The sequence below is a fragment of the Triticum aestivum genome, chromosome 1D (assembly GCF_018294505.1).
Source record: "Triticum aestivum cultivar Chinese Spring chromosome 1D, IWGSC CS RefSeq v2.1, whole genome shotgun sequence".
Taxonomy (NCBI): Eukaryota; Viridiplantae; Streptophyta; class Magnoliopsida; order Poales; family Poaceae; genus Triticum; species Triticum aestivum.
Genome location: NC_057796.1, coordinates 286,241,985 through 286,314,073, shown reverse-complemented (window position 1 = coordinate 286,314,073; position 72,089 = coordinate 286,241,985). Strand labels below are relative to the sequence as shown.

Sequence of the window (72,089 nt, the reverse complement as noted above, 5' to 3'; positions counted from 1 at the left end):
TAAGGTCTTTGAAGTCGACACACAGGCGCCAGGATTTATCCTTCTTTGGTACCATGACCAGGTTTGCTAGCCAATCCGGATGCTTGATCACTCTGATAAACCCGGCTTCGAGTAACTTGGCTAGTTCCTCCCCCATAGCCTGTCGTTTGGGTTCGGAAAATCGCCGGAGTGTTTGCTTGACCGGCTTGTATCCCTTCAGTATATTGAGACTATGTTCGGCCAGCGCACGTGGGATTCCTGGCGTATCTGAGGGGTGCCAGGCGAAGATGTCCCAGTTCTCGCGCAGGAACGCGCGTAATGCAGCGTCGACCGTTGGGTCCAGCTGTGCCCCAATGGAGGCTGTTTTCTTGGGATCCGTCGGGTGAACTTGAAATTTGACTATTTCGTCAGCTGGCTTGAAAGAGGTGGATTTGGGCCTTTTATCAAGAATTATGTCGTCCCTATCCACTGTGGAGCGTGGAGCGGTGAGTTCTTCAGCCGCTAGGGCTTTGGACAGTGCCTCAAGGGCCAGGGACGCGGTTTTATTTTCAGCGCAGAGTGCTATGTCTGGATCACTGGAGATAGTGATAACACCATTGGGCCCAGGCATTTTGAGCTTCATGTACCCGTAATGGGGCATAGCTTGAAAGCGTGTGAATGCATCTCGCCCTAACAGGGCACGATATCCGTTGTTGAAAGGAGCCACCTAGAAGATTATCTCCTCGGACCTATAGTTTTCTGGTGTGCCGAAAACCACATCCAATTTAATTTTCCCTGAGCATCTTGCTTCCCTGCTAGGGATGATTCCCCTGAAGGATGTATTGCTCTGCTCAATGCGACTCCTGTCCATTTGCATTTTGTTGAGCATGTCCTCATAGATGAGGTTCAGTCCGCTGCCATCGTCCATTAGCACTTTAGTGAGCCGAAAGTCGTCCACGATTGGGTTTAGGACCAGAGCGGCTGGTGCCCAGACTGAGCGGGATCTTGGTTCGTCATCAGCGTTGAAAGTAATAGCCGTGTCGTTCCAAGGGTTTATTGCTGCTACTTGGCAGACTTCGGTGAGGTCGCGAAGCGCCCGTTTGCGCCGGTTATTCGACGAGAAAGTCTCGAAGAAAGTGAGTACTTCGGGATCGTCATCCTTTGAATAGTACTTTTCTAGGGTAGTGTTGGTTAGGATACCCTCGCCGCTCTTGGCCACTTGCCGGAGTATCCAACATGCCCGTAGGCTGTGCGTTGGTTCGGTATTCGGCGTCGTGTGTATTTTACATGGCCCATCGAGCCATTCCTCATAGACAGTTCTGTGTCCCGTAAAGGGCTTGATCTTCTTGTTTGCAGGGTGACGATCAGGTGACCCGCGAGGGGGCGTCCTCTTCGCACATCCGGGAGATGGCTTAAAGGCCTGCGGTTCCCAGCGAGATGTTTGAGTTTTCCAGACGCTTTCCATTGCACAGTACTTCTGTACTATGTGTGCCAGGTCTGCAAAGTGCAGTACACGACGGCGGTTGAGGGCGTTAAGGATTCCCTCATCCGAACAGTTGTTGCAAAATACTGAAATTGCGTCATCGTGGTAGCAGTCTTTTATCTTGTTTTTAACAAGGAGGAATTTGGCCCAAAAGTGATGGACTGACTCTTGAGGCCGCTGCCTCACATACATTAGGTCACATGTGTCTGGAGGGCCAGAATTGCTTGGCGAATATTGCTTGTGGTGGGTGGGTGGGCTTAAATTCGCGCCCTGACCCCCTGTGGAATCCGGAGTTTGAAGAGTTTCCGGGGTTACCGGTCCGGGCTTTACGTCCAATTTTGTGTTCGGAGGATAAAGAGTGTCATCCCGAAGATGGGTATCCGACTCTATAGACTCGGAAATCCAAACGTAATTTGTCCTCAACGTAGGAGGAGAGTCTTTGTCGGCCTTTTCCTCCACAACCGCTACCTGATGGGTGATCGGTGGAGATTTGATTTCTCTCTGATCGGGTTTAAGCCCAATCCGATCATAGTTAGTTGCGACTCCCAAGGCGGCGATGTGATCCAGTAGCTCGTTCAAGGATTCTACGTATGTCGGATCCATCTTGTCGGAGTATTAAGGGCCGATGCGGAGACGATTTTTGGCGGCTTGGGGGCCACCTTCGGCTTAACAACCAAACGGGCGCCCATAGTGAAGCTGCCAAGCCGGAGGGTTTGCCCTGAGTCTAGGGCTCCTCCAGAAGTGATGTTGTCGTTGATGACAAGGTGAGCCATCAATCCTTCTATCGACGACACGAAGGAACTCTCAATGAAAGCACCAATGTCGGTGTCAAGACCGGCAGATCTCGGGTAGGGGGTCCCGAACTGTGCGTCTAAGGATCAAAGGTAACAGGAGGCAGGGGACATAATGTTTACCCAGGTTCGGGCCCTCTTGATGGAGGTAATACCCTACTTCCTGCTTGATTGAGTTTGATGAGTATAGGGGTTACAAGAGTTGATCTACCTCGAGATCGTAATGGCTAAACCCTAGATGTCTAGCATGTATGATTATGATTGCCTCTACGGACTAAACCCTCCGGTTTATATAGACACTGGAGGGGGCAAGGGTTGTACAGAGTCGGTTTATAGAGAAAGGAATCTTCATATCCGCAGGCCAAGCTTGCCTTCCACACTAAGGAGAGTCCCATCCGGACACGGGGGGGGGGGGGGGGCGCCTTCAATCTATGGCCCATGAGTCCGGCCCATGTCATAGCCCGGACGCCCGAGGACCCCTTAATCCAGGACTCCCTCAGCCGGCTCGAGCAGAGGAGGCAAGCGTTTCACCATTTTGGAGAAGCTTGTCACCTCCCGCACTGCGAGCGACTCGACCGCCGCATTTCCATATCCATCACTAGTCATCATGGTAGTATGTCGTGTTGCCAGGATCCTTGCCACGGATGTTGGTAAAACCTTGATGAATATGGAAATGCTCAAGTTCTTGAGAGCACACTCAGTCATTACGTTATACTTTGGTATCAACTGAAATGTGCCTTCCATTTGCCGAGTTGTTCTATAACCATAGTTTCCTTTCCAAATTGAGTATGCCATTCTTTCCAATTCCTTCAAACGATCGTTTGCGAATTGCCTTAGGCTGGTATAGAGAGTTTCAATGATCTTTGTATCAAAAGTAATTCTTTTTGCCACTTAAGGGAATAATTCTACGAGTCACCTTTCCTAAGGTGCCCCGTTACGGAGTCATGGCAATCAATATCCTCGCTACATTGAAACCATGCACCATCCTATTCTAGCGTGGAATTGTTGCCTACCAAATTGAACTTTCGCCATCTGTTTCTTCCATCCCTCTCGATGTGTGTTTTGTGTCTCAGTTCGAGATGTTACTACATCTCATTCCGTGAGTTGATCATGATTTGCTTGATCTTCGTGAAGATCGAATCCTGTAGAGCTTCCCTCTTTTTCCCTTGTCCTGTTGGGTGAAGATCTCGAAAGCAAAGATGTCAAGATCAATATGATGCAATGAATCAACATCTTCCAGAAGAGCAATTGGATCGAGAGATGGTGTTAGCTTGTGTCCCCTCTGTCTTCTTACCTCACCTCTTGAATCTCGGGACGAGATTCTTGTTTAGTGGGGGTGAGTTGTCACATCCCTAGTTCTGGTAATGCCTAGTGCTAGCATCTGGTGTTGCATCATGTTTACTTTTCACAGAAAGTTGAAATGGGGATGACAGAACCCCTAGCACCCCCCTGGAACCAACTAGGGTTTACTAAAATTATTTTCAATGAACCTGAAATGCCCTTCTAGAATGTCCATCATCTTTGCCTTGGTCTTAAACCTCGGACAAAAATGGTGCACATATTTCTAGGACATCATAGGGTCGCTAAATTAAATCATACTCTATTTGCATTTGGGCATTTACATGCTATAAAATGTTTTAAATGTCCAAATAATCCTAAATTAAATGTTCCAGGTTGGTTATATGCTAAACAGTGGGCATGAGCAGTTTGGTGATTTTTGGAAATGCCTAAGTATTTTTAGAAAAGCCACAAAGTTGCAGAAAAATAGAAAACAGGAAATAAAAGAGAGAAAGAGACTTACCTGGCTTACCTGGACGGCCCAGTAGGCAGCCCACCTGGCCGGCCCAGCCCAGCGCCGCTGCCAGTCATCTCCCACCTCTTGCCAGTAGGACGAGAGGCGTGTGGCCGCCGTACGCGCCCACGCGCCCCGGCCACCTCCTGCTTCTGCCGACGCCCTGGACGGCTCCAGACGACGCCACGCGCCCTCCTGACCTCTCTCTCTCTCACGCCCGCAGCTCCTCCCCTCCTCTGGCTCCCTCCCCCTCTCTTCCCGAGCGCACCAGAGGGCGCCGCCATGCTCTGCCGCGGCCACCGGCCACCCCACGCCTCGCCGACGCACCCAGAAGCTCAGCCACTTCCTCCTCGACCGCCTCACCGAGCCACGCCCCGCCGGAGGCCCCCGAACGTCTTCACCGAGCTCGTCTTCGACCTCCTGACGACGAGATCGCCTCCGCCGCCCCGCTCGCTTCTGACCTCCCCCGAGCCCGCTGAGCAGCTTGTCGCACCCACCGTGATCCCCTGCTCCTGCTCCCCCTCTCCGTTTTTTCCCTCATGCGTCGTAGCCGTCGCCTCGCCAGCAACCGAACGCGCCGCCGCCCGCGCTCGTCTCCGGTGATGCTCCGGTGACCATTTGGTCCCGGGCATGCGCCCATCGAACTCACCGCACCACGTAGATGCTAAACACACATCGCCATGGCTACCGCAACCGCGTCCCTGCTCGCGCCCGAACTCCGGCGGCCGCAACCGAGCTCGCCGTCGTCGACTCCGGCCACCCCAGGCCCAGCCACAGCCACCAACGGACACGCCGTTGCGCCAGCTACCCGTAGAGCCCAACGGCGCCTCGAACGGTGCCTTGTAGGTGAAATCCGAGGTGCCCCGCCGCGTCTGGCCTCGCCGGCGTCGAGTCGCCGGCGGGTTTGACTCATTTGACCGGGGATTGACCACTGGTTTGACCCCCTGAGCCTATGACGTGTGGGCCCAAGCCCCTGACTAGTAGTGCTAGATTAATTAGAGCTAACTAATTCAGTTAACTAAATAAGCCACCGACATATGGGCCCAGTCCCTAACTAACTCAGGTTAGTAGTTAACTTAGCACTAATTAACTCTGTTAGTTAGTTGTTACACAGACGTGTGGACCCTACACGTCAGGTTTGACCCGGACCAGCCCCTCTTGACCTGCTGACATCACAGTGATGCAATGCTGACGCAGTAAAGCATTTTTCTGGATTTAAGTTTATCCAGGAAATTCCAGAAAATAGTGCTAACTTCTAAAAATCATAGAAAATAATCTATAACTCAGATTGAAAAGATTTATATATGAAAAATGATCAGGAAAATCCAATCTATCCATCTGTACCATTTTCATGCATGTTAGAACAACTTATAGCTACTGTTTAGGACAAATCATGTAAATGGCATTTGAATTTCCACATATGGAGTTTGAATTTGAATCTTGGATTCAAACCAACCTCATTTAACCTGTTGCTAGTTGCATTAGCTCAAATCATAGCATATTGACATGTCATGATCATGCATCATATTGTGCATTGCATTGATTGTGTTCTTCCTTGTTTGCCGGTGTTTGTCCCCTCTCGATAGACGTGGTTTCGACGATGAGATCGATGACACTGATGAAAAACTATTCTATCTTCAGAAGTGCCAGGCAAGCAAAACCCCCTTGTTCATTCCGATACAATCCCACTCTCTTGCTCCTGCTCTCTTTTACTGCATTAGGACAACAATGATTCAACTGTTACATGCTGCGGTAGTTGAACCCCTTTCCTCTGCATGACCTGTCATTGCCACAGTAAATAGATGAAACCCACTAGCATGAGTAGGAGTTGTTTGAGCCCTGATGTGCCTACTCATTCATGCTTGTTGTCATGCCTGCTACTGCTTAGAGTTGAGTCAGGTCTGATTCATCGGGGATGAATTGGAGGTGTGTGAACATGTCCTACTGTGTGTGAGCTAAGTGTGTGAACACGATTTTGTGAAGGTAGCGGTGAGAGGCCATGTAGGAGTACATGGTGGGTTGTCTCACTGAAACCGTCCTCAGGAACTGAGTTCTGTGTTTGTGATCCATGAAACAGCTACTACCACACGTTGGGCCCTGAAATATGACCCCGCTCGACTTATTAACCGCCCTTGTCCTCTGTCCAGGAGTTGCAATTAGTTTCTGGTGTTTGTAGGATATGTGTTGGAGGTCGTGTGTAGCGCTGACCCTAGGGGTGGGCTATGATGCGGTAGATACACCGTGGCCCGGTGTACCGGGCGCCCGTTTGGTGTCTCGGGAACCCTGCACACATCGTTTGGGGCTGTGAGCGAAACCCCGGCCGGATCTCCTCGCGGATGGAACCCGAATAGGTGATAAACCTGGACTAGAGACTTGTGTGGTCAGTTAGGTCGTGGTCTACACCCATGTCGGCTTTCGCTTGAAGTCTGCCGAGCACATGTTGTGTGCAGACGCTAAGTGGTGGAAACATGTGTGAAGAAGTACACCCCTGCAGGGTTATAAATGATCTATTCGAATAGCCGTGTCCACGGTAAAGGACTTCTGGGTTGCCTATAACCGTTCATAGATAACTTGAAGTGGATACTCTAAAACTCGCAAGATAAGCGTGAGTGCTATGGATGGCCTTCTCGTAGGGAGATGGGAGCGGATCCATAGTGGTGTATTGATATGGTGAATATGTGGACTCGTGTGCGCCACCTCAAAAGAGTTACCAGCATTCGTAGTTCAAGATAGCCACTGAGTCAAAGCTGGCTTGCTGCAGTTAAACTCCACCACCCCCTTTTGATACTGATGCATATGTAGATAGTTCTGATGTAAGTCTTGCTGGGTACATTTGTACTCATGTTTGCTTATTTTATGTTTTGCAGAGAGACTTCAGTCTCACTAGTAGTTCCGCGTGGACTTCGACGTTTAGCTTGTTACCTCAGCTACGATCTTGTACCCTTGGGAGGGTCTTGTAGATAGTCAGGCTTCTCAGCCTTTTTCATTTGTAGTTGTCTGTACTCAGACATGATTATGCTTCCGCTCGATGCTTGTATGCTCTGTATGTTGGGTCATGAGACCATGATTGTAATACTTGGCTCCTCGGAGCCTAATGAATAAATACCTGAGTCGTAGAGTTATGTTGTGATACCATGTTGTATTTACACATCTCGAGCATATTGTGTGTATGATTGAAATGCTTGGTATGTGTGGGATCCGACAACCTAGTTGTTTATCCTTGGTAGCCTCTCTTATGGGGAAATGTAGTCTTGTGCTTCCATGAGCCATAGTAGTCCGCTACAGCCCGGTTCACCGGAGTCCTGCTAGCCCAGCACTACTGCTCCGGAACACTTGACTGGCCGGCATGTGATTCACTTCGTTCCGGTGTCTGTCCCTTCGGGGAAATGTCACGCGGTGACATCCGGAGTCCTGCCTAGCCTGCTACAGCCCGGTTCACCAGAGTCCTGTTAGCCTAGTGCTACAGCCCAGATTCGCACGCTGCTGACCGACATGCTCGATGTTGATTCATGTATGCCTGTCCCCGTAAGTTAGTGCCACTTTGGGTTCACGACTAGTCATGTCGGCCCGGGTTCTCTGTCATATGGATGCTAGCGACACTATCATATACATGAGCCAAAAGGCGCAAACGGTCCCGGGCCATGGTAAGGCGACACCCGTGGGAATACCGTGCGTGAGGCCGCAAAGTGATATGAGGTGTTACCGGCTAGATCGATGTGACTAGGAATCGGGGTCCTGACACCACCAACCCAAGGAGACCGGGCCCCTGCCATGACACTCTCTCCGCACCACGCGCCTCTGTTACCTACCCCACTCAATGCATGTGGCATACTTGGCAAAAGATAAGGACGTGGTGGGAAGAGTGAATTGGCAGTTACTCCCCCGTGCATTAAAGTCATTCACAGGCCATTACAGAGATGGCCCCACTACAATTGGCGTTACACGACGCACGGGAAAGCAGGAAACTGATTCAAGCTCAGATTAATGAAGAAGCAAATAAGATCTCAAAGGACAAGCTACCACTACCCTCTCGCCTGTGTACTGGACATGGCCTACCCCGACGACGCCCGGAGCACGTTCAGGCCAGGCCCGGGGTCTCCTGTCGGTGCAACAAACCGTAGGTGTGTTGCCCAGACTATACACAGGCTTAAGAGCAAGGTTTCAACTTCCAAGACCAGACCAAGCAGAAGAGATCAGCTCTTTGAGAAATCAAGGGGCGGATCAAGAAGACCAAGACCAAGCTGGAGGAGCAAGATACCACTAAGGAAAAACCTCCCTTGCCCGGCAGGCGAGCCTGGCAAGGACGAGGTTGCCCCGAAGACAAGTCTCAAGACTGTCCCGGCAGGCCTGCTGGGCATGATGAGGGTGGTCTACCCCGCCAAGGCTCCACCGCTCCACTTCGAAGCAACGCAAGTCATTGATCAGTGCGGTGTCGAGCCCCCAAGTGACTAAGTGGCTGTTATTTGGCACGTGCTGGCCACTTCCGAAGAAAATCACCTCCAAATGACACCCGTCCAGAGACGTGTCTTGCAGGCAGGCGAGAAGGTAGTCGAACGGCCCGGCAAGGCTTGTCAGGCTGCGCTACGATGTGACACTAAGCAGCACATTTAATGCGCTTGTCCTGTCTGCAGAGTTAGGTATTATAGCACTGTTTGCTATCTAATCAGTACCAATGACTGATTTGCCATTGTGGTGACCCCTTGATCTATAAAAGGAGGGTTGTGGCAACCTTAGAAAGGATTCGAACCCTTGTACACTCATATGCGCATAGTTGCTCCCGCCCCGAGGTAACCTTGTCGGGCTAGAGCGCTGCGTCTCCACTACGGTCCTCTCATCAATCCACCAAAGCAGGAGTAGGGTTTTACGCCTCGCGGTGGCCCAAACCTGGGTAAAACTTCCTGCGTGATTGTTGCGCTGCTGCTCTGCACCCTCCGCTCTTTGTGCAATGTGCTCCCCCCCCCCCCGCCGAACCACAAGGGGTCGATGGCCCCGTAGGTGCCCGTGTTTTCGCAAGACAACTACGATGAGACTTTCTCACCCGTAGCGATGCTTAAGTGTAACGCCCACGATGCGGCTATATCTCCCACGTGTCGAGGCACGACTTAGAGGCATAACCGCATTGTGGTTTTGTCGCAAGAAGGGTCATCTTCACACAATCCCATGTAATGAACAAGAATGGGATAACGAGAGTTGGCTTACAATCGCCACTTCACACAATACATAAATATAATTCATACATCATCCAAAATACACACATAGACCGACTACGGTCAAAACCAAATGAAAATAAGATAACCCCAAATGCTAGATCCCCGATCGTCCCAACTGGGCTCCACTACTGATCAGCAGGAAAAGAAACATAGTAACGACCACGTTCCTCATCGAACTCCCACTTGAGGTCGATTTCGTCACCTGCACTAGCATCGTCGGCACCTGCAACTGTTTTGGTAGAATCTGTGAGTCACGAGGACTCAGCAATCTCACACCCGCGAGAACAAGACTATTTAAGCTTATAGGAAAGGATGGTGTAATGAGGTGGAACTGCAGCAGGCACTAAGCATATATGGTGGCTACATACGCAAAAGAGAGCGAGAAGAGAAGCAATGGAACGGTCGTCATCTAGTAATGACCAAGAAGTGATCCTGAACTCCTACTTACGTCATGCATAACTCAAACCGTGTTCACTTCCCGGACTCCGCCAAGAAGAGACCATCTCAGCTACACACACGTTTGATGTATTTTAATTAAGTCAAGTGACAAGTTCTCTGCAACCGGACATTAACAAATTCCCATCTGCCTCATAACCGCGGGCACGGCTTTCGAAAGATAATACCCTGCAGGGGTGTCCCAACTTAGCCCATTATAAGCTCTCACGGTCAACGAAGGATAAACCTACTCCCGGAAAGACCCGATCAGTCTCGGAATCCCGGTTTACAAGACATTTCGACAATGGTAAAACAAGACCAGCAAAGCCGCCCGAATGTGCCGACAAATCCTGATAGGAGCTGCACATATCTCGTTCTCAGGGCACACCGGATGAACACTACGTACAACTAAAACCAATCCTCGAGTTTCCCCAAGGTGGCGCTGCAAGTGGCTCTAGTTTGGACCAGCACTCAGAGGAACACTGGCCCGGGGTTTAAATAAAGATGACCCTCGGGCTCGCGAAAACCCGGGGGAAAAGGCTTAGGTGGCAAATGGTAAAACCAAAGTTGGGCCTTGCTGGAGGAGTTTTATTCAAGGCGAACTGTCAAGGGGGTCCCATAAATCACCCAACCGCGTAAGGAACGCAAACTCAAGGAACATAATCCCGGTATGACGGAAACTAGGGCGGCAAGAGTGGAACAAAACACCAGGCATAAGGCCGAGCCTTCCACCCTTTACCAAATATATAGATGCATTAATTAAATAAAAGATATTGTGATATTCCAAAAATATCCATGTTCCATCATGGAACAAACTTCAACTTCACCTGCAACTAGCAACGCTATAAGAAGGGCTGAGCAAAAGCGGTAACTTAGACAAACAACGGTTTGCTAGGAAAAGATGGTTAGGGGCTGACATGGCAATATGGGAGGCATGATATAGCAAGTGGTAGGTAGCGCAGCATGGCAATAGAGCGAACAACTAGCAAAGCAAAGATAGAAATGATTTCGAGGGGTGGTCATCTTGCCTGCAAGGTTCTCAGAGATGTCGAAAGCTTGATCCTCGTAAGCGTACTCAACAGGTTCCTCGTTCACGAACTCGTCTCCCGGCTCTACCCAAGACAAAAACACAAGCAACGGAACCACAATCAATCACGGGAAATGCACAAGCAACATGATGCAAAACATGAATGATATGCAAGATATGATATGCGATGCATATGCGTGCTCCGGAAGGAAAAATGATGAACAAGGTAGTAACTTGGCAAACCAAGTATGCCACTGGAAAGATGAGATGATTTCGGTCGAAATCGATATAAAGATCACCGGAAACGGATGCACGGTTTGCAAATGGTAAGCAAAACAAGAAAGACACGAATCTGCGAGTAACAGCATGATAGCACTTAGAATGCAAGAAGTAACAATGCTACAGCACTCCAACATAGCAATAAAGCATATGGCAGTAATCTACAATAGATTCTTGACAAAAGATGAACACTGAGCTGCGGCTAGTTTACAACATAACAAGCTCAAACAAGCATGGCAAAAGTACAAAAGATATCAGGTTCACAGACTTGGTGAAAATTACTGGACATGCCTGAAACAGCATCAGGTAGCAATGTTCAGAGCACGAAATCAACATGCTACAAGAACTTAACATGGCAAAACAAGTCATGGCATTATTCTACTAAATACATATGACAAAAGTCCCTTACTGAACCCCAAGACAAAATGGATCAGAAGATATGATGGCAAGCATGTAAACATAGCAAGTTTCGTTAACAGGTTTCAGACTTAACAGAAAACAGAGCATGGCAGAAACAGACATTATGAAGGCATCTTTGTGAGCTTGATGCACTCACCACAAAGCAATGTATGACAAAACAAGCATACCTACAGAACGATGACATATTTCAGAAGCTATCCATGGCAAGAGCAAGTACATAGCATCTATGAAACAACTACAACAAGCTTGGCAAAATTGAATATCATGTTAAGAATCTGCCAGAAATATTTTATAGCAAAATTAGAGAAAGATTGAGTCATGCTATGGCACTCCATAATTGCAAACAAGGGCAGTAATGGATCAAATACAACAATATCTACAAAACATCCTTACTGAACATCTCCAAAAGGAGCATGGATCTCTCTGTAGCCACATGGATACATAGCAACAAAATAACAGCAGTCACAGACTTGGAGAAATCACTAAGTCTCTGAAATCAGAAACATTACGGAGCCTAGTTTGCATGCTTGTGCTAGTCACCACAGAGATCACAAAAATACATGGCATACACTCTGTAAAGGTGACATGACATACAACAAAACACATGTAGAGCTCATGCCCATAAGATGCACAGATTAAATGCAACAAAAATAACAAATCTCCAAGTTCTGATAAGTAACAGCAGATAACAGCAACTAGCACTCTTGCACCAGAGATTTGGGCATCAAGATGGACTCAAATGAACATGGTGCAATGGAACAAAATGAAGAACATCATGAGACGAACATTTCGATATATTACACGCGTGAAACGAAGCTATATGCAGAGAGTTATGATGCGATGAACAAGGGCATGTAATGCAAAAATATAAGGACTTGAGAAAAATTCGGGGGGAGAAAGAAAAAGTCAACCCTTCGGAGCTCGATTGGATCTGTCCGGGGCGCGAGCTCGACGGGGCGGGGACGGCGGCCGGCGACGGAGGGGAAGAAGGAGGCGGCGAGGAGGAGCTCCCGGAGGGCGAGGGGGCGGCGACGCGGCGGCGAGGGCGCGACGGAGAGGAGGCGGCGGCGACGCGGGAGGGCGGCGGCCGGCGACGGCGAGGCGGCGCGGGCGCGGGACGGCGGGCGCGTCGGCGCCAGCGAGGAGGCGGGGCGCGGGACGGCGGCGCGGCGAGGAGGCGGGCGCGGGGCAATGGGAGGCGACGCCGTGGGCCGCGGGGGCCGGATGCGGGCTCCCCGGGCGGCGGCGTACGGGCGGCGGCGGGCTGCCACGTGGCGGCGCGCGGCTGGACGGGGGAGCGGCGGCAGACGTGTCCGTCGGTGGGGATGGATTCGTCCGGCGGCGGAGAGGAAAACTTCTAGGGTTTGATCTGCGAATGTATTTCGGGAAGGGAGGTGTATATATAGGTAGAGGGAGCTAGGAGACTCCAAACGGAGTGCGGTTTTCGCCCACACGATCGTGATCGAACGACCTAGAGCATGGAAGTGAATTTGCTGGGTTTTGGGCTGTTTAGAGAGGGGTTTTGCTGCAACACACAAATGGACTTTGCGGTTACCCGGTTAACCGTTGGAGTACCAAACGACCTCCAAATGGAACGAAACTTGACCGGTGGTATACCAAGGCCACTTGCAAGCCTCGGTCCATTCCGAGAATGTTCAACACCTGATCACGAAACGAAAACAAGAGGGGTGCGCCGAAGGAGGTGGGAGTGCCGGATTGCAAAACGGACAACGGGGAAAATGCTCGGATGCAAAAGACGAACACGTATGCAAATGCAATGCACATGATGACATGATATGAGATGCATGACATGAACAAAATGCAAAACGAAAAACAAAACCCGACCACGAAGGGAATATCATAACACATAGCCGAAAATGGCAAGAGTTGGAGTTACAAATATAGAAAGTTACATCCGGGGTGTTACATTAAGTCAGTCCGAATCATGTTAGCAATTGCCGCATTTTATAACTATGAAATCTGGCAAATGGACGTCAAAATTGCATTCCTTAATGGAGTTCTTAAAGAAGAGTTGTATCTGATGCAACCAGAAGGTATTGTCGATCCTAAAGGTGCTAACAAAGTGTGCAAACTCCAGCGATCCATCTATGGACTGGTGCAAGCATGTCGGAGTTGGAATATATGCTTTGATGAGGTGATCAAGGCATATGGTTTTATACAGACTTACGGTGAAGCCTGTATTTACAAGAAAGTGAGTGGGAGCTCTGTAGCATTTTTGATATTATATGTGGATGACATATTGTTGATTGGAAATGATATAGAATTTCTGGATAGCATAAAAGGATACTTGAATAAGAATTTCTCAATGAAAGACCTCGGTGAAGCTGCTTATATATGGGGCATCAAGATCTATAGGGATAGATCGAGACGCTTAATAGGACTTTCACAAAGCACATACCTTGACAAAGTTTTGAAGTTCAAAATGGATCAGTCAAAGAAAGGGTTCTTGCCTGTATTACAAGGTGTGAAATTGAGTCGGACTCAAAGCCCGACCACTGCAGAAGATAGAGAGAAAATGAAAGTCATTCCCTATGCCTCAGCCATAGGTTCTATCATGTATGCTATGTTGTGCACCAGACCTGATGTGTGCCTTGCCATAAGTTTGGCAAGGAGGTACCAAAGTAATCCAGGAGTGGATCACTGGATAGCGGTCAAGAACATCCTAAAGTACCAGAAAAGGACCAAGGATATGTTTCTCGTTTATGAAGGTGATGAAGAGCTCGCCGTAAATTGTTACGTCGATGCTAGTTTCGACACTGATCCGGATGACTCTAAGTAACAAACCGGATATGTATTTATATTGAATGGTGGAGCTTTCAGTTGGTGCAGTTCTGAGCAGAGCATCATGGCGAGATCTACGTGTGAAGTGGAGTACATAGCTGCTTCGGAAGCAGCGCATGTAGGAGTCTGGATGAAGGAGTTCATATCCGATCTGGGTGTAATACCCAGTGCATCGAGTCCAATGAAAATCTTTTGTGACAACGCTGGAGCAATTGCCTTGGCGAAGGAATCCAGGTTTCACAAGAGAACCAAACACATCAACAGACACTTCAACTCCATTCGTGAAAAGGTGAAGGATGGAGACATAGAGATTTGCAGAACACATATGGATCTGAATGTAGCAGACCCGTTAACTAAGCCTCTTCCACGAGCAAAACATGATCAGCACCAAGACTCCATGGGTGTTAGATTCATTACAATGTAATCTAGATTATTGACTCTAGCGCAAGTGGGAGACTGAAGGAAATATGCCCTAGAGGCAATAATAAAGTTGTTATTTTGTATTTCCTTATTCATGATAAAGATTTATTATTCATGCTAGAATTTTATTGATTGGAAACTTAAATACATGTGTGGATACATAAACAAAGCATAAGGTAGCAAACACAACGAAAGCACAAAGACAAAGACACACTCGCAACACAACGACGCAAATCCCTAAACTCTCTCCCCCTTTGGCATCGAGACACCAAAAGGGGCAAAGAGCTAACCTACGGCTCCAGGTGAGAGCATGCTGAGGATCTCGAACATCAGGACTCTGCGTGATCATCTGCACCGCCGTCCTCGCCCGAAAACTGCTCGGCATCTGAATCGGTCCACGGACAGTGCTGCTGGATCCATGTAACACCCCGCATGTAACTTTCCATATTTGTAACTCCGACTCTTGCCATTTTCGGCTATGTGCTATGATATTCCCTCCGTGGTCGGGTTTTGTCTTTCGTTCTGCATTTTGTTCATGTCATGCATTTCATACCATGTCATCATGTGCATTACATTTGCATGCGTGTTCGTCTCATGCATTCAAGCATTTTCCCCGTTGTCCGTTTTGCAATCCGGCGCTCCCATCTCCTCCGGCGCACCCCTCTTGTTTTCTTTCGTGAGCGGGTGTCAAACACTCTCGGAATGGACCGAGGCTTGTCATGTGGCCTTGGTATACCACCGGGAGACCACCGGTCAAGTTTCGTTCCATTTGGAGGTCGTTTGGTACTCCAACGGTTAACCGGGTAACCGCAGATGCCTTCTGTGTGTTCCAACAAAACCCCCTCAAAAACCAGCCCAAAACCCATCAAACTCTCTTCCATGCTCTAGGTCGTTCGATCACGATCGTGTGGGCGAAAACCGCACCTCATTTGGACTCTCCTAGCTCCCTCTACCTATAAATAAGTGCCTCTCCTGAAACCCACTCGCAGTCCAAAACCCTAACCCGCTCCTCGCGCCGCGCCGGACGTGTCCGCCGCCGGCCGGACGGATCGCGCCGCCGCCCGCATCCAATCTCAGGCTGCCACGTGGCAAGCTGCTCGCGCCGCCGCCGAGGCCCGCCAGGCCCGTGCGCCGCCCCGCGGCCCGCGCGCGCCTCCCCGCGCACCCGAGCCCTCCTGCGCCGGCGCCGCCGTGCCCCGCCGCCGCCGCCTCGCCGCCGTGCCCTGCCGTGCCCCGCCGCTCGCCGCCGTCTGCCCGCGCCGCCGCCTCGGGCCGCGTCGGCCACCTCCCGCGCCGCCCGTCGTCCCGTTCGCCGGCGGGCCGCCACCTCGCCGGATCCGCCGTCCCCCGGGCCCCGGCGCCGCCATCTCCTTCTTCTCTTCCGTCGCCGGCGACGAGCCGAGCTTGATCCCGATCCAGTCAACGCGACGGTTGACCTCTCTCCCCCTCTGTTTTTTTTCTCCAAGTCATTTATATTTACAGCATGTGCACCTGTTCATCGCATCGTAACTCTCTGCATGTAGCTCCATTTCGCGCGTGTAATATATCGGTTTGTTTGTCTCGTGATGCTCTTCATTTTGTTCAATTGCACCATGTTCATTAGAGGCCATCTTGATGCCCAAATCTCTGGTGCAAGAGTGCTAGTTGCTGTTGTCTGCTGGTTCTTAGCAGAACTTGGAGATTTATTATTTTTGTATCTTTTAATCTGTGTGTCTTATGGGCATGAGCTCTACATGTGTTTTGTTGTATACCATGCCATCTTTCCAGTGGTTTATGCCATGTATTTTTGTGATCTCTGTGGTGACTAGCACAAGCATGCAAACTAGGCCCCGTAATGTTTCTGAGTTCAGGGACTTGGTGATTTCTCTAAGTCTTTGTCTACTGTTATTTTGTTGCCATGCAAACTTGATGCTACAGAGAGATCCATGCATATTTTGGAGATGTTCAGTAAGGATGTTTTGTAGATATTGTTGATCCATTCCTGCCCTTGTTTGCAATTGTGGAGTGCCATAGCATGACTCAATATTGCTCTACTTTTGCTATAAAATATTTCTGGCAGATTGTTTACGTGTTATTCAATTTTGCCAAGCTTGTTGTAGTTGATCCATTCATGCTATGTACTTGCTCTTGCCATGGATAGCTTCATAAACATGCCATCTTGCTGTAGGTATGCTTGTTTTGTCATGCATTGCTTTGTGGTGAGTGCATCAAGCTCACCAAGATGCCTTCATATTATTGTTTCTGCCATGCTCTGTTTTCTGCTAAGTCTGAAACCTGTTAACGAAACTTGCTATGTTTACATGCTTGCCATCATATTTTCTGGTCCTTTTTGGCTTATGGTCGGTAAGGGACTTTTGTCATATGCTCTTAGTAGAATACTGGCATGCCTTGTTTTGCCATGTTAAGTTCCTGTAGCATATTGATTTCATGCTCTGAACATTGCTACCTGATGCTGTTTTTGTCATGTCCAGTAATTTCACCAAGTCTGTGAACCTGTTATCTTTTGCTCTTTTGTCATGCTTGTTTGAGCTTGTTATGTTGTGATCTAGCCGCAGCTCAGTGTTCATCTTTTGTCAAGCATCTCCTGTAGATTACTGTCATATGCTTTGTTGCTATGTTGGAGTGCTGTAGCATTGTTACTTGTTGCATTGTAAGTGTTATCATGCTGTTACTCACAGATTCGTGTCATTCTTGTTTTGCTTGCCATTTGCAAACCGTGCATCCGTTTCCGGTGATCTTTATATCGATTTCGACCGAAATCATCTCATCTTTCCAGTGGCATGCTTGGGTTGCCAAGTTACTGCCTTGTTCATCTTTTTCCTTCCGGAGCACGCATATGCATCGCATATCATATCTTGCATATCATACATGTTTTGCATCATGTTGCTTGTGCATTTCTCGTGGTTGATTGTGGTTCCGTTTATTTGTGTTCTTGTATTGGGTAGAGCCGGGAGACGAGTTCGTGAACGAGGAACCTGTTGAGTACGCTTACGAGGATCAAGCTTTCGACAACTCTGAGAACCTTGCAGGCAAGATGACCACCCCTCGAAATCACTTCTATCTTTGCTTTGCTAGTTGTTCGTTCTATTGCCATGATGCGCTACCTACCATTTGCTATATCATGCCTCCCATATTGCCATGTCAGCCCCTAACCATCCTTTCCTAGCAAACCGTTGTTTGGCTAAGTTACCGCTGTTGCTCAGCCCTTCTTATAGCGTTGCTAGTTGCAGGTGAAGTTGAAGTTGGTTCCATGTTGGAACATGGATATTTTGGGATATCACAATATCTCTTATTATATTAATGCATCTATATATTTGGTAAAGGGTGGAAGGCTCAGCCTTATGCCTGGTGTTTTGTTCCACTCTTGCCGCCCTAGTTTCTGTCATACCGGGATTATGTTCCTTGAGTTCGCGTTCCTTACGCGGTTGGGTGATTTATGGGACCCCCTTGACAGTTCGCCTTGAATAAAACTCCTCCAGCAAGGCCCAACCTTGGTTTTACCATTTGCCACCTAAGCCTTTTCCCCCGGGTTTTCGCGAGCCCGAGGGTCATCTTTATTTTAACCCCCAGACCAGTGTTCCTTCGAGTGCTGGCCCAAACTGGGCGATGTCCGGCGCCCCCTGGGCAACCAGGGTCTATGCCAACCCGACGTCTTGCCCATCCGGTGTGCCCTGAGAACGAGATATGTGCAGCTCCTATCGGGATTTGTCGGCACATTTGGGTGGCTTTGCTGGTCTTGTTTTACCATTGTCGAAATGTCTTGTAAACCGGGATTCCGAGACTGATCGAGCCTTTTCGGGAGAAGGTTTATCCTTCGTTGACCGTGAGAGCTTATGATGGGCTAAGTTGGGACACCCCTGCAGGGTATTATCTTTCGAAAGCCGTGCCCACGGTTATGAGGCAGATGGGAATTTGTTAATGTCCGGTTGTAGAGAACTTGTCACTTTACCCAATTAAAATACATCAACCGTGTTTATAGCCGTGATGGTCTCTTCTCGGCGGAGTCCGGGAAGTGAACACGGTTTGAGTTATGAATGACGTAAGTAGGAGTTCAGGATCACTTCTTGGTCATTGCTAGATGACGACCGTTCCGTTGTTTCTCTTCTCGCTCTCTCTTGCGTATGTTAGCCACCATACATGCTTATTGCTTGCTGCAGCTCCACCTCATTACACCATCCTTTCCTATAAGCTTAAATAGTCTTCATCTCGCGGGTGTGAGATTGCTGAGTCCTCGTGACTCATAGATTCTACCAAAACAGTTGCAGGTGCCGACGATGCCAGTGCAGATGATGGGATCGATCTCAAGTGGGAGTTCGATGAGGAACGTGGTCGTTACTATGTGTCTTTTCCTGATGATCAGTAGTGGAGGCCAGTTGGGACGATCGGGGATCTAGCATTTGGGGTTGTCTTATTTTCATTTGGTTCTTGACCGTAGTCGGTCTATGTGTGTATTTTGGATGATGTATGAATTACATTTATGTATTGTGTGAAGTGGCGATTGTAAGCTAACTCTTTATCCCATTCTTGTTCATTACATGGGATTGTGTGAAGATGACCCTTCTTGCGACAAAACCACTATGCGGTTATGCCTCTAAGTCGTTCCTCGACACGTGGGAGATATAGCCGCATCGTGGGCGTTACAATCCACTCCTCCTCCTCAGTGATATGACCCTCAGAGCCGTTGGTGACTGTCGCACCCAACTGACGCATAAGCTCCTTGTGACGCCCCCTTGCCTTCTTCTCAGCCACATGAGTCATGTACTGACTGTGAGACTCCATGCAGAACAGCTTCTTCATCTTGTGTTTGAGCTTCTTTGCCCAAGAGGGCTCTGCCGCAGAAGGCTCTGTCCCAGAAGGCACATAATCCTCATCGTCATCATCGGCATCAGTCTCGCCCTCGGTCTCCATGGCAGCAGTAGAAGATGGAACTCCGGATCTAGGAATGCCCCAATTATCCTTCTTCCTCAGACGCTTGATCTCATGAGAAACCAACTCTCCAGTTTCCAGCTGCTCCTCAGGATAGGTACGTCTCCAGGCCTTCTCAATGAGCAACATAATGAACGGACCATAAATCGGGCACTTGCGCTCAGAAATAGCAGCAAGAAGTTCAGGCCACATAACATGAGAGATGTCCAGGGACTCGCCAGTGTTTGCTTCCTTCTCACGCTGGCAGAAGAGAAGCATGTCCACGAGATAAGAGTGTGCCATGTCCAGATTCCCGATACGAGGGAAGAGAGTCTCGCGGAAGATACGGTGAAGGATGTCCAGATAGGCAGACAACTCATAGGTTTCCTTCCTGGTCTCAGGGTTGACCTTCCGAGTATAGTAGGGCCAGAGGGCTTGCTTGTGAGTGGAGGTGACATTGTGGTGAGGACGAAATCCGACTGGAGTCTCGAGCCCTTGATCTTCCACCTCAAGCAACCCCATGAAGGCCTTCCACTTGACAGCTAGCAACTTCCCATTAGTCATCCAAGTCAGGGTCCTGTCTTCATCAGTTCCTAGGTGGACAGTGGCAAAGAACTGAGCCAGCAAATCTGCATCAAAGTCCTTGTTGAACTGCATGATCTTGAGAATGTTCAACTGAGAGCACATCTGAAGGGCATCACCAAAGTACTCAGGGTCCTTCTCCATAGCATCCATGTTGATGGAATGAACATTGACAAAGAGGTTCTTCTTAGCCTTGATCACGTCAAAGTAGGTGGCATACTGAAACCGGTTCCAGAACGGGCGATTGACAAGGTTGGATTCTTGGTCTTCCTCATATGGGTTGCGGCGACGCCTGTCCCAGAATTCCTTGCTAGTCATCTCAGTCACCTTCTTGCCACTTGGCTTCGGCCTGTTGGCAGTCTTCTTCTTGAGAGAAGGATTAGCACTTGAGGAAGCACCCACTGGCGGTGGTGGAGCACTGGAAGAACCACCTGCAGCCTCAGATGAGCGGTACCGCTTTGACGTTGAACGCCCGGGGTTGACACGGCGGACTTGCTGCTCAAGATGTTCATCACCTGGAACCAAACACACGGACACACGAAACAACCAGAAGGAATGATCAAAACCAAATAAACACAACAAATATGGATCAACATGTGGTAGGAAACGATGGAACTAGGCATCCGGCGGTAGTACCGTGCCTGCACAACGGCAGTACCGCACAAGCGGTAGTACCGTGCCACCACAGCGGCAGTACCACTCCAGCGGTAGTACCGCGCCAGATGGGCGGTAGTACCGCCCGGGAAGAGGCACGGAGGATACCTACTGCCGTGGTCAGATCCGGCACTAGCGGGGATGCCAAATTCAAAAATAAACCTACCAAACATCAATCCAAAGAGTCTAGTTGCCTTCTCCAACCTACTCAAGCCTAGATTTGACCAAAAATCTAGAGATGCAATCACTATTGCCCCTAAAACGCGAGATCTGAAAACTAGACAAGAAGAGAAGAGGAACGGGGGCAATACCGGCATCCATGGCAAGAGGACGAGGTGGGGATCGACTCCACCGAAGGAAATGGAGAGGAACGGTCCGGAGACGGAGGGCCGCCGGAGCCCTCCCGCGGCGAGATGGCGCTGGAGAGAGAGGAAGAGGAACGAGGGGACGAAGCAAATGGGTATGGGGGAGGAAACCACCCCTGCCCACGACTTAACCCCCTGGCCCCGCCCCTCAGCGGTAGTACCGTGGTGATGGGCGGTAGTACCGCTCCAGCGGTAGTACCGCGCCTTCACAACGGTAGTACCGCCCAGCGCAACTCAAAACAAGACTCAACACCTATGGCACAAAAAGAAAAGAAGGGAAACGATGGCAAGAAGAGAAAACCAACACAAAGCAACAAGAGCACTAGCAAGAGAACAAGAACCACACACCTCTACACGAGAGGGCGGTGGCCGAGGCCACCTATGTTTGAGTCAATTGGTATGGCACCGCGAAGAATTATCCTTGGGCCCATGACCAAAACTCGTCTTTGAAGCACAAGTACCATCAAAAATGGCTAATGTGAAAGAGTGAGATTAGTTTATGCATTATGGGGGGAGGAAGAGTTCATTGAGAGAACAACACTCCCCCTAAGTCCATGCCTACACCTAGACAAGAATGCATGATGAATGTGAGGGGTGTGCAAAGGTTCAAACCACATTGCTTGAATCAATGATATTTAGCTCATGCCTTAACCCGTGAAATCTTGCTTCATCCAATGGCTTCGTGAAAATATGTGCAAGGTTATCATGAGTGTTGACATAGTTGAGCTCGATCTCCCCTCGCCTAATATGATCCCGGATGAAGTGATACCGAATCTCAATATGCTTCGTCTTGAAGTGTTGCACCGGGTTGAGAGAAATCTTGATGGCACTTTCATTGTCACACCAAAGAGGCACTTTGTCACAAATGACACCGTAATCCTTTAAAGTTTGCCTCATCCATAAGAGTTGTGCACAACAACTCCCGGCCGCCACATACTCCGCTTCGGTGGACGAGAGAGACACACAACTTTGCTTTTTAGAAGACCAACTTACCAAAGAGCAACCAAGAAATTGGCACCCTCCGGAAGTGGACTTCCTATCCACTTTGTCTCCCGCCCAATCGGAGTCCGAATAACCTACAAGCTTGAAGTTTGCTCCTCTTGGGTACCATAAGCCAAAGTTTGGGGTATGAGCCAAATATCGAAAGATTCGCTTGACCGCCACAAAGTGGCTTTCCTTAGGTGCGGCTTGAAACCGTGCACAAATTCCCACACTCAACATGATATCCGGTCTAGATGCACAAAGGTAAAGCAAGGATCCAATCATGGAGCGATATACCTTTTGATCCACCGCTTTACCATTGGGATCAATGTCAAGTTGGCACTTGGTGGGCATTGGAGTGGAAGCCGGCTTGACATCACTTAGCTTGAATCTCTTTAGCATGTCTTGAGTGTATTTGGCTTGGTTGATGAAGGTTCCTTCTCTTCTTTGTTTGATTTCGAATCCGAGAAAGAACTTCAACTCTCCCATCATAGACATCTTGAACTTTGAGGTCATGAGAGCGGCAAATTCTTCATTGAAGGCTTTGTTAGGGGAACCAAAAATAATATCATCAACATATAGTTGGCACACAAACAACTCCCCTTTGACCTTCTTAGTAAAAAGAGTGGGGTCGATTTTCCCGATTTCGAATCCACGATCTTGTAACAACTCCGTAAGATGCTCATACCACGCACGTGGGGCTTGTTTAAGGCCATAGAGCGCCTTGTGGAGTTGATACACATGATCGGGGAAATAGGGATCTTCGAACCCGGGGGGTTGTTTGACATACACCAACTCATTTATGGGACCATTAAGAAAAGCACTCTTCACATCCATTTGTTGCAACGTGAAATTATGATGAGAAGCATAAGCAATCAATAAATGAATAGATTCAAGGCGAGCGACGGGGGCAAAGGTTTCACCGTAGTCGATACCCTCGACTTGGGAGTAGCCTTGTGCCACCAAACGAGCCTTGTTGCGAACAATGATCCCGTGAGCATCTTGCTTGTTCTTGAATATCCACTTGGTTCCAATGACATTATGGTTCCCGGTTGGCCTTGGCACTAATTCCACACTTGGTTATGTTCGAAGTTGTTGAGTTCTTCATGCATGGCATTGAGCCAATCCGGGTCCTCAAGCGCTTCATAAACCTTTTGGGGTTCGACACAAGAAACAAACGCATGATGTTCACAATAGTTTGCTAATTGTCTACGAGTGCTTACCCCCTTTCTTAGGCTTCCAACCACATTCTCCATGAGATGACCTTTGGTGGTGAGCTTGGAAGCGATCTTAGCGGCACGACGCTCCAATTCCTCCTTGGAAGTGAAACGAGGAGGGGTTACTTGATCATCTTGAGCGTCGTCTTGAGCTTGTTCTTGATCTTGAACTTGCTCGAGGGGGAGAACTTGACCTTGGGCATCATTTGGTGGATCACCACCATCTTGAGGTTGATCTTGCCCTTGATCTTGTTCATGAGGTTGAGGGCCTTCACTTTGTTCTTCGGAAGCGTGTGGGTCTTGGGTTGGTGATGGCTCCACTTGAGTGGAGCATTGTCCTTCTCCTTCGGCCACAAGGGGTTCCTCAATGGGTAGGATATAACCAACACCCATTCTTCTTATGGCTTGGGGAGGAATTTCATCACCTACATCACAAGTACCACTTTGCTCCACTTGGGAGCCGTTATTCTCATCAAACTCCACGTTACACGTCTCCTCAATAAGTCCCGTGGACTTATTGAGAACACGGTAAGCATGGGAGTTTGTAGCATAACCAACAAATATGCCCTCATGAGCTCTAGTCTCAAATTTAGACAAACGAACACCTTTCTTGAGAATGAAACACTTACACCCGAACACCCGAAAGTACTTGAGGTTGGGCTTGTTACCGGTGAGTATCTCATATGGAGTCTTGTTCAAGCCTTTGCGGAGATAGAGCCGATTTGAAGCATGACACGCGGTGTTGATGGCTTCGGCCCAAAAGTTGTATGGAGACTTGAACTCCGCCATCATGGTCCTTGCCGCATCCATCAACGTCCGGTTCTTCCTCTCCGCAACACCATTTTGTTGAGGGGTGTAAGGTGCGGAATATTGATGCTTGATCCCCTCATCACTAAGAAACTCATCCAAGGTGTAGTTCTTGAACTCGGTGCCGTTGTCACTTCTTATTGTCAAGATCTTTGCATTGTGTTGACGTTGGGCTTCATTTGCAAAGTCAATGACGGTTTGTTGGGTCTCACTCTTCCTCTTGAAGAAATACACCCAAGTGTATCTTGAATAGTCATCCACAATTACCAAGCAATACTTTCTACCCCCAAGACTATCAAAGGATGGAGGCCCAAAGAGATCCAAATGAAGGAGCTCCAAAGGCCTCTTCGAGTAAATGAGAGTCGTGGGAGGGTGAGCCTTCTCATGAAGCTTTCCTTCGATACAAGCACTGCAAGCACGATCTTTAGCAAAACTAACGTTCGTTAGTCCACGGACATGGTCCCCCTTGAGAAGACTTTGCAAAGATCTCATATTGACATGGGCTAAACGGCGATGCCAAAGCCATCCCACGTCAACTTTAGCCATTAGGCATGTCGCGGTCTTAGTGGGTCGCTCCGAAAAGTTAATCACATAGAGACCGTTCTCGACATGCCCAACAAAGGCTACTTTAAGAGTCTTGCTCCACAAGAGGGCCACGGTATCAATATCAAAGAAAGTGGCAAAGCCCATGGTAGCAAGTTGACGAACGGAAAGTAAATTGTATGCAAGGGACTCAACTAGCATGACCTTCTCGATCGTGAGATCATGAGAAATGACAACTTTGCCGAGTCCCAATACCTTAGAAGACGAGGCATCACCCCACTCGACATTGGTGGGCATAGATGGAATCTTGTGCACGTCCACCACCAAGTCCTTGCTTCCGGTCATATGATTTGTAGCTCCACTATCGAGCAACCATGATCCCCCACCGGAAGCAAACACCTACAAGAGATCAATGCTTGGTTTTAGGTACCCATTTTGTAATGGGTCCTTTGATGTTAGTAACAAGGGTCTTAGGAACCCAAATGGACCATTCAATATACTCATGAGGAGAACCAACAAATTTGGCATAAACATGCCCATCACTTGCACGGCATAACACATAAGAAGGATTAAAGTCGCCGGCTTTGTTGGATGGGGTGGTATTGCCCTTCTTGACACCGTCACCCTTCGCATTGTTCTTCTTCTCCTTGGAAGCACCCTCTCCCTCCTTCACAAAAGTTTGCTTGAGAGGAGGAGGTCGTTTGGTCTTGTCATTCTTCTTCTTGTTCTTGGGCTTGGGTGCGAACCCAATCCCCTCCTTGGCCACAACTTCCTTTTGGTTTCTCAAAAGGTCGTTGAGGTTCTTCTCACCTTGTATGCATGACACAAGGCCTTTCTCAAGTTGCTCCTTCAACTTAGCATTCTCCTCAACAAGATGCACATGCTCACAACAAGGGTTAGTAGCATTTGCATTATCAATTAACACCATATGAGGAAAGGTGGCTTTCTCCTTAGTTAGCTTTACTTGGAGTTGATCATGAGACTCCTTGAGGCTAGCATGAACGCCCTTCAAGACTTTGTGAGCCTTGTCGAGAATGTCAAACTCCTCTTTAAGTCTAGCAAGATCAACCCCAAGTTTTGCCTTCTCGGAGTTTAGCACACGAGACACAACAAGAGCATGATCAAGATCTTTCTTTAACTTAGCATGATCATCGTTGTATGACTCCTCAAGAGCCAAACGAAGACCACGCTCTTCGTCAAGAGCATTGGAAAGATCCAAAATCTCATCGGCATAGTCACGACTATGCCCCTCCATCTTAGAGATGGTATCTTCGTGAGCCTCGATCATGTCATTGGCTTCACCAAGTTGTTCCAAGAGAGCAACGAAGTGCTTCTTGGATTTACCCTTGAGTTTACCCATAAAGGTCTCAAACTCATTTTCCTCCACATTTGTCCCCTCATGTTCATCAATGCTATCCGTCGAAGAAGGATGATTAATGATGGTAGTTTTGATGTTGGAGGTTACCTTATTGGTGGCTTTAGCCATGAGGCACTTGGCGGTGATGTTCTCATTGGGTGAGTCGAAGAGAGACATCCGTGGAGTCTTCGCAATGGCAACGGAGGCCATGGCAACCGACTCACCATCTTCATCATCGTCATCATCCTCGTTGTACTCTTCTTGTACCACCAATGCCTTGGGAGGAGTCTTCTTGGTGAAGTTGCTCTTGTTGGGGAACGACTTGGCCTTGTCCTTTCTAATGAGCTTGCCACCATTGTCTTCCCTCTTCTCGTAAGGGCACTCCGCAACAAAGTGGCTCACATTGCCACAATTGAAGCAAGTCCTCACTCGTTGCTTGCCCTTTGCGCCACTTGAATTGCTCTTGTTGAAGTTTGGCCTTGTGTTCTTCTTGCTCCAAAATTGCCTTGAAGCAAGAGCCATGTGTTCATGATAGGCATACTTCGTATCTTCGAGGTTGCCCTCCTCTTCTTCCTCTTCATCCTCTTCCTCCATACTAACCTTGGCCTTTAGAGCAAGGTTGGGCTTCTTTACTCTTTGAGAGCGAAGAACCGCATTGTCGGCGGTCTTGTCCAAGATGCTCATAGCAACAAACTCATCCAACACTTCACTTGATGACAAGGTGTGGAAGTCCGGCCTTTGACGAATTACGGAGGACATGGCTTTGTGGTAGGGCATCATTGCCTTGAGGAATTTGCGCTTGATCCAATTGTCATCCGTGTCCTTACTTCCATGATCTCGGAGAGAGACCGCGAGTTTGGTTACTCTCCGAAAAATCTCATGAGGTTCTTCCTCTTCTTTCATTGCAAACTCGTCGGCTTCATCTTGCACCACTTCATAGTTGGAGCGTTGAATGCTTGCGCTTCCCCGATAGAGGGAAACAACTTGGAGCCAAGCATCTTTGGCCACGGTGTAAGGCCGGAGATGAGGAAGATCTTCGGGTGGGATTGCTTCTTGGATGATGAAGAGAGCATTCTCATTGAATTGATGATCCACAACTTCTCTGGGAGTGAAGTTACTTCGGTCATGCGGATAGAAACCTTCTTCAATGATTCTCCAAAGGTTAGTGTTCACATGATTTAAATGACGCTTAAAACGATAGACCCAAGAATCAAAATCTACATTCTTCTCAATCTTAGGAGCCGGGCCGGCATGATTTAAATGAGTGGAAGGGAGCGGTCCACCATAGACAGGTGGAGGTTCCACATGGGCAAAGATGCCGGTGCCCTTTTTACCACTAGAAGAAGGAGCTTTCTCGCTAGTAGCTTCCCCTTTGTCGGAGGTAGCATCCGTCATCTTGTTGGCGGGATCACCCACTTTCCACGATGCGGTGGAAAGCTTAAGCCCTTCTAAGTATTTATTAAACATGCTTTCGACCTCGGTAGTCATGGAGGTTTTCAATGTGTCCAACGCCACATTTAATTCCTCACGAGAGACCGCGGTTCCCCCATCTCCCGTAGACGAGACCGGATTCACACCGGAGTGCTCCTCCACACCGTCTACGACGTCAACCATACTCTTCGGACGGTAAAGTCCTTAAAAAGAGACGAGGCTCTGATACCAATTGAAAGGATCGATATAGTTGACTAGAGGGGGTGAATAGGCAACTAACAATTTTTAGCTTTTCTTTACCAAATTAAACTTTGCATCAAAATAGGTTGTTTAGATATGCAACTAAGTGAGCAACCTATATGATGCAATGACAACAAGCATGCAAGCAAATAAGAGATATAACACGAGTAAACTTGCGAAAGTAAAGGGACGAGATAACCAAGAGTGGAGCCGGTGAAGACGAGGATGTGTTACCGAAGTTCCTTCCTTTTGAGGGGAAGTACATCTCCGTTGGAGCGGTGTGGAGGCACAATGCTCCCCAAGAAGCCACTAGGGCCACCGTATTCTCCTCATGCCCTCACACAATGCGAGATGCCGTGATTCCACTATTGGTGCCCTTGAAGGCGGCGACGGACCTTTACAAACAAGGTTGGGGCAATCTCCACAACTTAATTGGAGGCTCCCAACGACACCACAAAGCTTCACCACAATGGACTATGGCTCCGCGGTGACCTCAACCGTCTAGGGTGCTCAAACACCCAAGAGTAACAAGATCCGCTAGGGATAAGTGGGGGAATCAAATTTCTCTTGGTGGAAGTGTAGATCGGGGCCTTCTCAACCAATCCCAAGCAAATCAACAGGTTTGATTGGCTAGGGAGAGAGATCGGGCGAAAATGGAGCTTGGAGCAACAATGGAGCTTTTGGGGGAAGAGGTGGGTCAACTTTGGGGAAGAAGACCTCCTTATATAGTGGGGGGAACAATCCAACCGTTACCCCCCACACCAGCCCCGCAGAGAGTGGTACTACCGCAGGAGGCAGCGGTACTACCGCTGATCACAGCGGTACTACCGCTCCCCCGGGCGGTACTACCGCTGGGCCCAGAGCGGTACTACCGCGGTGGTCAGGGCGGTACTACCGCATACGAGTGGTACTATGGCCCCCACTACCGCGGCAAGTACCGTAAAACCCGACACGAAAAAAGACCCCTCGAATCGAGGCGGTACTAGCACGAGACCGCAGCGGTACTACGGCTGGGGGCTACCAGCGGTACTACCGCTCTAGAGCGGTACTGCCGCTTGTAGCACCCAAGCGGTACTACCGCTGGGACCAGAGAGAGCACACTGAGAAGGGGAACGAGCCCATCATAGAAGCGGAAAGGCTCGGAGGGGGGCAAAGGAAGTGTACGTGATGATTCCGCCCTAGCCTTTCCAAAGCGGACCCCCTCTTGATAGTACGGTGATCCCTATGAAACTAGTCCACCAAACTAATTCGAAAGGACTACACCGTCTTCGCTTCAAGCTCCGAGGGGAGGGAATCGTCTCGTGCCAAAAGGATGAATCTCTGAAAACACTCAATGCACACGATTAGTCTGCAAAAGCATTGTCATCAATCGCCAAAACATCTTAGGGATAAATATGCCCTTACACATGGCATATGGGAAGAATTGCACAAATGTTGCAAAGGTAGCATAGCAATATCATCGCAAGAGAAACAAAATCCAATGACCATGATCTCGTCATCTATGCCATAAGTGCAAATGGGGTTGATTTTAGTTGGATATGCATAGTTACTATGTTGAGATTGTAATGATGCAATATGGGAGATCTCACTCATAGCATAGGACAAGTTTAATGGATTGTCAAACATGACGTGACCGATAGAATTTTCACATGATATCCTATGGATCATAACATCACAACTAGGCAAATCGACATGATCATCATCATATACATCATAAATGGGTGGCATATCGAAACAAGACATAGTATGCGATGAATCCCTAAGGTGATCAACATATGAAAGCAATCATTTGCAAGATAGTCCACTAGTGGGACAAGAGAAGTACCATCACCTATGTTACCTTTAGAGCTCCGCTCATGTGTTGTAGGTGAGGTTGCAAAAATTGACACTTGGTCAATAGCTTCATCAACTTGATGGTACCATGTGGGGGGTGCATCATCGTCTATCATGGCCGTCGGTTTGCCCATTGGGGGGTATGGACTCATCGAGGATTGGCACTTCATCTTGTTGGAGATCTAGCACTAAAAAGGAAAACACACTCGGAGTAGAGGTTAAGTCGTTAGAATCATAGTGGTCTCACATGTCGTCTCAACTACCTCACTCACTAAGTGTTGTGTCTCACTCACTCCCGGTAAGATGCTATCACTCATATGGTTGGTGGAGTCACTCAAATGGCTCTCAACCTCCCATAGGATGTGTGGCATGCTCTCAAGTGTGGGGCTAGTGGTGGTCACACTCATCCTCTCATAGGAAATGCACTCAGTGTCATATATGGTGGAGTCACTCATCTCACTCATGGGGTGGTGGCTCTCCTCACATGGCAATTGGGGCATCTCATCATAGGTGGGTGTTAGAGAGATGTAGGTGCAAATGTCTCCATGCTCAACTCCTATCACCGCCTTGGTTGAAGGGATAGTCCCATGCTCAACCTCCTCATCCATAACGCCTCCAAAGATGAATGCCGTGGGAAGTGGCAAATCATCACTCTCCTCTGAGACCAAAGATGAAGTCTCATGTGCGGTCTCGTAGTTTGACTCGGAGTATGAGTCCCATTGGGGCGTCGTCTTCATGTTGTTGAATAGGTTCGCACTTGTCGCTGTGGTTGAAGGGGATGGCCCTTGCTCGACCGTCTTGTCGCCGTCTTGTATGAGGCCCATATGATGTGGCACCTCGTAGCTCGTCTCCATGACCGAAGGGAATTTCCCACGCTCGGCCAACTTCCTTGAGGGGCTTCTAAAAATGGAAGTGTCGCCCTCGCTTGTCGGTGGCCGCCTTGGACTTGATGATGTCAAAGTAGGCGTACTCGTGGGAAGCAGTCGAAGATGTCGTACGTCCAAAGGCGAAGATGCCTTGAGAACACTTGGCGAAGATGCCGAAGTGGTGGTGGTAGCTGTAGCTTCCGCTTGGTGTTGCTTGCTACCTCTTGAGCATGCGTTGGTTTTCCCTTGAAGAGGAAAGGGTGATGCAACAAAGTAGCGTAAGTATTTCCCTCAGTTTTTGAGAACCAAGGTATCAATCCAGTAGGAGACTACACGCAAATCGCCTAGTACCTGGACAAACAATCAAGAACCTTGCAACCAATGCGATAAAGGGGTTGTCAATCCCTTCACGGCCACTTGCAAAAGTGAGATCTGATAAAGATAATAAGATAAATATTTTTGGTATTTTTGTTGTATAGATTGGAAAGTAAAGATTGCAAAACAAATAGTACACTAGAATTATAGATCGGAAACTTATATGATGTAAAGTAGACCCGGGGGCCATAGGTTTCACTAGTGGCTTCTCTCATGATAGCATATATTACGGTGGGTGAACAAATTACTGCCGAGCAATTGATAGAAAAGCACATAGTTATGAGAATATCTAGGCATGATCATGAACATAGGCATCACGTCCGTGTCAAGTAGACCGAAACGATTCTGCATCTACTACTATTACTCCACACATCGACCGCTATCCAGCATGCATCTAGAGTATTAAGTTCATAAGAACAGAGTACCGCATTAGGCAAGATGACATGATGTAGAGGGATAAACTCAAGCAATATGATATAAACCCCATCTTTTTATCCTCGATGGCAACAATACAATACGTGTTGATTCCCTTTCTGTCAGTGGGATCGAGCACCGCAAGATTGAACCCAAAGCTAAGGACTTCTCCCATTGCAAGAAAGATCAATCTAGTAGGCCAAACTAAACCGATAATTCGAAGAGACTTGCAAAGATATCAAATCATGCATATAAGAATTCAGAGAAGAATCAAATATTGTTCATAGATAATCTTGATCATAAACCCACAAATCATCGGATCTCAACAAACACACCGCAAAAAGTATTACATCGAATAGATCTCCAAGAACATCGAGGAGAACTTTGTATTGAGAACCAAAGAGAGAGAAGAAGCCATATAGCTAATAACTATGGACCCGAAGGTCTGTGGTAAACTACTCACACATCATCGGAGAGGCTATGGTGTTGATGTCGTGATCGAATCCCCCTCCGGCAGATCGCCGGAAAAGGCCCCAAGATGGGATCTCACGGGTACAGAAGGTTGCGGCGGTGGAAAAGTGGTTTCGTGGCTCCCCCGGATGTTTTCAGGGTATAAGAGTATATATAGGCGAAAGAAGTAGGTCGGTGGAGCTACGAGGGGCCCACGAGGGTGGGCGCGCCCTCCTGCCTCGTGGCCGCCTCGTTGCGTCTCTCACTTCCACTCCAAGTCTCCTGGATTGCATTTGTTCCAAGAAAGATCCTCGCGAAGGTTTCGTTTCGTTTGGATTCCGTTTGATATTCCCTTCAACTGGCACTAGGCCTCCGGTTAATAGGTTAGTCCCAAAAAATAATATAAAATAGCATATTAAAGCCCATTAAACATCCAAACTAGATAATATAATAGCATGGAACAATCAAAAATTATAGATACGTTGGAGACGTATCATTGCTCGTCTCGCGGTCTTCTCTTGTGCTCATGAAGCTTGTCCATAGTAAGATGTAGAGCTTGTTGGGACTTGTCGGTGTCGTGGCGGTCGTCTCGAAGATGATGACGGTGTCGCATGGTACTTGCATCATGTGGACGCTCCGAAGATCTAGTACTTGAGCGCCTCCGCCTTGAAGATGACTAAGGGAAGAAGGCTTGTAGTTGGCCAACACATGTCGGATGTCATCCATGTGTGTGTCCAACTTGTCATCAAGGTAGTCCCTTTTCCTTGCTTCGGAGTGTCGTATGTCGATGGCGAGTCACTCGATGCGGTCGAGGACCGAAGATGTTGTGCTTTGCCTATCCATCACAAGCCTCGAGTAGAGGTGAGTAGGAAATGAGACAAACAATACCAAGATACCTTTTCCCAAAGTTGAGGATGTATCCCGTGTCACTCAAAGTGAAATGAGAGAGTGTGGAATTGGTACCGGACTTGTTCACTCACACCTATAAAGTAAAGCTTATCAGTGGCTTGGTTAGGGCAAGTGGCACAAAATTCAAGCAAATGTTAGTCCAAGATATTGAAAATGTTGAGGAAGATTCACAAAATTGCAATGTAAATCAAATAGATCAATAGCTATGGTGACACAAGAAACACACACACTGATAGATAGATGGGATCCTTGCAACCAAGGAATGAGCACAAAATGTGTTGCCACAGAAAAAGCTCTTGTTGCACGGATGCTAGAGAGACAATAGCACGATTGCTCAAATGGGCAAGATACGCTTGTGCACCAACCTATGAGAGTAAATGTGTCGTCTTCAATCCCAAGTATGCTATGTATGTATGCTCCCAGTGTACGTAGTATGCAAAATGGCTCAATGCTATTTCTATTGCTTACAAGATCTTTTGTATCTCCTCTTTTTCTTAAAAGTTTTTGCACTTTTTTTATATGCTTGATGCTCGAGCCAAGTATGATATGAGACAAGTATGTAAGATATGCAGGGAGAGACTTATGGCACAATGATGATAGCAAGATGATTGCACGCTACAACTAGCTATGCGGCGTAAGCGTATCACTAAGGTGCACAAATAGTGTGGTCCGCCAATTCTCAACTCGCTAGTCTCTATAGGTAAGGTATGCAATAGGCTCGGGGTGATCAATGCAATGGCAAGGAATATGTACAAAGATGTCGTCGAGGTTACCGTCCTTGCGTACGGTTGGGGGTCAAAATGATGAAGTGGTCGTTGCCGATGTCGAGTCCGGGGTGATGATGAGTGGTGGTGACGTCGAAGTCGAGCCATTCCTACGTAGCCGAAACACCTTAGGAAATGGAAAAACCGCAAACTCAAAATCTCAAATGTCAAATGGTGGTAGCGGACATGCGGTGGTGGTGTCGGAGATGGCAATACAGAAGTGGTGGTGGTGGTTGATGAAGAAGCGACCGTCCCTAAGTAGCGAAAACACCTTAGGAGACTAAAGTCACAACTCAAGCAACCACAAATGCTATATGGATCAAAATGGGTTAGGTTGCGGAAAGCTATGGTGGTTTTGCCGATGATATGGTGGAGGGCCTAGGCAAAGATGTCAAAAATGTCAATTTTTTATAGAGCAAATGATGTTGGAACATATCTAGATGGATGGGGGATGTAAATAGCTACTCAACGAGCTAAAGAACATCAAAATCAGACTCTGTATGTGGAAGATATGGCCGAAACAAGAAATCGTCCGAAGCAGTTTTTGAACTAGCGGACAGTCCGGTCCTGGGTAGCGGACAGTTCGGTCTTCATCCGAAAACCTTCTGACTCGAGCGTACATTCCGGTATTGGGGAGTGGATAGTCCGGTCCAAGAGCGATTTTGGTCCTGATGCGAGCGGACAGTCCGCTACGAGGAGCGGACAGTCCGGTGCGGGCTGGGAAAGCACGAACTCAAAACTTTAGGCGGAAATGGATGATTTCAAGCTCGAAATTGGTGGGTAAAAAAGAAAAATTGAGGGGAGATTCGTGGTGGGGAGATGAGGGAAGCCAAGATCTACTTGCCAAACATCAAAATCGTGGATCAAACACAACAAAATCTCACAAGAACCAACAAATTGCAAGAAATTTTTTGGGGCTATTTTTGTCGGGATTTTCAAAATTGGGCAAGAATAAGCAAAATTAGGCTAGAAAACAAAGATGGGATGCTCTAATTTCGTAAGAACCTAAGCTCTGATCCAAGATATTGTAGGGTGGAGACCCTAAGTGGAGATCTTTCATGAATTGTAGGGGGAATCCCACAAAGAACACGAAGAAATTACAAGATGTACACTCAAGAACAAGCCCAATTACACATCCACTAGACTCAAATCCACACAAGATCCACAAAGGTACATAAACAACAAGAGGAACATGGGTACATGATAAGGTTCATCCCAAATCCAAGAAGGAGATGAGGTCTTGATGATCCTATGATGGGGATCCTTCCCTAGATGGGTCTTGAATCCACTAGGAATCTTCTCCTAGGAGGTCTTGGTCTCCATGAGAGAAGGTAGATAGAAGCAAAGCTCTCAGGATCATATCATGTACTTTGCTAACCCTAAAAACTGACAGGAGCACGAAATATATAGTCTAGGGGCGAAAGGGTATGGGCCTCGGTGGTTATATGGGATTTTTAGCCCAATTCGTAGCGAAACTGGGTGGACCGGACAGTCCGGTGGTAAGGATCGGACAGTCCGGTGAGTCTAGATGCATTTTCGGGTGCCACCGGACTGTCCGCTGTGGGGACCGGACTGTTTGGTAGTGCAATTTATGTGTGACCGGACTGTCCGCTGTGGGGACCGGACTGTCCGGTAGTGTAATTTTTGCACGCTTCCTTTTCTTCATCTTGACACTTCCGGTCAGCTCTTGGGTCTTGGGGTTGTTCTCCTTGGCCTCCGGGAAGCTTCCTAGCTGCTTGGTGGCGGTTGCCCTCGTACCTAATGATGCACAACGTTCCATGGTGAGGTAGCAACCAAGTCCAGTGGATATTCATGTAAATCTTGAAGAGGAGCGGGTTCACCTTAAGTCCGGTAGGTCCACTTGGGGCTTGAGGTGCTATGAAGGTGTACATGGAGATGACCGTAGGATGCTCCGCGTCACTAATGATTGCTTTGAGTTATACTTAATGGTTTGCCCATAGGCGTTGCTTAATACCATATGTTGGTTTCGAGGTTATAAGGAGATCATGTGTTGACCAAGGTGTTATTCAAGAAGGTATCCAAAGATTGGTCATCGAGAGTTGAGCCTATTGTAAGCATGTCTTGAAGAAGAAAATTGTGCGAACATTCATGTTACCTTTCAAGTCATCATCTTAATGAAGAAAGTATGAAAGATACAAGGTTGATCCAGACAAAGTGCTAAGAGTGGATTCAATTTGATCAACACACAAAGCATAGAATATGTACCAAGTGGGGTCATGTGATATCACAGTATGGTAAGCATTGTCCATTACACACTGTGAACTAACCCATGATCTATGTGTTTGGTGTTTCTATGTGGGGTTAGGTATCTTTCCATGGGCTTGCATCAAAAGGAAGATCTCATATAGCCCAAGAGAGGATGGCATCAAGTGGTGATCGTCATCAAGGTTGCAGTGTGCAAGTTCAAGAGGAGCATAACAAAGAGATCACATGCTTGAAGCTTGTCGACCATTTGGTGATAATGGTCTTGTGAAGATGTGCCTAAAAGTAGCTCTCCCATAGTGGAGTATGGGGAAGCAAATCGTGAGTCCTCACCAAGCGTGCGCTACCAAGAAAGGTGTTCCATCTTGAAGCGGGCATGATCGTCATCATCTAGCTCAACTGGATTATGCGCAAGGCAAATGTTTGACCTTGATAGTTTTCTATTTTATCGGTCTCATGGTGTTAGTTAGGAGACCGGGTTATAGGTGATTATCGTACTATTAATGGGCTCTCTCGGGTGAGTAGCTTGATCGTATCGTTCATAGAGAGGTCAAACCATTGCATCCTTGGCATCATATTTGTTTTTTCTCTTTGTTAGGTTTTAGAGTTTGTGTTCATCTTCTTGTCAAACTCAAGTTCATCGAAACAGAGTTTGATGCATCATCTTTGCGTTTTCGGTGTTGGAGATTTTGCCGGTTCATATTTTGGGAAGGTTCTCTTCTTTATCCAATTGGCATTTCTTCTCCATTACTAGTTCTTAATTTATCCAGTCCTTGTTGGATAGTGCTTGTCGTCATCTATCCAACAAGCTTGAGTGCTGATTTCAGAGTTCGTTTGCAGAAGTTATGGATGTTATGGCTCTGCTGCTATCTATTTAGAGATAGCACCTTCCCCTTAAGAGGTAGTATCGCTTGTGCGATACTTCTGCTGTTGTATCACGCGTACTACCGTGGTGTTTTTTGTTACCCACCAATAATTAGAGGTGGCACCGCTTGTGTTGTACTTCTGCTGTTGTGTTGCGCATACTACCATGGGGTTTTCTGTTAGCCACCAATAATTAGAGGTAGTGCCGCTTGTGCGGTACTTCTGCTATTATGTTGTGCGTACTACTGTGGGGATCTGTTACCCACCAATATCTAGAGGTAGTACCGCTCCCTTAAACGGTGGTACTATTTGAACTTTTCTAGAACATAATGGTTAGATTCGTGGGGGCCTATTTAAGGGGGCCCCATGGTAGAACCGTTGACCAGTCAGACGACACATCGTCACCAAAAAAATGATGCCTGGTCCCACATGTAAGCAACCACATCAGCATCTTCTGGGCCCATATGTCAGCAACATTGACCGGTAAAAACTCATTGTGATTTATTACTGACGGGACCGTCGATGATAAAACCCATGCCGGACCCACATAGAAGAAGCCACCTCAGCAACTGCTGGCCCCACCTGTCTAAATCTTTGACGGGTCAACCCCCCCGGACCGATCACCGGTGACGGGATTATCGTCACCAAAAAGATTTTAGGTGACAGATTGGGCCATCATAGGTTACATTCTGGGCCGTCGCCGAAGACGACCGCTGGTGACATTTTTTGGTCTGTCACCTAACATACGAACTTGCGTGACGAAAAAATTGGTACCATCAAAATTTTATTTTCTATGATGGCGCTTCGGTGACGATGGGCGCGACCACCGAAAAATGTCGCCAGTGTTTTTTCCATGACGAAAACGGGTTATACATGACACAACTGAAGCGTCGCAAAATAGATCAAAGTTTGTAATGGGAAGTCACAATACCTGCAGGACGAGGGGAGAGAAAAGCACAATGAAAGCGCAAGAAAGACGATGCAGGCCCAGGAGACCATGGCACGACGACTGCAGACTTCTTCTGCACCTTTTTAAGCGAAACTGGAAACAACCATCGGCCGCCCCTGGTTTCCGCCACCCTCCCCTACTTGAGCGCAACGATGATTGGCTAGGCAAAGATGGACCTGAGCTGACACAAACCCACAGGAAGCCCGACAGGGAAGTTCACCTTTCTGTTTAGGGGAGCGAAGCGAGGGGATGCCGTTGTGCTTCGTTGAATTCAAATGGAAGGAGAGAGCCACGACAACAAGAAAAAAATATAGGAGGCGATACGAGAGGATGGGCACACGGGGTGTTTTTAAGCAACCCAACCGATGTTGCATGTCCCATCCACGTCAGACAACCAAGCACAAAGCAAGGTTATATCTGGACTCATAGGCGTACCAAATGCACATGCTCATGCGGGACAAACATCTGGCTGACAGGCTCACACGAGCGAAGCTACGATTCGAGCTGGACACCAACGCAACACGGCACCCGTCCAAACCGGGCGCAACCGACCCTGTAGGAGGTGCGTACTCCACATTCTTTATAGGAGTAATCCCCATGTTTTTATACTATGATAAAAAAATAGTATTGTTAAGTTTTTTTGAGCAACGATTGTGGGAGCTCCTATTTACCGCATTCTGCGGCAAATAGACGCCTCTTCACACAGAGCGCGCACAACTGGGCCGGCCCATTGGGGGTAAAGCTCTTAGCCACCGGTCGGGCGCAAAAATTCCGAAACATATAATATGGGCAACTAAAGATTCGATCTCGAGGCCTTCTGTTGCTGTCGTCACCTCGCTAGACGGGTGAACTGACCAATGATTGTGGAAAATGTGTAGCGCCAATTCTAAAGAACAAACTGCAGCAACGTAAATCAACATTACTCAATGTTTTAAAAAACGCAAACAATTTGTTAAATTCTAATTTCTTTTGAAAATGCGAACAATGTTTTGCAAACATGGATAATCTTTGAAAACTTGGAATACCTTTTTGAATTCTGAAGATGTATTGAAAAATGAGAACAAAAAATTGAAATTCCGAACAATTTTCTAAAACACGGACAAAATTTGAAACTCCAAACTTGTTTGAAAATACAAACAAATTTAGAAATTTCAAACAATTTTTAGAAACACGATTTTTTAAAAATCCTTTTTTTGAAAACATGAACATATTTTGAAATTCCGAACATTTATTTGAAACTGCGAACTTTTAAAAAAATGAACAAAAGTTGAAACTCCATTTTTTTGAAAACACGAACAAATTTAGATATACCAAAAAAAATTAGAAACACGAAAAAAAGATTGAAACTGTGAACTTTCTTGAAAACACAAACAAATATTGAAATTACAAACCATTTTTTATATTGCAATTTTTTGAAAACATGGGAAAAAATTGGAATCTCCATTTTTTGAAAAACATGAACAAATTTCGGAATTCAGATTTTTTTTGGAAAATTGGGAACAATTTTTGAAATGTGAACCAAATTTGAAATTTTCAAACATTTTTTGATTTTTCTAAAAGGAACATTTTTAAATTGTAAACAAAAATGCTGAAACTATGAACATCATTTTAAAATTCTGAACAAAATTTTAGAACAAGAACTTTTTTGAATTCTGACTGATATTTAAAATTTTTGGAAAAATTTTGAAAAGAAAATTATACTTTAAAAAGAAAACATGAAAAAATAAAAGAAAAAGAAAGAAAGAAAAAGAAAGAAAAGGAAAAAAAGAACAAAAAAAGAAACAATAACAACAACAACAACAACAACAAAGTCTTTAGTCCCAAACAAGTTGGGGTAGGCTAGAGGTGAAACCCATAAGATCTCGCGATCACTCATGGCTCTGGCACATGGATGGCAAGCTTCCACGCGCCCTTGTCCATAGCTAGTTCTTTGGTGATACTCCGATCGTTCAGGTCTCTCTTAACGGACTCCTTCCATGTCAGATTCGGTCTACCCCGACCTCTCTTGACATTCTCCACATGCTTTAGCCGTCCTCTATGCACTGGAGCTTCTGGAGGCCTGCACTGAATATGCCCAAACCATCTCAGACGGTGTTGGACAAGCTTCTCTTCAATTGGTGCTACCCCAACTCTATCTCGTATATCATCATTCCGGACTCTATCCTTCTTCGTGTGGCCACACATCCATCTCAACGCAACGAGCGGCGAATAGGCTCTGGGAACAGAAAATAAAAAACGAAAAACCCAATAGAAGAAAGAAAAACAGAAAAACCCGGTTTTGGGGAACCATCTAGAAGGTTCCCAAAACCGATTGACTCCCACTGTGGTCACGCTCTAGGGGCCGGCCCAGATCCCTCGCTCCCTGTGTGTGGCATGTGCGTTGCGTCGACAGTTCGACGCAACGAGCGGCGAATAGGTTTCAACGATTGTGTTGTAAAGTAAAACACGAGTGGTGTGAAATGGGCTGGGCTGGAGTAGTAGGCGCCAGCTTGGGCTGGGCTATCTTCTCAGTACGCTCCAAGATGGACACAGATGAGGGAGAGAAGCAAACTGAAACCCTAGCTGCTTGCTGAGGCCCGCCACGCAACAACACGGCACGATGCGGCGGTGGTGCTGCTCCTCCGCCGCCGGCCTCGCCCGCCGCTTCCTCTCCTCCCCCACCGTCGTCCATGCCCGCTCGCCCGTGCCCTCCCTCCCCTTCCGCCGCGACCACTCCCACACCCAGGCGCCTCTGCCCATCATGGGCTCGCTGTTCCACTCGGCGGCAGCCGCTTCGATCGTCCGGCCTCCGGTGATGGCGATGCAGCTGCGCCACTACGCCATCAAGGGCAGGTCCCGCGCGCCGACCACGCCCACCATCTCCAAAGTCAAGAAATACAAGATGAAGGCCCCCTCGTAGGTTCCCAACTCACCCTCCCTTCACCGCCAGTGTATTGCCTGCATTTCTGAATCTCATGGTGGTGTGCGTGTCAGGTCCATGAAGTTCCGCTTCAGAACGATGAAGGACGGCCAGATCCGCAGGTGGAGGGCCGGCAAGCGCCACAACGCACATCAAAAGGTGCGATGCTCTTCGTCTGCTAGTTGCAGTTCCTTTTCCACAACGTACTCACGTTTTGCTTAAATTGCTCTAGATCCATGTATTTCTAATTGATGACGGTACCAAACTATGCCTTTCAATCTTACAAATGCTAGCCTGCTGTGGCGTCGCAATCCTTCCCGCACATTCGAATTACTACTGTCGTATAGATGCATCAATATAGTTTAAAAAAAGGCACGCCTAGGCTCTAGGCGATAGCAAAATGCCTAGCACATAATTGCGCTTAAGCATGTACTTTGGTCAGAAAAGCGCAAGGCGGTTGCAGAATGCACAACTAACACCTAGTGATTTTTTTTTTAACTTTTGTGCATCATGTCTCTCAAATCGCGAGCATACGATGGATAACAGCTGATTTTCTTTCCGCAGTTGCTCCTGATCAATCTATACCAAAGTATAGTTGCCACCGAGGGACCATCTTAGTAAATACGGAGTAGTAGCAAATGCTAGCCTGCTGTAGCGCATAGGGCGATCCTTCCCACACTTTCGAATTACTACTGCTGTATAGATGTATCATGTCTCTCAAATCACAGAATGGAAGCATATGATGGATACTCTGCTCGCCTTTCCACGATTGTTCCGGATCTTTCTATACCAAGTGTAGTTGTCACCGAGATCAAGGGCAAATTAATCTAGTTGATCATCTTAGTAAATATCAGTAGTTCTTCATTCCTGTATAACTTAGCAACTACAGCATCTGTTAATCGTTTCAGTAAAGTTACTTAAAAGCTACACTTTACCTTATACTATTTTGACATAGTCAATCGTAAAATTCAGCAATCCTTTTCCAAAGGAAAAAAGAATGTCAATAAAATGTGAGATAAGTCTGTTTAACACCTCAAAGTATCAGCTCTGGACCATTTCCCTCCCGAAGGGCCTCTTTGATTCACATGAATTCAAAACGCAGGAACAAGAAAAAATACAGGAATGGAGTGGCATGCCTGCTCGAATGATATAGGATACCAGAGTGTTTGGTGTCACAGGAAAAACAAAGAATTGTAAAAAGAGGTTGGAGTGGATGCTAGATTTCCTGTGGAACGTAGAACAGATGATTCCTTAGGAAAAATTCCTATAGGATCCATTCCTACAAATCAAATGACCAACTTAGGAAAAATTCCCAAGGGTTATAATCCTCCAAAAGTCCTATTCTAGCAATCTTTTTTGGTACATCTAGCCCCTTGACCTAATTAAACTGGGTAATTACCCTCCTAACCATGATTGATCAGCTATTCAGCTGGTTTAGTGGATTAGGCACCGGTTTGGCAGATTAGACACCGTTTGATCCGGTCAACGAAGTCAGTTGACGCACTGTGTGACCAGTTCGTTTGGGCTGCATCCGACTTGGCCGATGCCGACCAGGGCCGCCTTAGCCCGAAGTACTCCCGCATTAACTCGAGGAGGCACTGGCTAGACTTCCATGCGACGGTGTGCCATGCATCCCTGTGGCGGACACTAGGTTGCAATCACCAGTCCTCGAGTGTCGTGCGTTTTGTGTGTTTTCGTCTGGCAACTAGAATCGATCAGCTTGATCGTTTTGCTAGCTAGCTTCAGCCATTGGCGACCAGTAGATGTCCTGAACAAATCAGTCAGCCACTGTGTGCTAGCTGTGTATGTACACATCTCGTCAGCTCTGATTTGTTTTTGTCGCTGGAAGTACCCGGTGCTATCGGGGCTGTGCCAACATAGGCCGCAGCAGTAGACGAGCTAGTCTAGGTTTAAGCTGTCCGGCAATGTCCTTGACGCGCAGCCGCAGAGCGCCTCCTTGTCGAGGTCAATGCGGAGGTCTTGGAGAGTCTCCCTCATGGCAACTGATAGGGGGCCATCGACGAGGCTGTGCTCGGTGAAGCACGAGATCACCTCCCTCCTGCGGACGTAGGGCTGTGAGAGTGCCGGCGGCGGCATCCGTATCACATCGATTATGGTTTTCAAGGATGATGAGCTAAGCCGGTGTCTAATCAGCTAAACTGGCCGATAAATCATGGTGAGAGGTATAATTACCTGGTTTATTAGGTTTTGGCTTGGGGGGGGGGGGGGGGGGGGGGGTAAACGGCCTGAAGCTCATAGTTTATGGTGTTAAACGGACTTAACTTGATACATTGAGGTTCTGTCGTTGTACATTTGATTCCAATTGGATTTCTTCTTTGAATTTGCTTGTGATGTGCTTCTGAATTTGCAGTCCAAGGAAGCAAAACGAAGACTTCGGAAGCCTGCTTTAGTGCATTTAGCTTATGCCAAAGTTATAAAGAAGCTCAACTTCTGCGGCTAGGAAATGGATGGATGGAGGATGGGGATTGGCACATGAATCTGATCAATGAATACTGATTGCCAACTGTTATCTTGTTACATTTGTCCTTTGATGCATTGCCATCAGATTTTTGTGCTCCCATCTCTTCACCGATGCCGATGATTATTTTATTGTACTACCATCCACTTGTTTTCTAAACAATCAGTTGATAAAGGCTCCCCTGTGTTTTGTTATGCACACGGAGAAGACTCACCATAGTGATGATAGACAACCTGCTGCCAGTAAGGAAACTCTATGTCCCTTATCCTAGCTTCAGATTCAGTGAGCTTCACATGCCAATGTTTTGACCTGGAGTTCAATTGTAGAAATTCAGAGGACATTGTTCTGTGCTGTGTTTTCTCGAATCACATAGTTCACCGTTTTGTTTATATTGTGGTTGTGATTCGGAGATCTTACTGGTGAAACCATCTGTCAAGGTAAGCTTTCGGCTGCATGGTGAATGTTGTATTTGCTGGTAACTGGGCAACTCTGTGCCATGATACGCTATGGGAGCAGATTGAATCTGAGTATGCATGTGTACCCAAGGATAAAGAGCATCGTTTATTGTCCATACAGAAAGTTCTCTTTTTGAGCTGCAATAGGTCTAGAAAATTATGCATGAAACTAGAATATAATGGATTGCATTGTCCAGTCTCATCAGAGACTATGGGCAACAGGGCTTGCATTGTGGTAATGAGATTCTTGTTGTCGTCTGAGCTTTTATCTGCGCATTCGGGCCTCAGGTTTTCCTTTCAGCATGTTCCTCCTTTCCTTTTTATCTTTCTTTTTAACCTTTTTTAACAGTGCGGCGTGGCCGGATTTCGCCATCAATCATCATGATGAAAAAGTAGATTGGTGGAACTTGAAGTGATGGATCAAGAGATTCAGAAACAGTTGCCGTGTTAGTAAACAAATAAGTGTCTGATTTAGTACATAGTTGTTCTAAATCGGTGACATTTATTTCGGGACGGAGGGAGTATTAGATTGCTTCAAGAAGCGAGTGAAAACTGCATGCATTGGTAAGCTATATACCTTAAGCTAGGTTCAGTATAATTAACCAAGTTGTCATCGACAAGTACATTCGAATCTGGCCTTGCATGTTATCTTGTTGCTAACTATAGTGACATGCTCTTTCCTTCAAGTAAACATAAAAAGGCCCCCCATAGAAGCTACTGCTGACACAAGTAAAAAGTCTCATCATCAGGACTGTGTAACCGTCGATTGCTTGCTCGATTTCGTGGCCTTCAGCGCTAGAGGCAGATGAATGGATTAGATGTAGTCGCAGAAGCCGGAGCTGAAAGGATCAAACAGCTGCTGCTTGCTGTCATCTTCCTGGATCTTGTCGATGGAGGAGAAGACGTTGAGGGCGTCCATGTCCGCGAACAGGTCCAGGTCGCTCTCTTGCTTCAGCTGATGGTGAGCACCAGCACAGTCGACGTCGACGTTGGTGTTGCTACTGTTACGAGCTGCCGCGACCGCCAATGAAGAGGAAGAGGAGGTGGCCATCTTGGCGGTGGCGGCGGCGGAGGAGGGGCGGGTTGATCCGGCGAGGGCGTTGCGCTGGGTCGGCCACGGGTGGTTGTGGTCGGAGGTGTAGGTGATGACGAGCATGTTGGGGTCGGTGCGGCTGCGCTCCACCTGCTTCCTCGCCGGGCACCCCTTGGAGCTGCTGCAGCGGTAGTAGCCCCTCGGGTACGGCGACCCCTTGATGGGCTTCTGCCCGTACTTCCTCCACGCCCACAGGTCCGACGGCACCACCTCGCCGCTCGTGCTATGCCGGCCGCTCGCCCCCGGCGCCGCCGTCGGCGCCGGAATGCACACCACCTTCTTCGACTGGCTCTTCCTGCACACACGCATGCAGCATCGATTACGGCATGTTTTAACACGTAGTAGTGTAGTGCCATCGAGCCGTGTGGAAGCTAGACTGGACAGATGAGAATATGTTAACCTTGGTTTCATTGCAGCTGGTACACGATGGTGATGGACGATCGACATGTGCTGCAGACGGTCGCCTATCTCCGGCGGCGGCGCGACCACCATGTCGCCTTCCCTCTCGATGCCCGGCCGACGAAGCATCCCGGCCAGCGACTCTGGATGCGGCCGCGTATATGTCGTCGCCGGCGGTGAATGCAGCGAGATCACGTGATGATCAGACGAAGGAGGCCGGGTAATGTTGCCGCCCATCATCATGGCCACCATCCCCAGCTGCTCATCGCCATGGCCGACGACCAGGCCGCCTCCACCACTTCCTCCTTCCAGCAGCAGCGAGCTGTACTCCTCCTCCTCCTCGTCGTCGGCAGCCGGGGTTGGCAGCTGATGAGGCGGGTGCAGGCTTGCTCTCACGACATCGGAGAGATCTCCTTGCTCGCCGGGCGACAGCCAAAACAGGTCACACATGATCGACCCGACGGCCGCGGTCGCTGACTCCGGTGTTGATTCACTGGTGCAGGTTATGATCGATCAGCCTGCAAGCGCAGCGCCGTGACCTACCATGCATGCATACTCCCTCTTAGAGAGGAGTCAGCCGAGCGAGCGCTTATTGTATATATGTGCATGAGGACAGCCAGCTAGCTACACACATGTAGTACTACAAATGAGTGGAAACTGGAAACCCGGGGCTGACTTTTAACACTGGTAAGGAAAAGCGGCGGCAAAGCAAGACGAAGGTGGTGGTGGTGCTACCATTATACAGGCGAGAAAGGAGACAACTTATATAGATCCAATAATAAAATTCACGGTAACTAGTTCGCCAGGGAGCATGCATGCATGTAACTATATCTAATCAAGTGATCACAATATTTGAACGAACGGGCTACTGCATATGTCTGCTCACTGATAGAGCCAGCCATTCCGGTGGTCTTGTCTTGCACGGTCCAAATCAGCAACCCCCCTATCGACGATCATCCATCCATCGATGGCTACTATCGTTTCAGCGACGATCGATCCATCTCCTTTTTCATTTTCTGTCAAAAAGGACCTCTCGCCGGCCCTCGATTTCACTACCTCCTCTAGCTTTTATCTTTTCTTTTGCCTTTTTGTATCCCGCCGATTCCAGCCACATTTAATCATTTCATGGGTTTCGGCGAGCACTAGCAGCTTGTTAAGCTGGCCGGCAAGAAGGTGGTAGAAATGAGATGCATTGATCTATCCTGGGCATGCAGCAGCTTTCTGAATTTACTGCCACATATGCATGCCCTCCAGCTACCACATGGCATATGTGGCATTCTCTCCGACAGGGTTTATAAGGGCTAACATGTATTTCAAGATCTATTTTGACCATGAGAGTCATACCAATAATATATGATATAGGACTATGTATGCCACAATAAGTATACAATCGAATTTGTATTAGAAAGAAGTTTCCAGTGATATAACTTTTATATCACACACACGGCACATATAATATTATCAATGGTGGCCAAAGTAATCCAAAAAAAAAAACTTATTAAGCATTACTAACTTGGACGGAAGGACTAAGCTATCTTTAAAAAAAATGCATGTCCTCCAACTGAAATTAACACAAAATGTCAAGCTAGTGACAATTGGGATTAATTTACCACGAGGAGGATTTCCTATCACTAGTTACCATGGAACCCGTTTGTGGTTTCGCCTGTGTGGAAGTTCCCAAAAATTATGAAAAAAAAAACATACGGTAACACTAGAACTATAATGTAAGATGATCTAATGGAGGGATTAAAAAGTACGGCTTAATGTGCCCTGGACGAAAAATAACCTTTTCTTTGCCGAGCGCACATAAAAGCATATTTACGCAATCGCTCCATTGGATCATCTAATATCATTCGCGTGATGTTCCACCATTTGTTTCATATTTCTTTTAGCAATTTTTAACCTTTAAATATTAACGAGCCTTAACGAGTTCCCCACACAACAATGATACATGCAATTTTACCTATCTAGGATCGAATCAACGCTAATCATATACATGGCCTAATCCAGACAAAGGCAACATGATATTAAAAAAACATTGACATCGTCTATTTTCGACTATAATACTATATTTCCTTGATCTTAAATGTAATACCCCCTTAGGTCCATATTAATTGACGCTGGTTTAGTATAAAGTTGTACTAACTTTGTACTAAACCAGCATCAATTAATTTGGATCGGACGGAGTATAAATCGATTAGGGCATAGGCATGGTCTTAATGATGGTGCTTTAACCATAAATATGTAACCAAACATATTTCATGTAGAAATACTTATATAATTGATGAAAATCCAATAATGTCAACAAGATGTCTTGGATGTGAGTAATTTTTTCATATTCGGTTGAGTGTATAAATGTCTCACAGCAAAAAAAAGTTTCTAAATGTCTGACTTACATTTTGAAAGGGATATAGTAAGTTAGTAACTGCTCTTTTTCCAAAATAAGTGTCATGGTTTTAGGGAGTTTTTTTTAAATGGAGGCAAAAGAATTGCCTCATCGATTAATTAAACAAAAAAGAATTGTCCAGTTAATTAATGAAAAACCGAACGGAAACCAATAGTTTTAGGGAGTAGTAAAGTCTGAGAAGCAAAATAAACTTTGCTTTAGGATATCTACACTAGGTAGGTAACTAGCTAGGCTAGAGGTGGAGAGGCACCATGAAATAAATAACATGGAAGGAGCACAACAAGATTCTTATTTCCAATGTGTAAACGACAAGCTAGCTAGAATGAATTTATAGTGAAATTAAGGATGCGTTTGGTAGCCCACACATACCCAGCAAGGTCCGCGCGGGAAGAAAATTGACTGTTTGGTTACCCGTATTCACTGTTGGGCCTGCATAGCATGAACATTAAAGCACCTCTGGTCCTGCATCCAGAGGAACGCTCAAATCGACCATTTTTGTGGAGCCAGGCCCGAGCGGTGCAACCCTAGGCACGTGGGCGTGGGCGGTTGCACGCGTGGATGCGGTCTCGAGAAGTCGCATTGTTTTCTGGAGCGTCGTCATAAATTACCCTCACCTCCCTTCCTCACCACGCTCTCCCCTCTTCCCACTCACACCAGCGGCGGCAACCACCGAAGCGACAGCATGACGATCCAAGACGACGGCTACCACCGGAGCGACTGCAGACCTCCAACGGAGCGCATCGGCCATGGCGGTAAGTCCACGCCCTCTTTGTAGATTTAATTCTTTCGACTCGGGCTAGATTTGATTTGAGCACGCGATTGAAGAGTTAGGAGGGGATTGAACACATCGGGGGTGGAGGATTGGATAAAACACAACCATCGATCAATTCTGCACCGACGACTTCTAGGGTTCATAGGTCATTTTCAGATTACATCGGGGTTGGGATACAAACTTTCTTGTCTAGCCGCGGCAATCCTGGAGTCATGTCGAGTGGCGAGGGGGCGTAGCCATCTTATTTTCTTCCTCATCGTCTTCGTCAAGAACGATGGGTCTTGCACGGTCGCCTGCCGCCGACGCCCTGACCACCATCCGCACCTCATCGTTCTCGTCCTCTGACGACCCGAACGTCCTACTCTAGTACGCCACGGCACGCTGGTCTTGAGGCGCCTTTTACTTCCTGTACTTGGCCCATCTTGCCCTCTGTCCAGCATCGCCGGAGTCCACCTGCTTCATGGCCTAGCGCAGGATGTCGACTGACATTGCGCCCTTGGCTGGGTCCGGAATCAGTGTCTTTAGCTCGTCTGGCGTAGCCTTCTTCATCACAGCATGGGCCTTCTTGCGCATGTCATCGACGCTGCTGAAGTTCGAGCACACTTCCATGGTGTGCTTGAACTTCTTACGATCACCGAGCGAGCACCCAAGGAAGAAGGCCCTCCATCAATGCCCCAGGGTAAGGGTTTGTCGGTGTTCTAGGAACGTGGGTACCTAGACTTGCCTGCCTGCGGCCCACGGCGTGGCTCCATCGACAGCCTGGTACGACCCAGCTTCGACATCAACAACTCAAGACCCTCGCGAGGGGCCAAGCCTCGCGAGGCGGACGACACCAAGACCTCCACAAGGGGCGGCCTCCTCAGGCTGGCTCCCGAGGAGCGGAGATCTCTATGCAAGGCTCACCTCATGAGGTCCAGATGATGTGAGCCATGACGACCAAGGCCAGGCGGGCGCCAGCGGGCGCAGTGTACTAGTTGTTGGAGATCGTTGCAGAAATTAAAAAAATTCTACGCATCACCAAGAACAATCTATGGAGTCTTCTAGCAACGAGAGGGAAAAGAGTGCATCTACATACCCTTGTAGATCGCGAGCGGAAGCGTTCAAGTGAACGGGGTTGATGGAGTCGTACTCGTCGTGATCCAAATCACCGATGACCGAGCGCCGAACGGACGGCACCTCCGCGTTCAACACACGTACGGTTGGGAAGACGTCTCCTCCTTCTTGATCCAGCAAGGGGGAGGGAGAGGTTGATGGAGATCCAGCAGCACGACGGCGTGATGGTGGAAGCAGCGGGGATCTCGGCAGGGCTTCGCCAAGCTCAGCGAGAGGGAGAGGTGTCACGGGAGGGAGAGGGAGGCGCCAGGGGCTTGGGTGCGGCTGCCCTCCCTCCCCCCTCTTTATATAGGGGTCCAGGGGGGCGTCGGCCCCCAGAGATCCCATCTCAAAGGGGGGGGCGACGGCCAAGGGGGGGGACTTGCCCCCCAAGTCAAGTGGAGCGCCCCCCCCCACCCCTAGGGTTTCCAACCCTAGGCGCAGGGGAGCCCCAAGGGGGGCGCACCAGGGGCTGGTTCCCTTACCCACTTCAGCCCATGGGGCCCTCCGGGATAGGTGGCCCCACCCGGTGGACCCCCGGGACCCTTCCGGTGGTCCCGGTATAATACCGGTGACCCCCGAAACTTTCCCGGTGGCCGAAACTGGACTTCCTACATATAATTCTTCACCTCCGGACCATTCCGGAACTCATCGTGACGTCCGCGATCTCATCCGGGACTTCGAACAACTTTCGGGTTACCGCATACTAGTATCTCTATAACCCTAGCATCACCGAACCTTAAGTGTGTAGACCCTACGGGTTCGGGAGACATGCAGACATGACCGAGACGACTCTCCGGTCAATAACCAACAGCGGGATCTGGATACCCATGTCGGCTCCCACATGTTCCACGATGATCTCATCGGATGAACCACGATGTCGAGGATTCAATCAATCCCGTATACAATTCCCTTTGTCAATCGGTACGTTACTTGCCCGAGATTCGGTCGTCGGTATCCCAATACCTTGTTCAATCTCGTTACTGGCAAGTCACTTTACTCGTACCGTAATGCATGATCCCGTGAACAAACACTTGGTCACATTGAGCTCATTATGATGATGCATTACCGAGTGGGCCCAGAGATACTTCTCCGTCATACGAAGTGACAAATCCCAGTCTCGATTCGTGCCAACCCAACAGACACTTTTGGAGATACCCGTAGTGCACCTTTATAGCCACCCAGTTACGTTGTGACGTTTGGCACACCCAAAGCACTCCTATGGTATCCGGGAGTTGCACAATCTCATGGTCTAAGGAAATGATACTTGACATTTGGAAAAGCTCTAGCAAACGAACTACACGATCTTGTGCTATGCTTAGGATTGGGTCTTGTCCATCACATCATTCTCCTAATGATGTGATCCCGTTATCAATGACATCCAATGTCCATAGTCAGGAAACCATGACTATCTGTTGATCAACGAGCTAGTCAACTAGAGGCTCACTAGGGACATGTTGTGGTCTATGTATTCACACATGTATTACAATTTCCGGATAACACAATTATAGCATGAACAATAGACAATTATCATGAACAAGGAAATATAATAATAACCATTTTATTATTGCCTCTAGGGCATATTTCCAACACTAGTTTCCTCTTTGGTACTAAGGAGGCAAGCGCAGACGCGGAGTCTCGAGGAATCAGCCAAAGGTTTCCATTCTGGTGCAACAAGACCAAGACCGCCAGGACGGCAGGATGGAGGTCATCACCGAGCCCACCACGGCGTCACGACCAAAGGCTTTTGCAGGCGAAGACTATTTTTGTCAGGATAGCATGTACTAGCCGCCCCCTTTGAATTTGGCCGTTGTGGGATCCCTTCCCGCCTACATTTGGGAAGAGGACCAAGGCCACTATAAATAGGACCTAGCCACCACCGACGGAGGGATCATTAAGACCATCCTTTCCCTCACCAGCTCATCCGAGCCCAAGAACTCCTCTCCTCCGGAGGTTGTTCTCCCACTGTACTAGTTCATCCTCAGCCCCTCGAGGCCAATCCATCACAAAGCAGGAGTAGGGTTTTACACCGCAAGGTGGCCCGAACCTGGGAAACTGTCGTGTCTCTTTTCCATTCGATTCGTCGAGCTAGGCCGCGAGGTTAGCGAGCAAGCAGACTGGGGAGGACAAGTTCTTTGCACGCACCCCAAAGTTCGAACCTCTCAAGGGTCTGCGAACCTGAAATCCGACATTTGACGCGCCAGGTAGGGGTGCGTCGGAGCCTCTCTTTCGCCGGTCGACTCGCCAGCGCTCCACTGCTTCCATGGCTGACGCTCGCCGAGCCCGTGCTGAGCGTCGGGCCGCCCTTCCGGTTCGCGTCGCCCAGACGGCGCCTGCTGGTGGGCCTCCGCGTCGGACTCCATCGCCTGCCGCCAACGCTGCCACCGGCCCAGCGGGGCATGAGCAACAAGCTTCGTCGCTGCACCCCTCTGTGCGGTGTGATGGGTGCACCGCCACCCCATCGCTGACTCCGGCTGGTTCGTCGTCCCACGCTCGTCACGGCCCGGCGAACGCGCAGGCTGCGTTGCTTATGGTGCGTGAGCTCCTGTGCTATCGCCCCGTCGACGACCTCTACGAAGACTGGCTGGACCGCATCGCCGAGCTCGTCAGCGCTGCCGGGGGCTCTCCTGCATCGTCTCTTTCGCTACCTCACCCACCGCCTGCGGCGGGTGATGTAGCCCACGGAGCACCTCCTCCACCGCCCCCTCGTCAAGACATCGCCCTCGGACCAAGGCGCGAGGCCCCGCGGCGCGACCCGTCACGCAGGGTGCCGGCGCGCGAAGAAGAAAGCTGCCAGGTGGTCCAACGGGCGCAAGGAGAGGCGCGTGCGCTTCCAGCGCCGCCGCGTCAAGACCGCGCGCCGCCTATGGCGGTGACGCGCGAGCTCCAAGATCAAGCTCCACCTCCACGACGGGCTCCTGTGACCACAGCAGGCTGCCGCGCCTTCACTCCCGAGCTACGCAGCATCGTCTGGCTGGAGAAGTTCAAGCCCGACCTGCCTCCACGCTACGACGACACCCCCGACCCTGCTGAGTTCCTGCAGCTCTACGAGCTGAGCATCGAGGCGGCCAACAGCGACGAGAAGGTTATGGTGAACTGGTTTCCAATGGCCCTCAAGGATGGTGCGCGCTCGTGGCTCCTGAACCTGCCCGCGGGATCGATCTCCTCCTGGGACGAAATGCAAGAGCGTTTCGTCGCCAACTTCCAGGGCACTCGCGACTGCCCGCCGGCTGCGGGTGACCTGCGGCGCATCAAGCTGCAGCCAGAAGAGACCCTGCATAAGTACATCCAGTGCTTCAACAGCGTTCCTCTCAAGATCCCCAAGGTGTCGGACGAGGCCATCATCTCCGCATTCACTGATGGCGTCTGTGACGTCAAGATGAAGGAAGAGCTCGCCATACACGAGGACCTGTGCACGGCCATGGAGATGTTCAACATGGCGACCAAGTGCGCAAGAGCTGAGGAAGGACGCCTCTCCCTCCTCGAGCTCCCGGAGGCCGACCCAGAGGACAAGAAGGCCAAGGACGTGAAGCGCAAGGGGGCAGCCGTGCTCGCGGCCGAACCAGAGATGAAGCGCGACTGCGATCACCCGGATTCATCCAAGAGCAGCCGCCCGTTCTATGTCTTCCACAACGTGCACAACCACAACACCAACGACTGTCAGGAGCTCAGGGCCATCCGCGACGGGCGCCTCGGTCGTCGCCCCGAGCGCAACGATCGAGGCTACGACTGCGGAGGAGGCCGAAGTGGAGGACGCTGGGAGACCGCGGCCCCCGCCAGGAGTGGTGCGACCAGCCTCGTGAGGATCGCTGGCAGGGCCAGCCTCGCGAGGGCCCCTGGAGGGATCAGCCTCGCGAGGACCGCCCTCAGGGCAACGCTGGGCTCCCTCCGCTGCCACCACCACCAAGAAGGAACGACAACCACCACCAGGACGAGGGGGCTGGGGGCTTCCAGGAGCCTCGAGCCGTCGCTTGCATCCTAGGCGGCGCCCAGGCCCCAGCCTCGCATTGCATCTTCAAGCAGTTTGCTCATGACGTGAACGTGGCCCTCCCCAAGATCGAGGCTACGCGTCCGCTTAGGTGGTCCAAGTGCACCATCACCTTCAACTCGTCCGACCAGCTCAAGTGCGCTGAAACTGCCGACGCTCTCCCAATGCTCTGCTCGCCTACCATCAGCAACGTCCTCGTCACCAAGACTCTCATCGATGGTGACGCGGGGCTCAATGTTCTTTCCATCGAGACGTTTGACCGCCTCCAAGTGCCCTATGACCAACTGCAGCCCACCAAGCCTTTCTCAGGGGTGACCGACGGCTCCACCACCCCGATAGGGCAGATCCGCCTCCCTGTCACCTTCGGCAAGCGCGACAACTACCGCACAGAGCTCATCGACTTCGACGTCGCCCACATCTGTCTCCCATACAACGCCATCCTTGGGTATCCGGCCCTAGCCAAATTCATGGCAATGACTCATCATGGTTACAATGTCCTCAAAATGCCCGGGAGCCGCGACATCATCACGGTGGCCTGCGAAGAGAAGGATGCGGTGTGCTCTCTTGAGCGCGCCTACCAGGCTGCGGCAGTCGAGAACCCAGACGACGAGGGCACCATCTACCCTCCTGAGGCCGTCCCCAAGAAGAAGAAGCAGCTGCTTCGCCAAGAACCTCAGGAGAGCGGTGTGTCCAGCGGCACCACCTCAGGACCTGCGCCCACTGCCGGGGCGCCTCCCTCCCTCACATAGGAAGGCACGCCCGGCGCCCCCTTAGGCTGGGCTCGAGGGCTCTCCTCTGGAGGGCCTCTGACCTAGCCAGCGTCACGAGGAAGGCGCTCGGGCACCACGTGGAGGCGTGCTTCAGCGCGCGCTTTCACCAGGAGGGCACAAGGCGCGGGGTGCCAGGTGCTCAAGAATTCATCGCTAAGGCAACCGAGGAGCTTCAAGAGGCGAGAGCCATGCGCGGCGACCTCCGCCCACCACCCGGTTCGGCTCCTTGTCCTGGCGAGGACAGCGAGCTGCGCGCCTGCGTCAACATCCTTGGGCTCAACAGGGCCGCATCTCAGGAGCGCTTCTGGCCATCGCGAGCTGGCCGGTGCGAGGGTCCCCCTCACAGCTATGTTCGCATGCCTTTTGGCTTGCCGAACGCGGCTGTTACGTTCCAGTGCCACATGCGGAGCGTCCTGGCGGCTCAGGAGGCCAGGCACCAGGTGGTCCTGATGGAAATGGCGACAGTTCTTCACGAGCCTCCCGGGCCTCTGGAGCCTCCCGAGGTTCAGGACCTAGGTGGCTCATGAGGAGCGACTTCTTCAGCACGTGTCTCCAGCTACTTCAACATCCCTTCAGCAATGGTGCCAGGTGATGTTGGGATCTACGGTAGGGTGCGTCGACTGTAAATTAAAATTTTCCTACGCACAGAACAACCAAGAACATGCTATGGGAGATGGATCACAGTTCGTTACCACTAGACGCGCAGTGTCGTGCAGCGGAAGAAGAGTTGGGGCAGCGCGTCCGCGTGGATCGTCTCCTCCTCGTGCGATCTCCCTCGAACAGCCGGTCATCGGTTCCCACATACAGGTTCGCTGGAGTGGCGCAAGTGCACCGCCACTAACGGTATCCGCGCATGCAGGAGGAACATCGTGCGGCGGACTGCTAGGTCCGATCACACAACCAGCGGCGAGCGGATGTGTATATTCACAACACATGCTGACCCTCGTGACAGCGCCGAAGCGATCAACCGCATGAGTGTGCCGCACCTCCACTTTATATAGGCGTCCGTCACGGGCTCAACACTTGGGCCTCGCATGGACCCTAAAGCCCACAAGTCTACTCGGCCACAATCCGAATACAGCTCGGATCACATCCGACCAGTGCCTTCGGATCCGACCTCGTAGGTTCCTTCCCTTAAGCGCGCAACCCCTTAGGTTCAAGCCGGCTTGGTTGCAGTTCGGATCACCTCCGAACTGCACGGTTGGTAGCGGCCTCTAGCAAGGCATGCCGAACACCAAGCAGACTATGAAGCTAGTTAGGCGAACTTGTACAACATGTCACACTTCTGTTCCCTTTGTCACACGATATATGTTGTCTGGCTCAAGGCGAGATTGTCATCCTTGTGCTAGCCCGACCTCTTTCTCGTTCCAGTGATGCCGACCATAAACCGGATTATCTCATAATCCTAATCGCATGGCCATGCTTATCTTGGTCGGATCACACGAGGGGCCCAGAGTATATCTCTCCTGATCGGAGGGGCAAATCCCATCTTGCTCGACCACGTCTCGCAGCATGGGTCTGGATAAACCCGAAACCTACCTTTGTAACTACCCAGTTACGGAGTAGCGTTTGGTCGGCCCAAAGCAAGTCTGTCACCATCCCGAGTACATGCGTCAGCTCAGGTCTTAGGACATAGAATGTATGTTGTACTAGAGACTCGCAGATGACATATCGTTGCGTCTCATAGTTGGGTCTGTCCGACTCGGATCCGGCTACGTCGAATCCGACCAGGCCTTTCCGAGTCCATATTATCCGGTTAGCACCCAATGCTCCATGGCTAGTGAGACCGAGCCATCGACCGTGTCATATGCTAGTCTAGTCGATCGGCTGCGCGTCCACACAGCCCTTTCGACTAGGGACCTTTTAGGACAGTCATCATACAATGGATAGTCCCACAAACAAGTCGCGTACTTGCTGATACACATCATTGATAATGTCCAAGGACTATATTTATTCATAAACACATAGGAAATATCATCGTACATGATTGCCTCTAGGGCATATCTCCAACAGGTGACATCTTCTGGTTTGTTCAGTTGGGGGCGCCCCTCGGGCTACATTATCCCCAGACCGCATGTGCCTGTCCCTGCGGCATGTATCCTTTTGCATCTGTGATTTGCTCAGTTGGGGGCGCCCCTTGGGCTGCATCATCCCCAAGCCGCATGGGTCTGTCCCTGTGGCATGTATCGTTTTGCATCTATTAGAACTAGCTCTACTCTACCCATGAGATGATTTAGGTTATCAACCACCTGCCTGTTGTTTGTCGCCCTTCGCGGCCTCCCGCGTTGCTGACCGGCCTCTTGCTCATCCCGCACCGGGGGCTACACATGCTGGCACGGCGCTTGTGCTCGGGTCCGTCCCTGCAATGCTGACAAATCTGAGAGATCGAGGCCTGGCTCGCGGCCTGCCCCGCGCACGTCACCTCACCAGATCCTCAGTGCCTTCATCTTCTTGTGGAAAGATCAGTGACAGGACAGCAAGCGCGCTTACGAGTTATGCTCTCCTCTCAGACTAACCCGCAGGCATCCCTGGAGTTAGGCTGCAGGCGGCACCGCCGGCCGTCCTTTTTTCACGCAACTCACTCGCACGTTAAAGGAGGGCTCCTGAGCACCGTGCCTTAGGAGCTCCTACAGACTCTCTAGCCCTCACCCCCTGGCCTTGACCACGGCATCGCGACCTGGCATACCAGCGGCGGCTGAGCCTCGCTCAAGGGTCAGGACTCGAGGACGTAGAGCACTCAGATGAGCGGGGAAAGGGGAAGCCGGCGTGAGCCCTACCTGGAAGCGTCACCGCTAAAGCAAAATTAAGCACCGCGCAAGGGAATCACCACAGGCTCATTAAGATAAGTCGCCTATACATATCAGCGTGAACCTGCTGCCCAGAATTTCGGCTCTTGCAATCTCGCTCGGCAATGCTGCTTTCCTTTTCGGCCTCCAGGGAGCTGCTTGCACGCCAAGGGGGACCTCTCGAGCATCGCGCCTCAGGAGCTCTTACCGGACCTCGGGCCACTCACCTCCTGGCCTTGACCATGGCATCGCGACCTGGCATACCAGTGACGGCCGAAGCCTTCCTGGAGACTAGGACCTTCCGGCGTAGGGCGCTAAACTACCGCGAGAACGAAAAGGGGAACAATGCCGAAGCGAGACACACAACTGCAACCTTATACTAGGAGTAGCAAACATCAGAGCAAAAGCATTACAATTTTTTACATACCCCTACGGGGTTTGTCTCGATTCCTCGAAGGGAAACAAAAGAAGGAAGCTTCAAGGAACCCCGGTTGCTGGGCATCACCGACGACGCCGAGCGGATGCCGCTGCCGTGCTCCGGGCACAGCGAGAGCTCGGTAGCACATAGTTGTCGTCACTCGACTCCGGAGAATCGCTAGGCTCGGGAGAGTCACTGGACTCCCAGGAGTCGTCGCTGCTGCTGGAGGATCTGTCAGCGAGTCCGGAGGCGGCCTCGGCGCCCGCAGCCGTGTCGCACAGGCTGCTTCCCCGGGGCAGCACTCCTCGTCGAAGACCTTGAAGAACAGCGTGCAGGCGCTGTCATACTCGAAATGGATGGCGAGGGCTCCCTCCGGGCGGCAGGCGCGGGCGACCTTGCCCCATCCTCGGGTCATGAAGATTTTGCCCGCGGGGACGACCTCGACCTCCGCCCCCGTGGCTAGACTGCAGCACCCGGTGTGCTGCAGCCGCAGCTCAAGCGGCCCCCTCGGCGGCATCTCCTCGGCGAAGAACTGCAGGAACCGAATCCACGTGCGTGGTGGCATTGCCGCCCACACCACGAACACGCGCGAGGTGCCCTCGGCGTGGGTTCGCCGGCCGGTTGGCCACGCAGCCTCAGTTTGGCCACCATGGCCACGGCCCATGCTGCGCTGGGCGATGTCGCCCTCTCCGGAGCCTTGCGCACGGGCATACAAAGGGGGTGGGAAGCCAGGCGGCGGCCGCTCGTACCAGGGCCGCGTCACCTCCCGCCTTTCACCAGCGTCGCAAGGGCGACCAAACCTTTTCTTTGGCGGAAGTGGCTCTGGCCCCTCCCGAGGGGCTTTTCCCTTCTCCGCCGCAGAGAATATCCGGATCGACGTCATGGGAACTACGACAAGACGGTAAGGCAAGGAGGAAGAAGAAGGTGCGGGTGTCGAGAAGATGGAGATGAGCGAAGGGGGTTCTGCCCCTCCCCTCATTTATAGCCAGAGGGAGGCCAACCGCCGGCCTCCATGATCGCACGCAATGATGGTTTTCTATGCATGCAGCAGGGTCTCGTCAAGTCGAACAGTTGCCGAGGCAGCGTGGGGAAGCGGAGACACCCACGTCCCATCAATCGCCATGCGTCGACCGAGGCAGCAGGCAGTTAGGGCCCGCAGCGCTCCGCACTTGCCCTTTGGCTTCGCCCCGAAGCCAAGTTCGAGCGCGCCTTGGGCCCGGGGGCTACTGTCGGTGTTCTGGGAACGGGGATACCCAGACTTGCCTGCCTGCGGCCCACGGCGTGGCTCCATCGACGGCCTAGTATGGCCCAGCTTCGACATCAAGAACTCAAGACCCTCGCGAGGGGCCAAGCCTCGCAAGGCGGACGACACCAAGACCTCCACAAGGGGTGGCCTCCTCAAGCTGGCTCCCGAGGAACGGAGATCTCTATGCAAGGCTCACCTCGTGAGGTCCAGATGACGTGAGCCATGATGACCAAGGCCAAGCGGGCGCCAGCGGGCGCAGTGTACCAGTTTCCTCCTTGGTACTAAGGAGGTAAGCGCAGACGCGGAGTCCCGAGGAATCAGCCAAATGTTTTCATTCCGGTGCAACAAGACCAAGACCGCTAGGACGGCAGGACGGAGGTCATCGCCAAGCCCACCACGGCGTCACGACCAGAGGCTTTTGCAGGCGAAGACTACTTTTGTCAGGATACCATGTACTAGCTGTCCCCCTTCGAATTTGGCCGTTGTGGGATCCCTTCCCGCCTACATTTTGGAAGAGTACCAAGGACACTATAAATAGGACCTAGTCACCACCGACGGAGGGGACGGATCATACAGACCATCCTTTCCCTCACCAGCTCATCCGAGCCCAAGAACTCCTCTCCTCCGGAGGTTGTTCTCCCACTGTACTAGTTCATCCTCAGCCCCTCGAGGCCAATCCACCACAAAGCAGGAGTAGGGTTTTACACTGCACACTACTAGGGAAAAGCCTATACACAGAATCTTATCAGCAGCGTGTTTTAAAATAAGGCACTGCTGCTATATAGCAGCAGCGCTGTCGGATCTCGGGTTCTGGCAAAACCCTCAAGGTTCGAACACTGGGGTGCGCGCGGAGATTTCCTCCCTACCGATCTACGCCCTAGCTCGCTAAGATCTCGTGGACGAACTCGAAGAACTCACAACACAAAGACACAAGATTTATACTGGTTCGGGCCACCGTTGTGGTGTAATACCCTACTCCGGTGTGGTGGTGGATGGATTGCCTCTTGGGCTGATGATGAACAGTACAAGGGGAAGAATAGCCTCCTGAGGTTGAGGTGTTCTTGTGCTTGGGTATGACTAGGGTTAGCTCAGGGTCCGATTGGTTACCCCTACTGTGGTGGCTAGTTCTACTTATATAGAGGCCCTGGTCCTCTCCCCAAATATCGAGCGGGAAGGGAGCCAACAACGGCTAATTTGAAAGGGGAAAACTAGTACAGCTTATCCTGACAAAAGCGGTCTTCGCCTGCAAAAGGCTTTGGTGGTGACGCCGTCTTGGGCTCCACGGTGACCTCCGTCCTGCCGTCCTGCTGGTCTTGGTCTCGTTGCACCGATATGGAAACCTTTGCCTGATGCCTCGGTACTCCGCGCCTGCGCTTGCCTCCTTAGCACCGAAGAGGAAACAAGGACGCTGCACGCGCTGGCGCCCGCCTGGTCTTGATCGTCATGGCTCACGTCATGAGAGCCTCACGAGGTTCGCCCTGCCTTGATATCTCCGCTCCTCGTGAGTCTGCCTGATGAAGCCGGTCCTGAGGAGGTCTTGGGTCGTCTGCCTCGCGAGGCTTGGCCCCTCGCGAGGGTCTTGAGTGTCTCGCTGATGAAGATGGGCCGTACAGGCCTGCCATCATAGCCACGCCGTGGGCCGCAGGCAGGCAAGTCTAGGGACCCCCTTTCCCAGAACGCCGACAATAGCCCCCGGGCCCAAGGCGCGCTCGGGCTTGGCTTCGAGGCGAACCAAAGGTCAAGCGCGGAGCGCCGCGGGCCCCAAAAGCCTGCGGCCTCGGTCGACGCGTGGCGGTTGATTGGACGTGGGCGTCTCCGCTTCCCCACGCTGCCTCGGCAACTGCTCGACTTGACAAGTCCCTGCGACATGCAAGGAAAATCATCATTACCTGTGATCGTGGGAGGCGCCGGTTGGCCTTCTTCTGCTATAAATGGGGAGGGGGCAGAGCCCCTGTCGCCCATTCCTTCGCGGTTCGCTTGCTTCTCCCTCCTTGCTCCTATGCTAGCAACAATGGTGCCGATCCGAAGGTTTTCCGCTGAAGAGAAAGGAAAAGTTCCCCGCGATGATCCAGGGCCGCTCCCGCCGAAGAAGAGGCCGGTTCACCGTCGTGACGAAGCGGCGATGCAGGTGGTAACGAGGCCCTGGTGCGAGCGGCCTCATCCAGGGTACCTGCTACCCTTGTACGCCCGAGCCGAGGGCTCAGGAGGAAGGAGCGACGAGTGGCGTCGCCCGCGCCGCGTCCGCGGTCGCCGTGCGATGGCGGCTCGCGCTGTTGCTCCCGGAGTCCAAGCCGCGGATTCTTCGCGCGAGCTTGTGCTATGGGCGCCGATGCCCCCAAGCTCTTGGATCCACTTCCCGCGGTTCTTCTCTGACGTGATGCCGCCGAGGGGGGCCCTCGAGCTCTGGCTGCAGCATTCTAACTACAACGCTCCGGCGACCGGAGCAGAGATCGAAGCGGTCCTCACCGGCAAGATCTTCATGACCCGCGGCTGGGGTGAGGTCGCGCGGGTTTGCCGTGCGAGAGGCACCCTCGCGATCCACTTCGAGTATGACGGCGCCTCCACGCTTTTCTTCAAGGTCTTCGACGCGGAGGGCCGCCGCCTGGAGTGTTGCCCTGGAGGGGAGCGCCGGGATGACGCGCGCTCCGCTCGTGGCTACTCCAGCAGCAGCCCTTGGGAGTCCAGCGGTTCTCCCGAGCTCTACGAGACTCCGGAGACGAGCGACGACAGCTACGTCCCCCCGAGCTCTCGTCGCGCCCGGAGCCGGGCTGCGGCGTCCAGCCGCCGCCACCGCTGATCTGGATGGGGTTGGCGCCGGCCTCCCGTGGCCCACTGTTGATGATGGCGTCCACCACGGGAGGGTGTAGATAGGATTCCTCTAAGTTTTCGTCTTTTGTTCCCTGCGAAGAATCATGGAGTACCCCGTGGGGGCGTGTAAAGGGTCTGTAATGTCTTTTGTGTACGTCTTCCTTGTTATGAAAATTTGCGAACGCATGTCCTGTTAAGGCTCGGTCTCCCCTTTCCATCCTCGCGATAGCTTGTTGCTCTACGCTGACAGGTCCCGGTCCCCAGGCAGGCTACAACCGTCGCTGGTATGCTAGGTCGCGTGCCGTGGTCAAGGCCGGGAGGTGTGCTGCCCGAGGTCCAGTAAGAGCCCCTAAGGCGCGATGCTCAGGAGGTCCCCTTTAGCGCTCAAGCAGCCATAGTAAGACAAGAAAGGGAGGCGACATGGCCGCAACGGGGCTGCGGCGTGCGTGACCCTTAGGCTCCATCAATCAGTCAATCTGAGCGCGAGATTTATCTTGGCGGTTTGGGGTCGATTCCTTGCGATGCGCCAGGCTGGCGCGCAAGCTTCCGCAGCATTGCTAGGTCGGGCCCATACGAGTCTCCCTCCTCCCGTGCTCTCCTTAGTGCTCTACGTCCTCAGGTCCCGGCCCTCGAGCGAGCTCAGCCGCCGCTGGTATGCCAGGTCGCGATGACGTGGTCAAGGTCAGGGGTGAGGGCTGGAGAGCCAGTAAGAGCTCCTGAGTCGCGATGCTCAGGAGCCCCCCTTTTAACGCACAAGCGAATTGCACGGGAGAAGAGGAAGCTCGCGGTGCCGCCTGCTATCCTCCTCACGAGATCCCTGCGAACCAGCATAAGGAGAAACACGGTTTGCCGTTATGGTTGCCAGCCTGCCACTGGTTGCTCTGCGAAGAAATGGAGGCACTGAGGGCCTGGTGAGGTGACATGCGCGGAGCGTGCCGCGAGCCAGAGCTCGACCACTCAGGTTTGTCGACGTGGCAGGGACGGACCCATGCACCAGCGTCGTGCCTGTGTGAGTAGCCCCCGGGGGAGGTGATAGTCGAGCAGGCGACAGTCATGGATAGGTTAAGCATGAAAGGCAGATCAGCTTGGGTAAATGCGGAAAGATACATGCCACTCGGGTCAGGCCCGAGCGGCTTGGGGATGATGCAGCCCGAGGGGCGCCCCCAGCAAGGTAAGCTAAAGACATAAGCAGAAGGGATACATGCCACAGGGACGGACCCACGCGGCCTGGGAATGATGCAGCCCGAGGGGCGCTCCCAGCTGAATGAACTTGGAAAATGTCACCTGGTTTTGTTGACGAAGAGATGTCGAAGTAGCCGAAGGCACGCGGGGACGAGGTCGCCCCTCACGAGCCACCAGGGTCCTGAGCCTCGGGAGGCTCTGGGGGCTCAGGTGGTTCCTTGAGGACCGTCTACGTCTCTGCCAGGACGGCGCGGTGCCTGGCCTCCTGAGTCACCAAGGTGCGCCGCAAGTTGCGCTGGTAGATGAACGACATGCTCGGCAAGCCAAAAGGCATGCGAACATAGCTGTGCGGCGGACCCTCGCACCAGCCCACGTGCGAAGGCCAAAAAAGCTCCCGAGAAGCGGCCCTGTTGAGCCCTGGGACGTCGATCCAGACGCGTAGCCCGGCATCCTCGCCTGGATGGGGAGCTGCGCCTCGCGAGCAGCGGTCTCCGTGCATGGCCCTTGCGTCTTGTAGTTCCTGAGTGGTCTTGGTGATGAACTCCTGAGCTGTGGGCGCTCCTGGCGCTGTGTTCTCCTGAGGGAAACGTGCCATGAAGCACGCCTCCAAGTGGTGCCCGAGCGCCTCCCTCATGATGTGGGCAAGGTCTGAGGCCCTCAAAGAGAGAGCCCCCGAGCCCTGCCCGAGGAGGGCGCCGGGCGCGCCTTCCTATGCGATGGAGGGAGGCGCCCCTGGAGCGGGCGCTGATCCTGACGAGGCTCCAGCTGCGTTGCCGCCCTCCTGAGGCCCGACGCGACGCAGCTGCTTCTTCTTCTTGGGGATGGCCTCTGGAGGGCACTCGCCTTTGCTGTCGGGGTCATCAATTGCTGCAGCTTGAAAGGCGCTCTCGAGGGAGCACACCGCGTCTCTTTCTTCGCATGGGACTGTGATGATTCCGCCGCTTCCCGACATCTTGAGGACGTTGTAGACGTGGTGGGTCACTGCCATGAACTTGGCCAGGGATGGATACCCTAGGATAGTGTTGTATGGCAGACGGATGTGCGCGACGTCGAAGTCGATGAGCTCGGTGCGGTAGTTCTTGCGTTCTCCGAAGGTGACAGTGAGGCGGACCTGCCCTATCGGTGTGGTGGAGCCGTCGGTCACTCCTGAGAAGGGCTTGGTAGGCTAAAGCTGGTCATATGGCACTTGGAGGTTGTCGAACGTGTCGACGGACAGGACGTTGAGCCCCGCGCCACCGTCGATGAGCGTCTTGGTGACTTGCACATTGCTGATAACTGGTGAGCAAAGCATCGGGAGGGCGCCAGCGGTGGCTGCACACTTGAGCTGATCTGCCAAGTTGAAGGTGATGGCGCACTGGGACCACCTGAGCGGGCGCGTGGCTTCAAGCTTGGGGAGGACTGCATTCACTTCACGAGCAAACTGTTTGAAGATACGCTGCGAGGCTGGGGCCTGGCTCCTCCCAAGATGTAGGCGATAGCGCGCGGCTCCTGGAAGCCCCCAGCCCCCTCGTCTTGATGGTGGTCGTCATTCCTTCTTGGTGGTGGCGGCAGCGGGGGAAGACCGGCGTTGTGATGACCCACAAGTATAGGGGATCTATCGTAGTCCTTTCGATAAGTAAGAGTGTCGAACCCAACGAGGAGCAGAAGGAAATGATAAGCGGTTTTCAGCAAGGTATTCTCTGCAAGCACTGAAATTATAGGTAACAGATAGTTTTGTGATAAGATAATTTGTAACGAGCAACAAGTAACAAAAGTAAATAAAGTGCAGGAAGGTGTCATCCTTTTTGTAGCAAAGGACAAGCCTGGACAAACTCTTATATAGATAAAAGCACTCCCGAGGACACATGGGAATTATCGTCAAGCTAGTTTTCATCACGTTCATATGATTCGCGTTCGGTACTTTGATAATTTGATATGTGGGTGGACCGGTGCTTGGGTGCTGTCCTTACTTGGACAAGCATCCCACTTATGATTAACTCCTATTGCAAGCATCCGCAACTACAAAAGAAGTATTAAGGTAAACCTAACCATAGCATGAAACATATGGATCCAAATCAGCCCCTTACGAAGCAACGCATAAACTAGGGTTTAAGCTTCTGTCACTCTAGCAACCCATCATCTACTTATTACTTCCCAATGCCTTCCTCTAGGCCCAAATAATGGTGAAGTGTCATGTAGTCGACGTTCACATAACACCACTAGAGGAGAGACAACATACATCTCATCAAAATATCGAACGAATACCAAATTCACATGACTACTAATAGCAAGACTTCTCCCATGTCCTCAGGAACAAACGTAAGTACTCACAAAGCATATTCATGTTCATAATCAGAGGAGTATTAATATGCATAAAGGATCTGAACATATGATCTTCCACCAAATAAACCAACTAGCATCAACTACAAGGAGTAATCAACACTACTAGCAACCTACAAGTACCAATCCCAGACTTTGAGACACGAATTGGATACAAGAGATGAACTAGGGTTTGAGAGGAGATGGTGCTGGTGAAGATGTTGATGGAGATTGGACCTCTCTCGATGAGAGGAGCGTTGGTGATGACAATGGCGATGATTTCCCCCTCCCGGAGGGAAGTGTCCCCGGCAGAACAGCTCCGCCGGAGCCCTAGATTGGTTCCGCCAAGGTTCCGCCTCGTGGCAGCAGAGTCTCGTCCCGAAAGCTTTCTTATGATTTTTCTTCGGACGAAAGACTTCATATAGCTGAAGATGGGCACCGGAGGGCCAACAGGGGGCCCACGAGGCAGGGGGCGCGCCCAGGGGGGTAGGGCGCGCCCCCCACCCTCGTGGCCAAGGTGCGGGCCCCCTCTGGTATTTCTTCCGCTCAGTATTTTTTATTATTTCCAAAAACAACTTTCGTGGATTTTCATGACTGTTGGAGTTGTGCAGAATAGGTCTCTAATATTTGCTCCTTTTCCAGCCCAGAATTCCAGTTGTCGGTATTCTCCCTCCTTATGTAAACCTTGTAAAATAAGAGAGAATAGGCAGAAGTATTGTGACATAATGTGTAATAACAGCCCATAATGCAATAAATATCGATATAAAAGCATGATGCAAAATGGACGTATCAACTCCCCCAAGCTTAGACCTCGCTTGTCCTCAAGCGAAAGCCGATAACGATAAATATGTCCACATGTTTAGAGGTGGAGGTGTCGATAAAATAAAATACGGACATGAGGGCATCATGATCATTCTTATAACAGCAACATATATGGATATTGTCATATGATTTATTATGCTCAAGTAATAATCTATTCACAATGTCAAGTATGAATCAGAAACTTCATGAGAACCAACAAACTATAATCTCAGTCATTGGAGCAATTGCAATTTATCATAACATCGGAAAGAGTCTATGTCAGAGCTTTTCAGCAAGTCCACATACTCAACTATCATTTAGTCTTTCACAATTGCTAACACTCACGCAATACTTGTGGTTACGGAGTTTTAGTCGAACACAGAGAAAGATAGGGGCTTATAGTTCCGCCTCCCAACCTTTTACCTCAAGGGTAATGTCAACAATAATAGTTCATGCCAACTTACATCCAATTAGATATATATATATATACATATCAGGATCTTTCCAACACACTGTGCTTGCCAAAGGATAAAATGTAAAAAGGAAAGGTGAAGATCACCATGACTCTTGCATAAGGTAGAAGATAAAAGTAAAAGATAGGCCCTTCGTAGAGGGAAGCAGAGGTTGCCATGCGCTTTCAGGGTTGGATGCACAAAATCTTAATGCGAAAGAACGCTGCTTTATATTGCCACTTGTGATATGGACCTTTATTATGCAGTCCGTCGCTTTTATTTCTTCCACATCACAAGATCGTATAAGCTTATTTCCTCCACACCAATCAATCATACATATTTAGAGAGCAATTTTTATTGCTTGCACCGATGACAACTTACTTGAAGGATCTTACTCAATCCATAGGTAGATATGGTGGACTCTCATGGCAAAACTGGTTTAAGGGTATTTGGAAGCACGAGTAGTATCTCTACTTGGTGCAAAGAATTTGGCTAGCATGAGGGGGAAAGGCAAGCTCAACATGTTGGATGATCCATGACAATATACTTTATCTCAGATATAAGAAAACATAACCCATTACGTTGTCTTCCTTGTCCAACATCAACTCTTTAGCATGTCATATTTTAATGAGTGCTCCCAATCATAAAAGATGTCCAAGATAGTATATTTATATGAAACCTCTCTTTCTTTATTACTTCCTATTAATTGCAACGATGACTAAAACTATGTTTGTCAACTCTCAACAACTTTTAATCATCATACTCTTTCTATGTGAAGTCATTACTCTCCATAAGATCAATATGATCTCTTTGTTTCTTTTTATTCTTTTTTCTCTTTTCTTTTATTCCCTCAAGATCATAGCAAGATAATCAAGCCCTTGACTCAACACTAATCTTTATTATATAACTCACGGACTCGATTACATAGAGGGATCATAAGGCAAAACTCAAAACTAGATCATACCAAAACTTTATTCTACTACATCAAGATACTACTAAAAGGATCGAACTAAGAAAAACGGTAAAGATAGAGATGTGATGGTGATACGATACCGGGGCACCTCCCCCAAGCTTGGCAGTTGCCAAGGGGAGTGCCCATACCCATATGGTTTTGTCTCCTTTGTTGGTGAGGAAGGTGGCGGAGTTGTTGATGATGTGGGTTTGTCGTCCATCTTCCAAGGCATAGGCTCACCATCATAGAAGTATGATCGAGTCTCCGGGATCCTCAAATCTGCAGCCAAACTCATCCTTTTGAATCTATATTCATACTCACGGTTTTGGTTTTGCAGGTCATAGATTTGGGCTTGAAGGTGCTCGATCTTCTCGTGAAGCTTGAAGATGGTCTCCCCAATGTTCTTGGCATCCAGCTTGTGGTTGTTGGTGAACTCCGCGATCATCATGTGGTTGGAGTTGAGTCCACGTTCCACCATCCCCTGGCACTTGAAAACTTGTTGCTCCATTGCTTCGAGCCTCGTCTCCACGCTTCCGGTCCCCTTCGGTCCCTCAACATCACGGATGTGCAGCAACCCATCACGCATCTCAATTGTCTGAGGGTGTCGCAGCACCTCCACAAGGTAAGGGTTGATGACCTTCTCGAAGAACTTGTCCTTGGGGGCGCTTGGAGACGTCATGATGATCTAGATCTGTCAGAAAAACAGCTCGAAACGAAAACAGAGGATATTTGCGTGATACAGGAGTCAAAACCTTCGGGAGATTATATAATGAATTTTTACCGACCAAAATACGTATCGTGCAAGAAAACGGAGTCCGGAGAGCGCACGAGGTGCCCACGAGGCAGGGGGCGCGCCCAGGGGGGTAGGGCGCGCCCTCCACCCTCGTGGAGCCCTCGTGTCCTTCCCGGACTGCTTCTTATTTTTCTATTTTTCTAAATATTCCAAAACGGAGAAAAATTGCCATTAGAACTGTTTTGGAGTCGGTTTACTTACCGTACCACATACCTATTCCTTTTCGGAGTCTGAAACGTTCCGGAAAGTGTCCCTTATGTATTCCTCCGGGGTTACGGTTTCAATAACATTGGTTTCAACATTTATAGGATTACCTGAGATATAATGTTTGATTCTTTGACCGTTCACCACCTTCGGATTTGTGCCTTCGAAGTTGTTGATTTTTATGGCACCGGAACGATAGACCTCCTCGATAACGTAAGGACCTTCCCATTTAGAGAGAAGTTTTCCTGCAAAAAATCTTAAACGAGAGTTGTATAATAATACATAATCACCTACATTAAACTCACGCTTTTGTATCCTTTTGTCATGCCATCTTTTAACTTTTTCTTTAAACAATTTGGCATTTTCATAGGCTTGGGTTCTCCATTCATCAAGTGAGCTAATGTCAAATAACCTCTTCTCACCGGCAAGTTTGAAATCATAGTTGAGCTCTTTAATGGCCCAATATGCCTTATGTTCTAGTTCGAGAGGTAAGTGACATGCTTTTCCATAAACCATTTTATACGGAGACATACCCATAGGATTTTTATATGCAGTTCTATAGGCCCATAATGCATCATCAAGTTTCTTGGACCAATTCTTTCTAGATCTATTAACAGTCTTTTGCAAAATTAATTTGAGTTCTCTATTACTCAATTCTACTTGACCACTAGACTGTGGGTGATATGGAGATGCAATTCTATGATTAACATCATACTTAGCAAGCATTTTACGAAAAGCACCATGAATAAAATGTGAACCACCATCAGTCATTAAATATCTAGGGACTCCAAACCTCGGAAAAATAACTTCTTTAAGCATCTTAATAGAGGTGTTATGATCAGCACTACTAGTTGGAATAGCTTCTACCCACTTAGTAACGTAATCAACAGCAACTAAAATATGTGTATATCCATTAGAGGCAGGAAACGGTCCCATATAATCAAAGCCCCAAACATCGAATGGTTCAATAACAAGTGAATAATTCATAGGCATTTCTTGACGTCTACTAATATTACCAATTCTTTGACATTCATCACAAGATAGGACAAACTTACGGGATCCTTGAAGAGAGTAGGCCAATAAAAACCGGATTGCAATACCTTATGTGCAGTTCTATCTCCAGCGTGGTGTCCTCCATAAGCTTCGGAGTGACACTTGCGTAGGATCTGTTCCTGTTCATGCTCAGGTACACAACGTCTAATAACACCATCTACTCCTTCTTTATAAAGATGTGGGTCATCCCAAAAGTAATGTCTCAAATCATAGAAAAACTTTTTCTTTTGCTGGTATGTGAAACTAGGTGGTATAAATTTAGCAACAATGTAATTAGCATAATCAGCATACCATGGAGCAGTACGAGAAGCATTTATGACATTTAATTGTTCATCAGGAAAGCTATCATCAATAGGTAGTGGGTCATCAAGAACATTTTCTAACCTAGACAAGTTGTCTGCAACGGGGTTCTCAGCTCCCTTTCTATCAATAATATGCAAATCAAATTCTTGTAGCAAGAGAACCCATCTAATAAGTCTAGGTTTAGCATCTTTCTTTTCCATAAGATATTTAATAGCAGCATGATCGTGTGAATAGTTACTTTAGAATCAACAATATAAGGTCTGAACTTATCACAAGCAAATACAACTGCTAAGAATTCTTTTTCAGTAGTAGCATAATTTCTCTGGGCATTGTCTAGAGTTTTACTAGCATATTGAATAACATTTAATTTCTTATCAACTCTTTGCCCTAGAACAGCACCTACAGCATAATCACTAGCATCACACATAATTTCAAAGGGTAAATTCCAATCAGGTGGCTGAACAATAGGTGCAGAAATCAATGCTTTCTTAAGTATTTCAAATGCTTCTACACAATCATCATCAAAGACAAATGGTATATCTTTTTGTAATAGATTAGTCAGAGGCCGAGAAATTTTTGAGAAGTCCTTAATGAACCTCCTATAAAATCCGGCGTGACCAAGGAAACTTCTTATACCTTTGATGTCCTTGGGACATGGCATCTTTTCAATAGCATCAACTTTAGCTTTATCAACTTCAATACCTCTTTCAGAAATTTATGCCCCAAGACAATACCTTCATTAACCATAAAGTGGCACTTCTCCCAATTCAAGACAAGATTAGTTTCTTCACATCTCTGCAAAACTCGATCAAGGTTGCTCAAGCAATCATCAAAAGAGGATCCATAAACGGAGATATCGTCCATGAAAACCTCACAAATCTTTTCACAAAAGTCAGAGAATATAGCCATCATGCATCTTTGAAAGGTAGCAGGTGCATTACATAAACCAAAAGGCATACGTCTATAAGCAAAAGTACCGAAAGGGCAAGTAAATGTGGTCTTAGCTTGATCATCAGCTGACACAGGTATTTGAGAGAAACCAGAATAACCATCTAGAAAGCAAAAGTGTGTATGTTTGGATAATCTTTCTAGCATTTGATCAATAAAAGGTAAGGGGTAATGATCTTTTTTAGTAGCTTTATTTAATTTGCGGAAATCAATTACCATCCTATAACCTGTAATAATTCTTTGCGGAATCAATTCATCTTTATCATTAGGAACGACAGTAATACCTCCCTTCTTAGGGACACAATGGACAGGACTTACCCACTGACTATCAGCAACGGGATAAATTATACCTGCCTCAAGGAGCTTTAATATTTCCTTCCTTACCACTTCTTTCATCTTAGGATTCAGCCGTCGTTGATGATCAATAACTGGTTTGGCATATTTCTCCAAATTTATTTTGTGTTGACATAGAGTGGGACTAATGCCCTTAAGATCATCAAGAGTATATCCAATAGCAGCACGGTGCTTCTTCAGAGTTTTCAATAATTTTTCTTCCTCCTTCTCTGAAAGGTTAGCACTAATAATAACAGGATATATCTTCTTTTCATCAAGATAAGCATATTTAAGAGTATCAGGCAATGGTTTAAGCTCAAACATGGGATCACCCTTGGGTGGAGGAGGATCCCCTAAGATTTCAACAGGCAAGTTGTGTTTCAGAATAGGTCCCTGTTTAAAGAACACTTCATCTATTACCCTTCTTTCATTCATAAACATATCATTTTCATGGTCTAGCAAATATTGTTCTAAAGGATCACTAGGAGGTACGGCAATAGAAGAAAGACCAATAATTTCATCTTTACTAGGCAATTCCTCTTCACGGTGTTGTCTACGAAATTTAGAGAAATTAAACTCATGAGACATATCACCTAGACCAATAGTAACAACATCATTTTCGCAGTCTATCTTAGCATTAACAGTGTTTAAGAAGGGTCTACCAAATATAATGGGACAAAAGCTATCTTGTGGGGAACCAAGAACAAGAAAATCAGCAGGATATTTAGTTTTCCCACACAAGACTTCAACATCTCTAACAATTCCAATTGGTGATATAGTATCTCTATTGGCAAGCTTAATGTGACATCAATATCTTCTAACTCAGCAGGTGCAATATCATGCATAATTTCTTTGTATAAGTCAATAGGTATTGCACTAGCACTAGCACCCATATCACATAAGCCATGATAACAATGATCTCCTATTTTAACAGAAATAACAGGCATGCCTACCACAGGTCTATGTTTATCTTTAGCACAAGGTTTAGCAATTCTAGCAGTCTCATTACAGAAATAAATAACATGCCCATCAATATTATCAGCCAAGAGATCTTTAACCAGGGCAATATTAGGTTCAACTTTAACTTGCTCAGGAGGTGTATAAGTTCTAATATTGCTTTTATGAACCACAGCTGAAGCTTTAGCATGATCCTTTATTCTAACAGGGAAAGGTGGTTTTTCAACATAAGCAGTAGGAACAATAGGATCATTATAAGTGATAGTCTTTTCTTCAACTTTAATAGGTGCAACTACTTTTACTTCTATGGGAGGATGATATTTAAACCACTTCTCCTTAGGGAGATCAACATGAGTAGCAAAAGATTCACAAAAGGAAGCTACTATCTCAGAGTCAAGTCCATATTTAGTGCTAAATGTACGGAAAACATCAGTATCCATAAAAGATTTAACACAATCAAACTTAGGTGTCATACCTGACTCCTTACCTTCTTCGAGATCCCAATCTTCAGAGTTGCGTTTAATTCTTTCCAATAAATCCCATTTGAATTCAATAGTCTTCATCATAAAAGAGCCAGCACAAGAAGTATCGAGCATGGTGCGATTGTTATCAGAAAGCCGAGCATAAAATTTTTTGAATAATCATTTCTCTTGAGAGCTCATGATTGGGGCATGAATATAACATTGATTTAAGCCTCCCCCAAGCTTGAGCGATGCTTTCTCCTTCGCGAGGCCAAAAATTATATATATAATTGCGATCACGATGAACAAGATGCATAGGATAAAACTTCTGATGAAATTCCAATTTCAATCGTTTGTAGTTCCATGATCCCATATCATCACATAGCCTATACCA

General features: G+C 49.1%; 1 protein-coding gene and 1 pseudogene across 1 annotated transcript; one reads left to right on the top strand and one right to left on the bottom strand.

The window, feature by feature from the left end:
* The first annotated feature begins 39,830 nt into the window (after positions 1-39,830).
* LOC123181508 (uncharacterized) lies at positions 39,831-43,113 on the top strand. The gene is made up of 3 exons (XM_044593782.1): positions 39,831-40,241; positions 40,320-40,404; positions 42,617-43,113. The coding sequence occupies exons 1-3, from the start codon at positions 39,946-39,948 to the stop codon at positions 42,704-42,706; spliced, it is 471 nt and encodes a 156-aa protein (XP_044449717.1). The 5' UTR covers positions 39,831-39,945; the 3' UTR covers positions 42,707-43,113.
* A 534-nt stretch (positions 43,114-43,647) lies between these two features.
* On the bottom strand, positions 43,648-57,787 carry LOC123158943 (probable WRKY transcription factor 3; annotated as a pseudogene).
* Between the last annotated feature and the right edge of the window lie 14,302 nt (positions 57,788-72,089).

What these genes read in the sequence shown, in the direction of transcription:
- LOC123181508 (XM_044593782.1), top strand. Translation starts at nt 39,946, where the DNA reads ATGCGGCGGTGGTGCTGCTCCTCCGCCGCCGGCCTCGCCCGCCGCTTC. An exon ending in TACAAGATGAAGGCCCCCTC is followed by an intron (nt 40,242 to 40,319) that starts GTAGGTTCCCAA and finishes TGTGCGTGTCAG; the next exon opens with GTCCATGAAGTTCCGCTTCA. An exon ending in GCCACAACGCACATCAAAAG is followed by an intron (nt 40,405 to 42,616) that starts GTGCGATGCTCT and finishes CTGAATTTGCAG; the next exon opens with TCCAAGGAAGCAAAACGAAG.